The 72,089-nt window shown below is 45.3% G+C and overlaps 1 protein-coding gene across 3 annotated transcripts; it reads right to left on the reverse strand.

Annotated features, from left to right (window-relative positions):
- Positions 1-10,040: 10,040 nt before the first annotated feature.
- LOC115083905 (amiloride-sensitive amine oxidase [copper-containing]-like) lies at positions 10,041-43,204 on the reverse strand. 3 transcript variants are annotated; one of them, XM_029587983.1, is made up of 7 exons: positions 43,136-43,190; positions 39,687-39,854; positions 32,481-34,054; positions 20,208-20,496; positions 17,444-17,576; positions 17,041-17,212; positions 10,597-10,697 (listed from the first exon to the last, which is right to left on the reverse strand). In XM_029587983.1, exons 3-6 carry the CDS (start codon positions 34,024-34,026, stop codon positions 17,090-17,092), a joined length of 2,091 nt encoding a protein of 696 aa, XP_029443843.1. In that variant the 5' UTR covers positions 34,027-34,054; positions 39,687-39,854; positions 43,136-43,190; the 3' UTR covers positions 10,597-10,697; positions 17,041-17,089. The 3 variants fall into 3 exon arrangements, with proteins under 3 accessions (XP_029443841.1, XP_029443842.1, XP_029443843.1); XM_029587981.1 differs by lacking the exon at positions 17,041-17,212 and having other exon boundaries at positions 10,041-10,697; XM_029587982.1 differs by lacking the exons at positions 17,041-17,212; positions 39,687-39,854 and having other exon boundaries at positions 10,041-10,697; positions 43,136-43,204.
- Positions 43,205-72,089: the final 28,885 nt, after the last annotated feature.

Below are 72,089 nucleotides of genomic sequence, written 5' to 3' on the forward strand. Positions count from 1 at the left end.
GCCGACCAAGTCTAAAGCGGGGCCTAGCCCACCGGAGGGCCGCGAAACCCGCTCGGAAGCCCACTTCCCCTTACCCCAACGAGATTGGGAACGACGTCGGTACAGCGCGCTGAGCAAGGAGACCGGAGAAAGTCTTACCGAAATCTCTCCAACATCTCTAAATCAGGAGGAAATCCTCTTCTATTATTTTTTTACTTACCTGGGCTCAGCGCTTACAAACTGAGTACAGAGATGGTCTCCAGCTGGGGGGGGGAGAGGGCTTTGGCTGTCACCGCCGCGTTCTGCTTCCTGCACCCGCTGTTTCAGCTGCTTCAGCAGCAAAGCCCACACCGGGAACCGGCTACCGGACCAAGGCACACCTCTGAGGGATCTCAGAAATCACCTCAGGAATTCTCATCTGGGGGAGGGACCTCTAGGTATTACTGCAGGTCAGCGGGGCTCAATCTTTTCTCCAATTTAAAAGTAGAATTTCTTCTTCCAAAAGGTACCGCGATCCCCATAGGGAAAGCATGTCCACATCTGCTGGAGACAGAGAAATACTGAAGGCCTGAGGTCACTGCAGGGGTGTATCTAGGGTAACGTCAGCTTTGAAACCTGACTCCGTCTCCAGGGAGTCAGGTTTCCCCTGCTGGCAGGGGAGCATAAACCCACTGGTCCTGAGTCCATCTGGCTACACGCTAGGAAAAGCAGAGATGGTGGTGGGAAAGGAGAGGAGGAAAGAGGGAGGAAAAATATAAGCAAAAAGAAGTGGAGGCATTACTGAGTGTTTTCCAGTTCGCATATTAGTAATAGAAATTGCCAAGGACATTACAGATGGGTGCCACCCTGTTTCCTTCTGTCTTCCTTGTTGCTGGTTTGTCTGCACCTGAGACAGAAAAAATTGAGGACAAGACTCCATGGAGGATGGACATGAAATGTAACCTCTTGAGAGGGAGACACCTCCTGTCAGTTTATGCACCCCTTACACAAGGCTAAGTTGCATATTTTAATTACCCTGAAAACCAGACCAGTTTGCAGTTCTTGAGGATCGGAGGTGAAGAGCCCTGGTGCAATGGATGACCTTTGCTGATGGGATTTGGCCAGGTTTGATTCCTGTTGAACTCCTGAGAGAACATAACATAAGAACATGCCATGCTGGGTCAGACCAAGGGTCCATCAAGCCCAGCGTCCTGTTTCCAACAGAGGCCAAACCAGGACACAAGAACCTGGCAGGTAAATGGCACAGAGCGCATTTCTTGGTTTGTACCACTCCTTCTTCATAGCAGGCTTTACTCTTCTGGTTCGTACAATTTTCCCAGTTTTTTTTTTTTGTTCACTGTTTGCAAAAGTAGCGATGACGTCTGAACGTGGAACTTGATCAGGGCACTGATCTGGTCAAACAAATGGGGCAGCATTTCTGGAAGGGGAGGAAGGCACAGACACGGAGCTCAAGAGTTCAAGCTGCTGTGTACTCTTCTATCTTTGGCCAATAGTGCGTGACACAGCAGCACAGCCAAGGCCGGGCCTACTCTATGTATCACTCGGGGGGGGGGGGCGTTTGGGGTGGGACAGCTTTGGTGGCAGTGAGGGAGGAGAGACACACTCCCCGCACCCCACATCCACTCTCCTCCACCAGTTTCATAAACCATCGTTAAGAGGATGTTCACATCGACAGCTTATTGGAGGGAGGGGGGATCTGAATATGACCGCGCATGCATCTTCATGTTGATTTATGTGCTGCTTTTTCAGGCACTTCAAAGCAGATTACATTCAGGTACTGGAGGCATTTCCCTGTCCCCAGAGGACTCACAGTTGGGGGGATGGTAACTTTCATAGCGTCGCGCGGGGGCGCACAGGCGTGCGCGCATTCATCGGCCCGCCTCCAGGGACACGACTACTTTATAACATACGCGCGCGCGCATGGGCGGACATGCCACGAAATAGCTTGTGCCCGCGAACTCGCGCGCTCGATTTTAAATGGATGCGAGCATGAGAGCGCAAATCCCGCTTCCACCGCCTAAGTGGGGAAATTTTAAAAGGGACGTTGCCGGTTTTCCAGGGTGGTTCCCTGTTAGCCCAGTTAAGGGCTGGGACTTCCAAATCCCCCTGGTTTATTAGCCTATCTTCCTCCTGTTACCCCCGAGCTTTAAAACCCCGCTGATCTGGCTGGGGTTATTTTTTCTTTGTTTGTGTTATTATCACACGTCATCCATTGCAGAAGTAAAGTTACGCGACGGGGGTGGGGGACCCCCAGCGCGAGCCGGTGCACATCTCTCGGGCAGGCCCCAGCTTGCCCGTGCCCTGCCCGGACCACACTAAACTTTTCTTTTGTGTGCGTACACACGCGCTCAGCTGCGTGCCAGCCTGATATACTCACACGTCCCCTAACCGACAGGTTGCGCTGGGCTTTTAAAATTCACCCGTAATTGTGGGAGAAGCGACTAGCCCGAGGTCAGAAGGAGCAGGGGTGGGATTTGAACCCTGGACTCCCTGGATCACGGGCTGCTCCTCCGCTCTTTGCTTATTTCTCATTGAAGAAAACTGGCCACTGGGACGGTTCTTTCAGGAAATTGCAAACGGCCCACGACCTCACGAAGGCCCTGGGGCCAGGGCTGGGAGAATTTGAAACCAGCAACCCTCCTCCTCCACCATGTCTGGGAAAAATGTAAGCAAAACAGCATCTCCTGAATTTTTCATATGGCTGACATGAGAGGAGTATATTCTCTTGGCAGTTATCACACACACACACACACGAGTTAATTAAAACGTAATGATTTAAACAACTGTACAGTATACAAGGAGGGTCATTTTCAAACACCTGCACAGCCGAAAAGTCTGCGTGTGCATGCAAGACTTTACCAAAGCGCATTGCCATGGTGTGACGAGTGGGAATCTCTCCGCCCAGGGTCTATGAGCCCTGGCCGATCCAGGGAACAGAAGGCCTGATCTAGAAAAACCCGAATACAGGTCCCTCCACATGACCAATGCACAGCACTGCCACCAAGCCTCTGTGCCAGCCCAAATTTATGTTTTATGTCAGGTTTCTGTGAATTGAAGCTGCTTCATGTCGTGCCATTTGCTGGGCTGGAAGTCGGACCTGAGTACACAGTGGTTCTTGTGTAAACCACCCTTCCATTTCTATGGGATACGGCTCTTATCTCATGGCACATGAAACCAGTCAAGAGCAAAGGGACTTAACGTTTACTTTCCAGGCCCTCGTGCAACCTTTATCCCTCTGACCCCAGAATAATTGTTGACTTTTCTGCAGGCTGTGTCCTGATACTAAGAACCAGCAGGGCTCATGCGGAATAACTTTCCTGCAATCCCCCGATCTCTCATCCTTTTCTCTCCAAATTTTCACAGCAATACAACACGAGGGGCCTGTGATTTCTGTGGCCGAAGCAATACCATTTCATAGCTCTACCTCAGGACTGGCCAACATGTTTGGATTAAGGCCAACCAAAAGAAAGAGAGCTGAGTGTAACTGACAGATCTGAACTTTTTCCAGTTCTGGTCCAGATTTAAATCTATTGGCACTTTCCTGATGACATGAACAAGAGAGTAAAAGTTGCAGAAAGGAGGGAAGGCACAGTGGAACCCTAGGATCTAAGAAGCCACCAGGCTAGGAAAATCTCTGAAATACTGCACAAGCAGAGGAATGTGCTCATGTCCTGGAAGATTCAGTTTCTTGGTTCTTTTTACATTACAAAAATCATCCTTGTAGGCAACTGAGGATGTGCAGAACCTAACCAGCCTCACAGTCTACATGTACTAGTCACCGAGTGCCATTCCTTGCATGGCAGAATGCATTCCCTTCTACAGTGTTACTAAAATTCATTGTGGGAAGGCCCTCAAATTTGACCCTCGTTTTGGTTTCCAGTCGCAAAAGTTATTCGGGGGGGGGGCTTGGGTTTATAACGGTTGACCTGTTGGGAATTGCTTGTACTTGTAGTAATAGCATGTGACCACTGGATGGCATTTTTAGAGAGGGTGAGCATTGTAACTTGATGCGTTAATGCGGTTTGGCTTAAGGGGTGGTGGGTGTACCAGGGTGTGTGATTGGTGGGAAAACGGTTAAGTGGGAGGTATTAAAAGCGGGAGATTTGGTGGGAGATTGCTCTTTTTCCTGCCTCTTCTAGGCCAGAGATGGCAGAGGAAGGAACCTCCAGGATGTGGTGGCCTGGAGTAGGCAGCCTGTGGGCTTGGTGGTCCCTGGGACCACCCCAGCATGAAGTGGGGCCCTGACGTGGCTTCACCCTCCAGGGAAAAGGCCCGAGGCCATGGAGTGAAAGAAGGTGTTTCCTCCACATGAGGAAATGGCCAAGAGTTCAGAATGGAGAACTGGCGATTTCCCCTCCATTAGGGAAATGGCCAGGAGGAAGGAGCAGGGATGATTTGAGATGTGGAGCAACCCGAAGAAGGAATCAGGGCATGCGGGATACCAGTGATACCTGCAAGTGTCTGGAATGAAGGAAAGGAGCAATGAGCGCTGAATCGAAGAAGTATTGTAAGTACGTTTTAGGGGGGGTGCGCTCATTATTCCCTGTAGGAACTGAAGACAGGCGTTTAAAATAAAGATGAACCTGAGAGCTGACGTGGATTCCTGGTGTGGAGTTTTTGTTTGAGATATGAGAGAGAAAAATATCTACTTTTTATCACATGATATTTTCGAGTATATTCATCATTAGTTATTACATTTTGACTTAGGATGTTATATGGAAGCACAATCAACAGAAATAAATATGAGTATTTGCTTTATTTATTTTTGCATTAATAATAAGCAATAATATGTGTAAAGTTTTATCATTTTACCTTGTGTTGTTCTTAGCTCAACTTGTACAGTTGTATTTGCCAGTTAGGTGTAAGAGGTAATGCATCCTATGCAATGCAATCCATCTTAAAAGGGTGGAATGTCATACATATGTATGGTACATAAATATGAGGTTGCAGTTACATTGAAATTGCAACAAAAAAAGTGAATCTTATTTGAAACTTTTAACAGAATACCTTGCTTAATAATATAGCTCTATAATCTATACCTTCAAATTGAATGTATTGGTATAATATTACATGTACTCTCCTGTATTTTGTTTTTTTTAATTGTCGCTTCATTAAAACTTCAATAAAAAGTGAGGTCACGTGAGGTGGTGAGCCTGGGGGGATGCTAATCTCTGGGCTCTGAGCACTCACCCTTCGCAATCAGCATTTAGCATCGGCATCGACGCTTAATAGCACAAACCTCACCAAACTTGAAGCAGGCATAACTTGTGCGCACCGCCTCGTCAGCCCCCGGCACAGGCCGCAGTGCCAGGGGACTTGGGACCACCCTCCCGGCCCGCCCCTGAAGCCTTGCCACGCCCCCAGACCCGCCTCGGACCGCCCCCTGACCCCAGGCACGCCCCCAGGGCATGCCCCCTCCCGCCCCTTTTACGAAGCCCTGGGACTTCGCGTGTCCCGGGGCTTTACGCGCGCCGGCGGCCTATGCAAAATAGGTGCGCTGGCGCGCAGGGCTTTTAAAATCTACCCCATTGAGAATAGTGTTCTTGGATTATTTGCAAATTTTTCTATTTTATTGCAGAAATATTCTCTCTTAACATTGAGTATTAGCTGTTTGTAGAAAGCTAGATGCTTTCTGTATTTAGTTAGGTTCTCGGATGTTTGTGTTTTCTCCATTTTCTTTCCAATGCTCTTAGAGTCCTTTTTGTATCTTTTACTTTTGCATTATGCCAGGGGTGATTTTGTCTTGCTTCATTTTTCTGTATCGATTTGATGGGGTTTATTTCGTCAGCTATTTTTTTGGTTGTTTCTAACCATGTTTCTGTGGCAGAACTGCTGTTGTTGAAATCAATGTCTGTTAGTTTATCTTCTAGTTTGTCATTTAGTTTTTCAGTATTAAAAGGTGGTCTGTATTTGAACTCTAAGGGGTAGATTTTATAAATGTACGCACGGGCGTACTTTTGTTCATGCACCAGGCACGAACAAAAGTACGCTGGATTTTATAAGATACGCGCGTAGCCGCGCATATCTTATAAAATCCGGGGTCGGCGCACACAAAGGGGTGCACATTTGTGCAACCTGCGCACACCGAGCCCAGTGCGCGCGCTGCCTGTTCCCACCGAGGCCGCTCCGAAATCAGAGCGGCCTCGGAGGGAACTTTCCTTCCGCCTCCCTTCCCCTACCTAACCCACCCCTCCCCGGCCCTATCTAAACCCCCCCCCCTACCTTTGTTTGCAGATTTATGCCTGTGGAAAGCAGGCGTAAATCTGCGCGCGCCAGCAGGCTGCTGGCGCGCCATCACCCAACCCGGGGGGTGGTCCGGAGGCCTCGACCACGCCCCTGAAATGCCGCGTCACTCGTGGCACGCCCCCCGACACGCCCCTCCATGCAAACCCCGGGACTTACGCGTGTCCCAGGGCTTGCGGGCCCCGCCGAGCCTATGCAGAATAGGCTCGGCGCGCGCAGGGGGGGGTTTGGGGTAGGTTTTGGGGGGGTACGCGCGTACGATAAAAATCTACCCCAAAGGGTTTATGATTTTGTTTGATTTGGGGTTTAAGGAGTTTTATGTCAGAATGAATAAGGAAATGGTCTGACCATGGGATTTGTGTGTATTCAGATTTGCAGTGTTCTAGATAATTGTGGTTGATGAGGGTGAGATCCAGTGAATGTCCCGCTTTATGTGTTGGTTTGTTATTAGCGAGAAGCCTAATGCTGTCATAACGTCTAATAGTGCTTGGCATGCGTTGGATAAAGGGTGGGCGTCCATGTGAAGATTAAAATCTCCTAGCACTATGGTTGGTCTAGAGATGTTTAAGTGTGTGGTAAGGAACTCAATTAATGGTGATATATTTAATTCTAGGAGGCTCGGTGGGCAGTAGATAAGGCATATTTGTATATTGTTGGTATCAAAAATGGAAATTTCATGATTTTGGGGGGGTGTTATTTGGATAGGTTTACATTTAAAGGTTTTTTCAATAATTAGTAAGAGACCTCCTCCGCGTTTGTTTATTCTGGGGACTGAAAATACTTCGTAATTTTTGTGTGCTATTTGGGTTTTTAGAACTACATCTGCTTTTTTTTTAACCATGATTCCGTTATTGCAACAAAGTTTGGCTTATTGTCATACAGTATGTTCAGTCTTTGGTTCCTTCTGAATTTACTAAAGATTATTGGGTATTATTACAAGAATGGTTTGATACAGAAGATCTTGACAGACATACATTATTGGTTCGAGAATAACCTGAATGGGATTTTGGGAAGCAGCAACGTAAATGGATAGGGATGTGAAAACGGGAGGAGGAATTGGGAGGTGGTCTACCCGTACAGAGATACAAGACATGTCTTGCTGGTATATCCAAATTATCTAGCTATATACAAATGAGAGAAACACAAGCTTTTATTTCACAGAGACAGGCTTATTTAGCTAAAACTGCAACTTCTGATTTATGTACGAAATGTCTTGTTGAAGTGGGACATCTGGGACACTCCTTTTTGGGAAAAAGTCGTTACCTATGTGGGGCACATTATTTTGCAAGCAATGTTTCCTAATGCCTTAACAGCTTTATTTGGGAAAGTTACAGTGGTTTCTGACTGTACTTCTTCGCAGCGGCTGTGGATATGAAAAGTGATATTATTGACACAAAAAGAGCTATTTTGCATTTCTGGAGGCAGCCACAAGTTCCTTCCCTTACTTTTCTGAAAAACAAGATTCATATTCTTCTCATTATGGAGCAGATGTCGGGCCCAGGCTTACATCCTAAAAGAAAGAAATTGTTATTAGGTAGCTGGCTTCCTTGTATATATTACACCTGCCCCACAAAGTTCGTAGTCAGACCCTTAATGATTTTTACCTAAATTACTAAAAGAAAAAAAACTTGGCTAGAAGGGCAGAGAAAGGGTGGCTGAGGTGGGGGGAAGAGGGATATGGGAGGAGTTTGAAGGGAGGGGCGGGTTGGGGAAGGGTAAAGAATTGTAATACTGATCTGCATTGTAACTTTGGTACTCATGGCAAAGTAGATGACAAAAAGCTATTGTTGAGGTCGACTGGGGGGGGTGAAGAGTAACTCCACCCTTGGCTATTTCATGGTTGTATCTCTGCTATTTTGTTAATAAAAAAAGATTGAAGTAGAACTTCCATAAAAAGATTTAAAAAAAGGGAGGAACTGTAGGGATAAGCCAGTGTGCAACTGAAGTAAGCCTTGGGCCTAAGCAATACAAACTGAACCAAAAGCGCAGGCCTCAGTAACAAAAAGATGGAGTCCCAGCCACGTGATGGCCCTGGATTTTTCATTCACTTATAGAATTACAAGCTAACCTCACAATTCAGTCATTCATAAATACTAATTTTTAAATTTAAAAATTAAAAAAAAAAAAAGTTGATAAAGGACAATCATATGTGGAAAAACTCTGCCTCACTTGTCAGAGAAAACCACCAGTGCAGTCCTAGTCCCGTCCATTTTCATTATTTTCTCTGTTCAGACTTTAGGTGAATTTAAACAGTCATTATATTTCAAAATAGGATTTTCCTGTATGTGAAGATATAACACCCGTCATGTCTGTTGTTTCATTGTCTTGCGCAGGAGTGTAAACTGCACAACGGGTTCTGCGGCTGCATCCTCTTCAAATCGTCCCCTCAACAAGTCTTCAAACTGCTGCGGAAAAATGCCGTATTTAAAAAAAATGATTCCTCCTCTGCAGTTTTAATGCCTGTGCGAATGACAAAGAGTAAGAGAAGCTGGTGTTGTTCGTCATATCAGAATTTGTTTTTATTTTACAATTTTGTTGGTACTGCTGGACATGAACTATTGGGCCTGTGGCCTTCACCAGCCTTTGTATTCAGCCATGAAGCAAGCATGGCTCAAAGGATGTCAAAGGACACACATTACCATTTCTGTGCAAATATGCATGTAACATACTAGCTAAGATGATGAAGTCATATCGGAAGCCCACCAATCCTCTGTCAGTGGATTGTGGTAACATCCATTCAAGATTAACTTATGGACCATATGCTTATGTATGAAGTCCTGGAGCAAGAAAAGACGTTGGACATGCAGGTTTCAACCCCTTATCCTGCCCGGCACTGCTTATTGCCGTTCACCCAAACTTCCTACCCAGGAACTTGGCACTCAAGACTTTTCATGAAGCTTCGAGGCTGGGCATCCTGATCAGCCCAGCCCTGCTCCATTGACTGTGGAGAACTTGTCGGTCATTCTTGGTGGAGGAGGAGAGTCCTGGGCCTCCATCTATTCCTCAGCATCTATCCTTTCTCTTCCCTTAGTCAAAGCACCTATTACTCTATGGAGGGTCCCCTATTGTCCTGGTGAAGGGATCCACCTCCCTCTCCAATCCCAATACCAGCAGAAAGAGAGAGCATGGGGGGAAAGTGCTTCAGAGCATGAGGCTGCTTAACCCCCGCCTACTGGGACTCATTGGCTCTCAGGAACAGAATGAACAAATGAACCTATCAGCCGTAGGAGGTGGAAGAAAAGTAACAATGTGAGGCTACTTCTTTCTGCCCCTGTGGCACTTGGATTTCCTCTTCTCATCAGTGGGAGCCGCTACAGGATACAGGCAGGCATGATCGCCTTTCCTCCTCTGCGATGGTTCCTCCTCCTCTCAGTGGCAGACAGAGGTGGAAGAAGCCAGCAGCAACCCCCCTTGAATGACCAGGCATGAAAACTAGACATTACATCTCATTCTTTTTCACCTGGAGATAGCAGAAAAATTTGACTGCCGAAATGAGAACCAGACAGGTGGCAACCTTAGACACTGGTGCTGATGAAATCTCAAAACACTGGCATTTATTTATCTAAAATAGTTTTTTTGCCGCCTATAACAGACCTACTGTACTAAGTGGAGTACAACAAATAAAATGATTTATATGTGGCATATCTTGGGATATATGTGGCATATCTTGGGAGTTGACTATTTATGAGATTTCTTTTCCCTCTATGCTTCACACATCAAAGGCCTATTATGGGTACTAATGCCGAATGCATTAAGCCATTATCACTACATGGTACCATGGCACAATCAAACACAAATGTCATTATTCAGGTTTGGAGTCAGCAATAATAGGTATTTATTCATTATTATTTATATTTTTTACACTGTAATACATTTCTGCATTAAGAATCGTAGTGGATTAGGAGGTTGGTTTATAAATTCTCACTCTGCATCAAATGCCTGATTGCTTGATATACACTGCAGGAGACGGTACCATCCTGAACTTCCTAATCCATGCTTCCCATGTAGAAACAAAGTGTAAAAGTAGCTAACAAAATGAGCAGAAAAGTGCAAGGGGGTTATACAGTACCAGCTCACAGGGGAATCCCAGGTCTCATGTATACACAGCGACTATTGCTTCTAGAGAGATAACATGGGGAGGGAGGGAGGGAGAGGGAGCAGTATTTCAGTCCTCCTGAATCTCTGCATGGAGTCAGGATTCAGAGCTCCTGGTGACTTCCATTGTAGCTAAAGGGAGTGTCAAACATACACTTCCCGAGGAGCGCAGGCATCCAACGCTGGACATCCACATCAGAGAAGTTCTTGTTCTTGGGACGGACGATGATCGTGCTCTTGGATGCTGTGGATGGGTCCTCATCAAAATAGTTGAATGGTCGCAAGAAGAAGCCAACGGTGTTGCCTGGGGTGGCAGTGTTGGGGATGTCCTCAGCATGGGGGATGTGCAGGAACCCCACGGTTACCCAGGCAACAAGATCCTGGGAAGAGAAGAGAGGAAGAGGGATGGGTCTCTCAAAGCAAAGCCAATTCTGAATCAGGTGGAGAACATTACAGTGGGGATTCGGATCAACGGCGATCATGCACAGCTGGCTAACCCTAAAATAAGAGAAAAAAAGAGCAAAGCTTGTAACGAGAGACTTAAAAAAAGATTAGGGGCAATATCTAAGGATGTAGGCAAAAGCCTCACAATTGATTTTGAACATAATTTTGCATGCAGGGTTTTCCCCCCCCCCCCCCCCTAGGTAATTTATTTCCTTCCAGAGCCTAGACTATGGATTGGGTTATTTGGATTTTAGATTTAATTGATTCCCTTTCCAAGCCCAAGTTCAAGGTGAGCTGCATTCAGGCAGAGAAGAATTTCCCTGCTCCAGGGGCTGGCAGTCTAAGTTTGCACCTATGTTTGTATGGCTGTCTTCTTTTATGGCATCTTCACAAGATTATTCTTCAGTTCTCCTCCCGGCTACCACCACCTCACCCACGTCATTCCCCTCTCCTTCCCTTAACACCGGTCACCTCCTTCTCTGAAATCAAAGCAGGAAACCACCCATCTTATTTCCTCTTGAGGCCCCATTCCCAATCAGTTTCTCAGTTCCATCTCCCCTGCTGTTGCCCCTCAGTCTCTCACTTTTTACTGCATTTGTTCCACACCGGAAGGAGTGGAGAGAACGAGACGGGAATTAAGGAAGCTGGAAGAGGGTCGAAGATATGGCAACTGAAATTCAATGCCAAGAAGTGCAGAGTCATGCATATGGGGTGTGGAAATCCAAAAGAACTGTATTTGATGGGGGGAGAGAGGCTGATGTGCACGGAGCAGGAGAGAGACCTTGGGATGATAGTGTCTAACGATCTAAAGTTGGCGAAACAATGTGATAAAACGATAGCTAAAGCCAGAAGAATGCTGGGCTGCATAGAGAGAGGAATATCTAGTAAGAGAAAGGAAGTGATGATCCCCTTGTACAGGGCCTTGATGAACTGTGTATACTGAACTGTGTTCAGTTCTGGAGATCGTATCTCCAAAGGGACAGAGATAGGATGGAGGCGGTCCAGAGAAGGGCGACCAAAAAGGTGGGTGGTATGGAGAGGAGGGGCAGGGGTGATATGATACAGATTTTCAGATACTTGAAAGGTTTTAATGATCTATAGTCAACAACAAACCTTTTACGTTGGAAAAAAAATCAGTAGAACTAGGGGCCACGATTTGAAGCTCCAGGGAGGAAGACTCAGAACCAATGTCAGGAACTATTTCTTCACGGAGAGGGTGGTGGATGCCTGGAATGTCCTTCTGGAGGAAGTGGTGAAGACTAAAACTGTGAAGGATTTCAAAGGGGCATGGGATAAACACTGTGGATCCATAAAGGCTAGAGGATGGGAATGAAGAGAAGAGCCGTGGGGGTGGATTACTGGAGTGGAGGCTACTACCTGGTGATTATTACCCTTACTCAATAAGCCTTCGCACGGTTAATGCAACTCTAACATTGCTCTCTACTTCAACGACAAGGTGAAATGTGGAAAAGAGGATTTGCATTCAGATAACAACCAACAAGGATTGAACTTCACAATCTGGGTAAACAAATAAGCGTGGGGGTAGCTTGCTTATTATGGCGGTTACTACCCTAAACCAGTTAAGCCTGATACATCACTTTGAATGCATATGCAGCGTTGCTCTCTGCTTCTAAGGCAGGGGGAAATGTGGAAAAGAGGATTTACATTCAGACAACAACCAACAAGGCATTGATCTGTGCAGTCTGGGTAAACAAGCATCGGGGTAGCTTGCTTGATGCGGCGGTTGCTACCCTTAACTATTAAGCCTTATGTTCACCTTTGATGCAGCTCCGGCATTGCTCTCTGCATTAATGACAGGGGACGGCAGGAAATTTGAATCAAAAAGTTACCAACAAGGGCCCTGAACTTGGTGGTTGATGAAACAGATAAGTATGGGAAAATAAGTGTGGGAGCTTGCTGGGCAGACTGGATAGGCCGATTGGTCTTTTTCTGCCGTCATTTCTATGTTTCTATGCTTTCAAACATGTCATTATCACATCACTCCTCAAAATACCAAAATACCTGCCTTATTAATGTGGAAAACCCCTCCGGTTTGGCCACTAGATGCCACTAGTTTCCCTGTATATATCTAATATCATGAGCCTTCTATCCCTGTCAGTCCCTCCTATCCAGATGGTCTGGATTGGATGCCTCAACACTATTTAGCCCAGCCATTTTAGAACTCTGTGGGATCAGTTTGAAGAAGCCATTGAACAGTAAGGATGTTTACATTTTACACACTGGTGGGGCCTCCAAACTTCACCCAAATGGAGTTTCGTTTAGAAGTGATAGCTCATCGTGCACTCCCTGCCAGAGGGTTCTTCTCCTACTAACTTAGGAAGAGATAGATTTTTACACCTGATACCCTTTTGGGGCAAAAGGGCTCTCAGAGAGTCCACTCTAAACCCTAGGTGGGCAAGCACCAGTGATGGATCCTGCTGCAAGAGACAGTGAGGGCAGAAGATGTATCCAGTTTAAAATTTAGAAGCTTCTTTTGGACCTGAACAGTGTGAGGAGGTTTTTGGATCCTTCCTCCCCACTGGGATTGCAGTGCTGAGGTAGCCTGATCCCACTTGACTTTTCCCCATGAGAAGTCCCCTCAGAAATATCAACTAAGGATGGAAGAACAAGATTGGGAGACTCCAACCGGATCTCCTCACCATGGGACCAGGATGGGCTGGATGTCCGAGGAAATGGCCTAAGGTAGAAATTTTGCTATGAAGTTGGGGACCCCTCCACTAGGATTCTCAGATAGCCGCTGGGTGAGCTTTGTGTAGTAAATATCACCATGGGGGCTCTACCCAGATGCCTGAAATAAAAGGACACCTACCTACCTAGAACTATACTTGTACAGAAGTCAGATTTATTTCAACATTGTGGACAAATGGACTCTTATTTAATTCTTACCAATCGGTAAACTTTATCTTAACACTCAGACCCTGGTCCTGTCTGGTTTGTCACATCATTTCACCCCATGGGATGCATATACCTTAATTAAATACACTGTGAAGCAAGACGCCATGGGCTGGGCCATAAGCGAGAGCTTTCCCCATAAAAAGAGTCCCCACCCCCAAGGGATTAGGAAATCAAGCCTGTGAGAAAGTTGATAGCCAGAGCAGCTCTGAGGAAAAAATAAATAAATATGCCTGTGTGCCCTTGGGATTAAAAACGCTGCTAAGGGTTACACCAATTATCTTCCCATTTCATGCCTTCCCTTTGTAACTAAACTGCTGACTTTTTTGTTTTTCATGCTGTTTTTGCTTTGTTCCAATCTGGATTTCGCCCTCTACACACCACAGAGACAGCTCCTGCCAGTGACCTCCTCATGGATCTATCTCAGGGGAAGGCAACTCCAATCCTGGGGCACCTTAAACTGGTTTGATTTTCAGTACATCCACAATGAAAATTCATGAGATTATATTTGCATAAAATGGAGGCAGTGCATACAACTGTACCTCATGCATATTTATTGTGGATATCCTGAAAACTGGACTTGTATGTGGCACGCCAGGACTGGAGTTGCCTACCTCCGATTTATCTGTTGCCTTCAACACTATTGAATACCATCTACTCCTTGACTTTGTTCTATCCTGGTTCTCTTCTTACCCCTCACACTGCACTTTTAGTGTTTTCTCTGGTGGATCCTTCTCCACCTGTTACGTTTGGCCGCTCGCAGGATAGTCCCTCAAGCGGCCTTGCTCAACCAGACCAGATGATGCTTCATGATCGCCTTCACACCAAAAAATACAAAACATCTCCACTCATAGGGTTAACACTTTAACACATACAAAAAAATGTTTTAGCCCACTGATTATAATATCAATGTAAATGTATTCTGTTAAATTCCTATCGCCTTTCTCTGCTCCCAGTTGTGCATTTCCCTGTTTTATTGTAACTGCAATTGTTTCGCTTTGCACCTGTTATTTGTTCTTTTTTTTTAATTATTGTATCCTATTATTACACCCCCTTGTTTATTGTAAACCGGCATGATGTGATACTCATCACGAATGCCGGTAAAGAAAAAGCTCAAATAAAATAAATAAATAGCAAACATGTTGTAGAGGACACTACTTTATCCACTTTATTTCTGAAAATGTAGTTTCATATATGCACCAATCAAGGTACCATCCCGGTTACCCTTTAGTCATTGGATTATAATCATTAACTAACCACCGGCCACCCTTATCTAATAGGTGCAGTTCCACACAAAAAATATATATATTTTTTTTTTAATTTAAACTTTTATTAAATATTATAACATTTACTTCGAAATGATATATTAAGAAATCCAAATAAGGAAAGTCAAATTAAACAACAAAGCATATCTATATATGACACTCCATAACTTTTGGATATCTAGCCCACATCTAGGGAGAGAAGGAGAAACAAATTGGACATGCTCACTTATCTTTTGCAGCCCTAACTCCGATACAGCACTTTTCAATTATTAATCGGAGTCTTATCCCTTGGGAAACGTTCCAAATGCAAAGGATCAGTAAATACAAACTTATTATTTTGAAACATTATCTGGCATTTTCAGAGGAATTTAAGAAAAAAAATTAGCCCCTATATCCAGAGCAGATTGCTTATATATCAAAAATTGTTTTCTACGTGCCTGCGTGGCCCTTGACACGTCAGGAAAGACCTGTATCTTTTGTCCACAAAAATTTAAATCTTTCATTTGAAAGTATTTAGAAAAAAATTGGTCCTTCTCTTCTTTTAATGAAAATGATATTAGCAACGTTGCTCTGGAAAGAATATTGTCCATTGAGTCCTCTAAAAAAGTGGAGACCCCTGGACTTTCCAACAAATCTGTGCCCCCTGGCTGTGCCAATAATGTTCTTCTCTTAGGCAAATAGTATATCTTGGAAATAGTTGGGATTTTCTCAGTTTCAAAGGATAAAATCTCAACTGCATATTTTTTATACAATTCAAAAGCTGACATTAGTCTTGATATAGGGAAATTTAATAATCGAAGATTAAATGAACGTACTTCATTTTCAAGTAATTCAATCCTATTATGCAGTGTGATGTTATCCTTGACGAAGGATATATTTGAAGCCTGCAAATTAGTTAACTAATGGATTCAGATTCATCAATACTTGTTCTGTTTTATTTGTTCTACTTTCCAAGTCTACAAACGTTTCTCTGGTTTCTACAGAGAAAGTATGTATCTTGGAAATAGAACTAGACACAGTTTCTTATCGATTTTAACATTCAGTCTCCAAACATCTGGTAGAGATATATTCACTGGTTCCACTTCAGTATCTACTTCTCATAGGGTCAACACTTTAACACAAATACAAAAACATGATTTAGCCCACTGATTATAATATCAAACATGTCGTAGAGGACACTACTTTATCCACTTTATTTCTGAAAATGTAGTTTCATATATGCACCAATCAAGGTACCATCCCGGTTACCCTTTAGTCACTGGATCATAATCATTAACTAACCACCGGCCACCCTTATCTAATAGGTGCAGTTCCACACAAAAAAAATATTTTTTAATAATGTTTTGGGTTTTTTTGCATCTAAAAAATATACACCACATGTGTCTCTTAGAAACAAATCTAAGGGCCTCATTTTCTAAAGTTTCGCAGGCCTGCGATACTTTAGAAGATGAGGGGCGGGGGGCCGAAATGGGGGGCGGGCCTGCACTAGCCGGCAGCGATCGTGCCGTCGCGGTGCAATCGCTGCCGGTTTCGCACCCAGTAGCGCCACCGTAGGAGCTGTAGCTACTGGGAGCGAAATAGGCAGCGAAGATTAAATGAACGCACTTCATTTTCAAGTAATTCAATCCTATTATGCAGTGTGATGTTATCCTTGACGAAGGATATATTTGAAGCCTGCAAATTAGTTAACTAATGGATTCAGATTCATCACCACTTGTTCGATTTTATTTGTTCTACTTTCCAAGTCTACAAATGTTTTTTTGGAGCTGGAAAGCTTTATTTATTTGCACACTTACTTTACTACATTTCGTTATTGCCTAGCCCCCAAGGCGATGCACGCAGCAAAACAAAGCATTAGCACCCTGCACAGCTACCTACTGCTTTCTGAGTCATGTGCTGCTGCTACTCTACCAAAGCACTATAAAACAAAAGGGAACCCCACAGCTAGAGCCAAGAAAGAATGGAAATAATATCCAGAAAGCCCAACAAATGCACCCAATGACCTAACAACATCAGTCACCAACGCGGCTCAGGCAAATGTCACCGAATCAAAAAGCAGCAATGACAACAGACTTAAAACGTCCAATTTCAGCTGCCGAACCTGACAGCAGATCCAGTGGTGCCAGCATTCAGATGGATAAGTGCAGATGTCAGACCAGCTCAGGTTCCAAAACAAAAACTTTATTTGGCATCAAGGCAATGGTCAACAGAGTCCCAAACACAGCTGGATGAAACACTGTTTTGCAGCCGGATGAAACATGCCACCTCAGCTCCTGTAGAAAAGGCAATACAAGCCATGAGGAGAGATCCCGTGAACCAGAACAAAAGGAAGGAGGTGCATCCCGGAAACAACTCCACCAGCCTCCCCACGCCCCTCAGAAATCTGTCCAAAATGTTGTCAGAACGAGACTAAATCACCACTTTTCATTGCTTGTTTTTACATGACTGGACCGCGCCTCATTCACTGCGCTTGCATTGTTTGCCATTACAGGGACTGACTGTACCTCATTCACGATGTTCTCATTGTCACCGATAAAGTCCTGGAAGGACACGACGGGCTCCCAGGGGTCGTTCTGTGCGTACAGGCTGCTGCTGGTCATCTCGCTGTCCTTGTGACGCGTCACTGCCAAGGGATATCTGTGGTAAGAGAACACAACTCGTACAAGAAAAAGCTCCATCTGGCCTTCCATGCTCATCAATATTTTTATACAATAGCTGCTGGGACATAACGTCAGAAGAAGGGACCTATGAGGCCCCTGAAAAATAATATATAACAATATCTATGCATATTAATATTTTAGTGATCCAAAAATTGCATCCTCCAATGAATTCATAGTTTTTCGGAGCCCAATATGGCAAGAGATATTTTAAAAAGACAAACAGCATAACCGGAGCATTTTTTTTTTTTAAACACTGTTCCATATAGTAGAAACAGTGTTTTTTTTTCACTTCAATTGCAGTTTTATTCAGATAGTGTCAAAGACTAAAAGGTTTATTCCCCCGACACAGGCTGCGATTCGCCGGGGAGGCTGCATCGGGAGGGACAAAGGACAGGGATCCACCTTACAACGATATTATAGAGCAAAAAACTTCCATATGCAGCATATTAATTATGAGCAAATCGAACTTCCTATACTCTTTGAGAAGTGATACCAGTAAACGGACTATGCCGTATATGAAGTTTTTCGCCCCATAATATTGCCCTTTGCCGAAACACAGCCTGTGTCGGGGACTAAACATTTTTGTCTCTGACGCTATCTGAACAAAACAGCATAAATACTTATGCGCTGACTTAATGTTACAGACTCGGCCCGCCCGTGACCTGCCCAGGCAACGCCTCTTTTTTTCTAATTTTATGATCTATGCGCATAGCGGGAGATACGCGTGTACCTGTGCGGGTTTTAAAATCCTTGCGGCGCGCACCGGACCAAGTCACGCACATTGGCACGCGTAGGGCTTTTAAAATGGGCCGGTAAGAGCGTCTGTGTGTGGTGGCAGCGTGGAATGTGGGAGGAGGTGAGCTTCGGTGGCAGACCGAGGGCTTATGGGAGGGGGAAGGTGCTTAGAAGGGCAGCAGCCTACTGACCAGCAGAGGGGTAGGATGGTAGTGGCATACAGAGAACGGTGCTTCATTGCATGCTCTGCACGTCTATACATGCGCTGTTATTTTTCGGGAGGCCGTACAGATAAGAAAAGCCTGTTCTAAAGGTTCCAAGGCTTTGCACTTGGAATCCACAATGCATCCCATTAAGCCGTCTCCCTTGCCTTGGAACGAAGGAGGTTGCTCCAGGGATATATACGGTACCAGTCTTTAGGATCTTCAGTAGCAGGGGCGGGCAAACTGCGAACCACAGGCCAGAAGTGGCCTGTTACCCTGTTAAGGTGGCCCACCTACCTGCTGACAAGTAAAAACAGACGCCATCCTCCCAGGGGCACATGATATCATGACGTGGGGACACTGTTGACGTCATCAGCTGAAGAGAAGTGAAGGCCCCGGGGCTGCTGGCGGAGCCCATCCCACCGGTGGACAAATAGAAGAGGATGCCCTGCGGCTGCCAGAGGGGCCCATCCCAGCAACAGCCAAAGAGGAATGGAGGCCCCTGGAGCCACCAGCAGCAGCAGAAGCGAGTGAGAATGAGTAAGAGTGAGAGAGTGAGTGAGATTGAGGGGGAGTGTGAGTGAGTGAAAGAGAGGGAGAGATGTACGTGACTGAGAAGGGGAGAGAGGGAAGAGTATCTGAGAGCAAGAGGGCATATGAGTGAGAGAGAGGGAGAGAGATATATTGGTGTGAGAGAGGTGGAGAGTGTGTGTGAGTGAGAAAGCTATGAGGAGAGTGATTTAAGTGAGCTCCACCCATCTTCTGCCTAACGGGCCGATACAGTAAAAATCGCGGGAGAGCGGGCGAGTGCCCGCTCGCTCTCCCAGCGCGCTCACAGGACACTCTCCTGTGAGCGCAATACAGTAATTTAATTTATTTAAATTAAGGCCGGCAGTAAAAAGAGGCGCTAGGGACACTAGCGCGTCCCTAGCGCCTCTTTTCGGACAGGAGCGGCGGCTGTCAGCGGGTTTGACAGCCGACGCTCAATTTTGCCGGCGTCTGTTCTCGAGCCCGCTGACAGCCACGGGTTCGGAAACCTGACGCCGGCAAAATTGAGCGTCCGGTTTTTGAGCTGCGGGCCTATTTCAATTTTTTTTTTACCTTTCAGGACCTCCGACTTAATATCGCCATGATATTAAGTCGGAGGGTACACAGAAAAGCAGTTTTTACTGCTTTTCTGTGCACTTCCCTGGCGCCGGCAGAAATTAACGGCTACCTTTGGGTAGGCGCTAATTTCTTAAAGTAAAATGTGCGGCTTGGCTGCACATTTTACTTACTGAATTGTGCGGGAATACCTAATAGCGCCCGCAACATGCATTTGCATGTTGCGGGCGCTTTTAGGTTCGAGGGGGGGGGGGGTGTTGGACGCGCGTTTTCGACGCGCTGTTACCCCTTACTGAATAAGGGGGGGTGGGGGTAAGTTTTCAGACGGGGCCACTTTATCAGGGCAAACGCCTTTGCAAATTGTCCGCCCATGCGTCCTCTCACCATTGTAAGGCGAAACCTCGGGCTTCACTATCGCAGTGCGTTGCCACGAAAAATGACGGCGACGCCAAACAAGACCGCTCAGACGTGGGTAGAAAGAAGTAGCACTGGAGAATTTCGAAACGATGGGCAGAGGCCAGGATAATTGGGGGGGGGGGAGAGAGTCGGAATGAAAGCCCCCTTACCTTGCCCAGGTCACGCCCTTCTCTTCCTGCCGCCCCTTGGGATGCACCCGCTCCGCCTGGGAGTTGAACTGGACCCGGTAGCTCTTGGGGTGGGACCACTTGTTGGACTTGTGCGGGCTGCAGAACATCAGGTACCGCGGGAGGGGCTCCCCGAAGAGGAAGGCGGCCTCGCCCTCCGTGAGCCGCGGGGTGCGCCGGAGCCGCCACTGGAGGACGCTGTGCCCTGGGCTCCAGGGGGTGGTGAGGTTCTCCAGCTTCACGTCCACCGTTTCGAAGTTGTTTGCCCTGCCTGCGGGGAGGGAGAGAGAGAAAGGAGAGCGGGCTGAGTGGGACCGGACTGGCTGAAATCCGGGCTGCGGTGGGAGCCATTAGGAGAGGAAGCAGTAAAACCCGGGCACAGGCTGCTGCGGGGAGCAAAAGGAGAGAACTGGGGGGGTGAGGTGGCGAAGGAGCCAGGGTGGAGCAGCAGGGGCTGCCGAGAAATGATGATCTGAGGAGGGGAAGACATAGACCTCAGGAGTCAGGCTTTAGGTAGGGCCCCCATCCAGTCCTGGGCAGAGCGGCTCAAGGACCACAGCAAGGCCCTGTGACCTCCCGGGGTATTCCTGCACGGGGGGGGGGGGGGGAATAGGGAGGATCTCTTTTTCTAAGCCCTAAGGATTTCTTTTCTTAGGGGCTCCCTCTGCTCATCAGTCCAGTCAACAGCAAAAAACACCACGCGGACTCCAAGATTTCTTGTTTAAAATAAACATTTCTTTCACTGGCACTGAAAATGGGCAACTCCAAGGTCTAAAAGATTGATACACTGGTGACTAATGCAGCACACTGCAAAAAAAAAAAAAAAATAAGTCCACAGATGGTGCAAACTCAGTCTCCTTCAGCAGTATCAACCTACTGACAGAGAGGGTCCCTGCCCCAGAGAGCAGACCTTTCTCCTCTAAGTGTTTCTATAGGGCGGCTATCCTCTTTTCTTTCAACAGCTTCTGGCTGATCTCCTACGTCTGACAGGAGCTCCACAGGTCCTCTCCTTCTTTGGGGTTAGCTTCCTCTTTGCCAAAAACTCCCACTGAGGACCAGTCCCCTTCTCTAATCCCTTCTCCAAAAATCCCTTCAGGAATAAGTGAGCTTTCCTTCTTCCCCTCTCCACCCAAGACGTCTTAGGAACACACCAGTTTCCCCAGAAGTTCACCCCTTGTGAAATCCTTAGGCTCTCTTCTCCCTTTAAGGTCTGGCCAAACCATTCCCTGGACTCCTGCCAGCTTCTCTGGGAAGGGAAAACTCCACGCTCCTCCTCCTCCTGGAACCTTCCTTGTAGAGGGAGTAGGTTCCCTGACACCTCTCTGTGCAGGAGGAGCCTAGTGGTTAGAGCAGTGGGCTTTGAAGTAGTGATACTAGAATTCAAATCCCACTGCTGCTCCTTGTGACCTCAAATCCCACTGCTGCTCCCCTCCATTGCCTCAGATACAAACAAGCAGCATCATTCGTGTGATGATGCCATAATGCATGTGATAAATATCATATTGTGTGGTATGAATGCAAATTAATTCAAATGGGTGGGTTTTGGGAGTGGTTTGGGTGGGATCAATGAAAATGAGGGGTAATTTGCAATGTTTATCACAAATTCCGTTTTGGAGAGAGAGAGAGAGCCTCTGGGGTGTCACACGTAGCAGTCAGCTATTTATACTGCTATAGGAGGGCCTGCTAGTAAGTCGAAGTGAGGGTTTGGGGGTGGTCTAGGGTTCTGGGGCCAGTTTTACATGCACAGTGAGACATACAAACAGCACAGTACACATATGTGAAGATTTGACATGATTTGGAGTGAGGAAAGTAACACAAAGATGACATTTGGAAAGAGGATTCATAAAAGAATTAATTGATATTTGTTTTATTATGTGAGTGGATCTGATGTTTCTGTAAAGTGTTCTTTGTTTACTTTTGTATGATAGTGTTGTGAATTTATAAACTGCAATACATATAAAATAAATTAATACAGATCAATAAGCTATTTTTAATGTTGGTAAGTGCTTGAAACAAAATATTTTAAAGCGTCACACATGATGGCTGCTGCAGAATACAAAGAAATCCATTGGAAGGTGCATTCTAAGGCATTATTTATTGATAAAGAGTACTACTGGTAAGGCTCAAACCTTTCCAAAAATACAGAATATATCATAACTACAATTAAACAGCAAGAATCATAAGAATTTAAGATATGCCGCTACTTCAACGCCTACCTTCGATGAGAGACGGCCGCAGATTGAGGCCTTGTTTGCTGGATCTATGAGGCATTTGCCGGGGAGAGGCACTAAGGGGACGCTAGACGTAGAGCAGACGCCAGGACCCCAGGTGGAAGAGTCATCCCTCCACCCCGGCGCACCGAATACCCCGTCGGGGATCTTCAGTTTATCTGGAGACGCTACGGCCGACTGGCTGGCAGGGAAAATGGCTCTATCTAGAACACCTGCCCCGAGAAAGGACGCAGACAACGCGTCCATTTCGGAGAGCCTTGGAGAAAAAGGCTCCGGGGGCAAGGACGCCAAGGAACAACAGGATGAAGATGAAAACCGGGAACCTGTGGTTACAGGGACAGTGGAATCTGAGGAACACTTTGTTAACTCTCTTTTTCTTTGGTTAAACCCCAGGAAATAACCATAGAAGTAATTTGGAAAAATGTTTCTCTCGATGGATAATTCAATTAAAACAATGTCAAGTTTACTGAAAGAAAATTTACAACACATAAAAACACTAGATACAAAAATACTACCTTTGGAGAGTAATTTAACTGTGACTGAACAAAAAATCAAACATATAGAAGAAGTACAGCATAACCTTATAAAATCTGAAACTATATGTTTTAACCGAATAGAGAAAATGGAAAATGACATAAGAAGAACAAATGTGAGGATACCAAATTTCCCGAGACATGTGACATGTTTCAAGATTATCTTAAAAATGTTTTGAATTTCACAGGTCAAGGAATACCTGCTATCTCTAAAATATATTATACCCCAAAGAAAGTAAATAAAGAGGAAAAACAACAGATACCTGGATCGCAAGAAGAACCCCTAAATGTTTCAGCTTTATTGGAATTAACTTTGGACACTGTTATTGAATCAAGAGAAACTTTGCTGGTCTCTTTTGTGCTTGTCACGGAACGGGATGCAGTATTAAGACTATACTTACGTAATCAAGGTGGTTTATTCCATGGGTATACAATCTGGGGTCTACCCAGATGTAACAGAAGTTACTCAAGAAAAGAGGAGGAAATTTCTTCAAATGAGACAAGAAGTAATGGCTAGAGGAGCAAAATTTATTCTGCGTTTTCCGTGTAAATGTATAGTAATTGTTGCGATCCCGGGTCAGCCCCGGGATCGCCGCCTACCTGACCGCGGCTCTGGCGCTGCCTCATGCCCCCCAGGCCTCCGCGGACCCCCGCTGCCGCGGCCCCGACGTCGGGCGCTCTCTCCCGGGCCTGCAGGGCCCTCTGCTGCCTCCTCTTCGCCTCGCCGGAGCAGCCGGCGTCGTTCGGCACTTAGCCCCGCCCCCTAGACGCGCGCACGCGTCTTAGGCCAGAATTTAAAGGGGCCAGCGCGGGAAATGCACAGGACGCTCCCTGATGACATCAGACGCTGCAGGGTATTTAAACCCTGCAGCTGGACTTGGATTTTGCCTTGCAACGAGGTTCCCAGGTTCGTCCTGCTCCCAGTTGCTGTGTTCCTGCTCGTCGCTTGATCTTCTGGTTTTCGACTTCGGATTGGCTCGTGGTTCTTCCCGGTTCCTGACTTCAGCTTGGCTTCGGTGGTTTCTGGCTTTCGACTCGGTTTGGCTTACGGTTTCCCTCTGGCTCTTGACTCGGACTGGCTGACGGCGATCCTCCCACACCTGACCCTGGCCTGGTGAGTAACGACTTCGTCGGTAGAGATCTCCTAAGTCCCAGCGGCCGGGTTCCTACGGGCTCCTCCCGGGGGGACACCGGCTTCCAGGGCGAATCACCTAAGTCCCAGCGGCCGGACTCTTACGAGCTCCTCTCGGGGGAGTACCGGCTTCCAGGGCGAACATCACCTTCCACCAGGTCAGCCTCTTCTCCTGGCCCTTGGTCGCATAGGGCCCTTCGTGCCTTCCTCTCAGCAGTCCACAAGCCCGCCTTCGCCGCCTCCCGGTTGGAACCGGTATCACAGCCTCACCAAAGGCCGTCCATCTTCTGGTTCCGATCGGCCCAAGGGTCCACGAAGCTAACAGTAATATATCAAAGCTCTAGATATATCTTCTTTGAACCAGTACAGTTGCGTACATACTTAGATTCGTCTTCCTGATATGGCACAGGTGTTGGTTATTGGATTAACTCATGATCCCTACTCTATAAATGGCAAAAGTAATAGATAATTATAGATGTTTCCTTATGACTGCTGAATATTTTATTGGACTCCCATGTTACTTGTAATTTTTTTTTACAGATGCGTAATGATATTGAATTGTGCAAAGTGTAATATTTACTTTAAATTAGTATTTCTCTGAACATATGGTTCTGTAAAATTAAGTTGAAATTTCAATAAAAAGAAAAAGAAACTTTAAATTAATTATTTATTGCGGATTTTTCTATACCGACATTCATTTAGTGAAAAACATCACATCGGTTTACATTCAACAAGAAAGATATCAACGGTGCTTTACAAATGCAATTATAGAAACAGAAGCATTGCGGCGAGCCTCCTCTTCTCAGGACATGTGGGATGAGCTGCACAATGGCCCTGCGTCAGGCCTCCTCTTCTCGGGCCACACGGGATGAGCTCTCTGATGGCCCGGCGCCGGGCAACACTGATTGGGTGGGCCTGAGCGCAAAGTGGGTGGACCACTGCCCACCCAGGCCCACCCGTGGCTACACCACTGGGGCAGGGTGTCACCTGGATGGGAGGAGCACCCTTCTAACTGGCAAAGGTACAAAGTGCCAGTCTCTGCCTAGAGAGATAAACTTTCTCTCTCCTCTGAAGTGTAGTGAAGCACCACATGGGTAGCTCAACAGATGTTAGGCTTTGCTTTTATTCACAGTCTGTTGATTCATACCTGTTACCGATTCAGTCCTTGTTCTTTCCTTTCAATCCCTGATGGAAGGGGGATCCCTCGGAGCAGGATTCTCGATGCTCCCGGCAGGAAGAACTTCCAACCTGGAGCTTGAAATTAGGCTTACAAACTGAAGATACCTCCGGGGTGGCTCAGAACAGGTCACTGGCACCCCCTTTCCTCACCGAGGTCTTCCCCTAACTTGCCCAGACCAAACTCAGGGTTCCCCATTCCCTGAGCCAAGAGCCGAACAGGCTGGGCCTGTAAACAACAAAATATAAACTCCTCTCTGCTTCCGGGGACTTAGTACTAACTCAAAGCACTGCCTGCCAAGCTGTAGCTGGGGAGTGGTTATATATCATCGCCAGGGGGATGGCCATTCCAGACCCCGCAGAAGGAGGGGCTGTATCTGAAGGGGACTTTCCCCAAAATCTATCCTGCACTGACTGCTGCTAAACCCAGGGCTTACTGGTAACCCGAGAAGCGCCCGGGTTACAGGTGGCTCTCACTGGAATAATATCAATAGACGACTCTAAAACGTCTGCTAACAAGGCACTTGATACTTGCAAAGAGTATGAAGCCCCTTCCTCAAAGGCAGCTGCCCTACTATATTTTAGGAATGCAGTAAATCTTAGTTAAAGCAGGGCATTTATCCTCAGGAATAGATCCAATTTCCTTTGAATAATTTTTAAATAGCTCATGTGATGATAACAGCCTGGTCACTGGGAAAGTTAGAAATCATAAACTCCACCCTCCAAATGCATTTTCAAAATTCTTCATTCTCCACTAAATTATCTTTGATATGAGCTTCCCCTGTTGATGGCAAAGAAGCCATTTGATAATTTACATTAGCTAAAGAATTTTCAGTAACATCTAAACGGGAATCCTGTTCACGCAACTCGGACCTTGTGTCTTCTGTAATCTTGCTCAGTTGCAAGACAGAATTAGACACAGTCTTCTCCACCTCAGTGATAATTACTCTCCAAAAGTCTCATGAAGAAATACTGGGAGGTTCTTCCACATCCTCGGTAACACCAGGAAGAGATAATACCGATGGTAATGGAACCCTTAATACAGATGGAATAGACTCGCCTGCCTTAACAGCAGCCGGTACACTTCCTTCCTGTAATGATGTTTCTAATGAAGACATTGGAAGAGAGGAAATGGGCAAAAGGACTCCCATCAGTTACAAACCCAGGGTCAGATAGTACAGTAGGGACAATAACTGCCGCTGGAGCACTGGTGACCCCAGGCCTAGCATCTAAAGACGACTGAGGAGGGGGTAAACCAAGCTTCTCCAAGCTGAAGAAAAAGAAGCCTCATCAACTCTGTCCATAGTGGTGCTGTCTATCAAACGCCGTGTACGCTGATCGATAGGGCCCTCAACCAGGGCCGCAGAAGGGGTAACAGTTTTACCTTTCCTCTTTCTTTCTGTTAAAGCAGATCTTGATCATTCAAGTTATAATAAAAAAAAATTCAATTTCACTTAGGGTGGCAGCGTACCACAACCTCATTGAATACAAGGACCCGGTCCAACACCAGATGATGACCTTGGGTGACTGCTCATCAATGGGGGGGGGGGAGGGGGGGAGAAGGGAGGGCGGGAGTCACTGCCACGTGTCCTTTCTACAAGAGACACGTTGCTTGGTAAGGAGTCCACTCTACGTATTTATTTACTGCACTTCTGGCCTGCTAGTCCTAACAAGACAGTATTTGCTCCCAGCGGGTTAAAGAGATTTAAAACATAAAATACACTGAGGTCAATCTTTTAATTGGTTTGTCCAAAACCTAGCTGGACAAACCCGAGGGTTTTGAATTTCCCAATCCTCCCGATGGATAAGCTGTAGCCGGGTAAGTAGCGGGCTAAAACCTACTCAGATTCCGTTTCATTTTTCAGTTCATAAAAAAAAAAAAAGTGCGAAAGCTTGCTGGGCAGACTGGATGGGCCATTTGGTCTTCTTCTGCTGTCATTTCTATGTTTCTTTGATAGTTCATGGAAGAGCACAATATTATACATCCATAATCAAGAGCAGAGGTAGTCGGAGGGCATTGGTGGGGGTGGGAGTGGGGGCTTCAGCCTCGTTACGTTTAGCCAGGTAAATCTGGAGAGCAGGTGTAACGTTAGCCAGGTAGCTGTAGACCTAACCAGCTGCATTCCTTGGGGCTTGTTTCCTGTTGAGTGCCTTGGCTAAAGTTGCCCTGGCTTACGTTTTTCCGGGTAACTTGCCGCTCATCGTGTCGCTGAATAATATGCAATCTCAATATACACAGGCTGAGATCCACAAAAAAAAAAAAAAAAAAGAGAGCCCGGGTCAGAGGCGTGCCTGGGGCCAAATATAGCCAATGAGCTACCCAGCTAACCCCCAGCCATGGCTTAGGGCAGGTTGTTGAGCTGGATTGAATTGGATATTCAGCCGCACAACTAGCCTGGGAAAAATGGGAATGAGTATCTGCTTGAAAGATAACCAGGTACATTTCCCCAGCTGCTTTATCTACTCAGACGATTTTCGAACATTGACCCTTGCGGCCGTCACAAGATACATTAGGGAAGAATAAGGTGAATAGAGGGGACAATACGGAGCAAAGATCAGGCTTGAAACGAGAATGTCCCCCACCCCTCAAAAAAAATAAAAATCTGCTATCCCATACATAATCCAGGTATCTATTGTATTGCAATTTCAGATCACATTACTAATATCCCAGAAACCAGGAAAAGAAATTACGTTCCTGACTATTGGAAAACCATGTGTGCGTGGCCATTCAGTCAGCCACCAGATGGCGCTATGCCCCTGCACATTAGACCTTATTACAGCTTAGTATCGTGATCACAATACTGAAGACCCCTCTTCCCAGGCCGCTTGTGATTGGTTGTCTCAAAAGACCGGGGGAGGGAGGGGGCCTAAGAGGAGGGGCACAGCTGGGATTTTGGTTACAGACTTGAAGGAGTGAGGAGTACCTTGGAGTTTTGTTTTTCCTTTAAAGCGGGGGCCTATCCCCTCACTGTGGGGGCCGATGCAATAAATTTGCGTAGAAAGCGGGTGCTTTCTTAAAACGCGCCGGCCGGTTAGGAAAACCGACACCGAGTTTATTGGCGCGTTTTTTTTTTCCTAAACTCCGCACAGCCAGGGAGTTCAGGAAGCCAACGCTTGTCATTCAAGCGTCTGTTTCCTGCACCCGACTGCCAGTGGGGTTTTTTTGTTTTTTTTTAACTTTAATTTTGTTTTTCCTCCTACTTAATATCGCAACAATATTAAGTAGGAGGCAGTATAGAAAAGCAGTTTTTTTCTGCTTTTCTGTGTTGGTTTAAGGAGCGCTCAGCAATTAACGCCTGCGCCATGAGCGTATGTAGTCAGTTGCTGCTCTGGCCCGCATAGACTCGCCATGTTATATACCGCCACAGCAAAGACCCCCTGTAAACCAAAGGCTCAACCTGAGGGGGAGGGGCTGGGGGCCAGACAGAAGACCGGCCCTAGTCCTGCCCAACATCCGGCTGGACAGTCCTGGGTCCAGAAATCCTGACAGGGAGCCTTTGCCCGTGTTGGATTTTATGGGCCTTCTCCTAGGCAAACCCTGCCTGGAGCCTGCGAGTCAGGCCGGAGATCTGCCCTGCCTTATCCACTTCCTAGTGAGTGGGGGGCTGCATCCCGGGATACTTTTCGGCTTTTGAGTGAGACTTCTCTGTCAGAAGCCAGGTGAGACCCCCTGCCCTGGATACTGCTTGGGAGAGGGCTCAGGGAACTCTCTGTGGAGGACAGGGGAGTGGGGGGACCTGGCGCCAGGACTTCCTGGTGCTTTACCTCGGGTTTTCGGGGGAAAATAATTTTTTTTTTAAAAGATCTGAGAGTAAGTGTTTGCCGCCCCTCTTCCTGTCCTGTTTGGAGGAACATCTGAAGCTGCTTTGTTCAGGAGACGATCCTTCCCCCACCCCCCCAGGGATTCATTTGACAAAGAAAGAGAATGAGGAAGATGAACTAAGTGTAAGAAAAAATAGAGACCATTGAGGACAGCCATTCTGGAGTCTTCACCTCCCGGGGAGAGAGAGAGCATCGCGACCCTCTGTGCATAGGCCGTGATTTACCCTGTTTACCAGTTTTGGAAGGGGTTTTACTGCTAACCATGGACGCCCTGCCCGCTCGGGAACTCCACTTAGCCAAACCCTGGAGGGTGGAGGTTGCCCTTGCCCTGATACTGAGACCCACGAACAGATTAGAGTGGAAGGAACTGTAAGAGAGTAAAGCTACGGTGCTAAGGACCGATTTACTTGTGCCATAATTTCATCTGATTTCCCATCAGGAAAGACTTTTTTTTTAAAATTTTGGACACTAAACGAAAGTCTCCGGTGTATTTATTAGGCGCACGGTACACACAGTGAAGAGAAGTAACTCCTCTCCTAGGGAAAGGAAGGACACAAAAGTCACTCCTAGCACTCTGGGCCATGAGAGCAGGAATTAGGCCCGCGCCAGCTAAGAAAAGTAGGCCCCTATGTAAGGTTCTGAGGTGATACTTAATAAGAGAAATTGTTTTCTAAATTTCCCAAATAATTTTTATTTAAGAAGGCTTTGCGAGCTTTTTTGTTAGCAAATTCTTCAATTACAATTGAAGTTTTTATTTAGGCATGTTAGAAATAGATATATTTAGCTTTTTTTAAATTTTGCCCAACAAAAATATGCCCCTTGAACATTGTTGGCCCTAGCCAAATGGCCATGCTGGCACCCCCCTCTCTCCTGGAGTGCTTGAAAGGGAGTTTCCTTTCCCCCCACCCAACAAACAATCCAGACCCTGGAGAAAGAGACAATGAAAGAGCTGTTTCCAGCCTGGAAGAGACACTACAAAGTTTTCTAGCCCCATCGGGTGAGCAGTCGGCTCCCCGGGGTGGGGTTGCATGCATGATGTGCAAATAATAGGGAGGGAACATTTCAAATCCATTTCCGTAGGTAAAAGAGCATTTCACCTCTTTGAAACTTGCTGTCCCCCAATTCGGCTAAAGGTCTGTGAGTCCTTCCACTGCTCGTGTACGTTTAGCGGCCTTGAGAGAAGACATTCCCGGGGGTTTGCTTTGGTCAGTGGTCAGTAAATAGATTGCATTTTTTTTTAAACTCTATGCATCTACTTTTCTACCAACAGATAATCTTACCCACAGCCAGTTTCAAAGTAAAAGCATCTGCATACTTTCATTTGAAAAACTGGTGCACGTTCTTTGTCGCAATGCAAAATAGTCTGCAAATTACCTCTTTGGGTTATACTGTATTTCCTAGGCCTTAAACCCCCTTTCCAAATTCAATCAATAATCTACCACCTGCCAAAATGCCTGCAGTATGCTAAGAAAACCCTACTGGGGCTGGTAAGGATTTCTGTTTAAAGGTGTCTGCCTACAGTGCGCACTCACATCTGGAGTTCTCGAGTTCAAATCCCAGCATTGCAGCTCAACCTTTCCTCCCTGTTTTTAGAGGACAGTGTTATCTTGTTATTTAAAGGCTTCAACTGTAAAAATGCCTGTGCACATAATGAGGTAGATTTTAAGAGCCGCGCCCTTTGCTGGCCCCCATCGGGGACGTGGCGATTTTAAAAACCAATGTGCGTGTAGGCGCGCGTTTTTTTTAAATCGGCTGTTCGCGCATTCGTGTACGCGCGATTTCTTATTGACGCACGCCTGGACGCGCAAATGCCGCCTTGCTCGCGTGACGGCCGTTTTACTAGGCAATTACCGTTTTTTTTTCCCAGTTTGTCCCCAGTTTGCCCCAGTAAAGGAGAAGAATTCCTACCCCCCTCCCCCCAGGTAACTTGCCCCCCTTTTACCCTATTAGGGCCAAGCCTTAAAAGCCCACTGACTTACCATATTTTCTTAATTTTATTACTTATACGCCGTCCATGGCAGAAGTAAAGTGACGCGGTCTGGGACCCCAGCACGCGCTTGTGCGCATAAAGAGTTACACCCATATCCTGCCCAGACCACACCCACGCCCCGCCCCTTTTGTCAAAAAATATTTTCGTGCGCATACCGGGAGATGCACCACGCCAAGTCACACACATAGCTCCCACCATTTGGCGAGTGTAAGGCTTTTAAAATCGTACAGATATTGTGGCTTGGCAGAGCTATGTTTTTATAACTCGATGTTAGGTTCCATATTAGGAGCTACCACCCAGGAAAAAGATCTAGGCATCATAGTGGATAATACTTTAAAATCGTCGGCTCAGTGTGCTGCAGCAGTCAAAAAAGCAAATAGAATGTTAGGAATTATTAGGAAGGGAATGGTTAATAGAACGGAAAATGTCATAATGCCTCTGTATCGCTCCATGGTGAGACCGCACCTTGAATACTGGGTACAATTCTGGTCGCCGCATCTCAAAAAAGATATAATTGCGATGGAGAAGGTACAGAGAAGAGCAACCAAAATGATAAAGGGGATGGAATAGCTCCCCTATGAGGAAAGGCTGAAGAGGTTAGGACTTTTCAGCTTGGAGAAGAGACGACTGAGGGGGGATATGATAGAGGTCTTTAAGATCATGAGAGGTCTTGAATGAGTAGATGTGAATCGGTTATTTACACTTTCGAATAATAGAAGGACTAGGGGAGCACTCCATAAAGTTAGCAAGTAGCACATTTAAGATTAATCGGAGAAAATTCTTTTTCACTCAACGCACAATAAAGCTCTGGAATTTGTTGCCAGAAGATGTGCTTAGTGCAGTTAGTGTAGCTGGGTTCAAAAAAGGTTTGGATAAGTTCTTGGAGGAGAAGTCTATTAATGGCTATTAATCAAGTTTACTTAGGGAATAGCCACTGCTATTAATTGCATCAGTAGCATGGGTTCTTCTTAGTGTTTGGGTAATTGCCAGGTTCTTGTGGCCTGGATTGGCCACTGTTGGAAACAGGATGCTGGGCTTGATGGACCCTTGGTCTGACCCAGCATGGCAATTTCTTATGTTCTGGTCCTGTAAGTTTAAAGTAAGAAATAACATTTAATTAAATAAATAGCTAAATAAAATCCGCCTTATATCAGTATGTACCCATTGTTTATTTACTCAATGCCTTGTACTCTGCATAATCCACTTTGATCCTACCTTTAGGGAATGACGGAATCTCAAATATTTCTAAATAAAGGGGTCATGATAATTGTACTCTCTGTCCAATTAAGGATACAGTATTTGAATGCAAAAAACACAAGCAATGAAGGGAGATGGGCTACTTGGATGTAAAATAAAAAAAGTAAAACATACCTCCAATGTCCAAGTCAACTTTGTAATGGATCAAGTGGGTGTGCATGTTCCCCAGGACATAATCGTACACCTTGCTGCCATAGTGGATGCCTTCAGGGGTGAAAAAAGTGGCATAGATATACCCAGTGGCATGGACTTTCGCCTCCAACACCCCATTCTGGTAGAAGATAAAATCCCAGATGTAGTCATAGTTGTAGACTGTGGAAGTGGTTCTGATGACCAGCGCATGGTTCTCCAGACCTCCATAGAAGTTATAGCCTCCCTTGTAGTTGCTGTCGAAGTGCCTGCGCAGTGGCACAGTACTGGGTAGCTCATATATGCACAAGGCGTTCCTGTAGCGCAGAGGGCTGTCCGTGTCATAGAAGTGGTAAGCGTCCAGGTAGGTAGCCATATCAGGGCAGTCGATGCCTTTTCCCAGCTCATAGTTCTCAGCGCCCAGCCCCCAACCCGAATCAATAAATTTGGTTTGCATGGCTGTTGGTGTGTCCCCACCATAGAAAGCTAGAGCCTCCTGGATGCTGACTTCATAGGCGATCCTTTCATTGTTGAACTGGATATCAAACAGCTGTAAACCGGAGGAAGAGCAAACCCTGAAAGCAAAGCTCCATCCGGTGTATTCTACGTAATTTCCCTGGACTCTGTATTGTTTGCTTTGAGGCTCACAAACCTTTGTGCCATGGGAATTAGCTTTGGTCTTAAATTTACCTCGTGGCATATAGGTAGAAAATGGGTCATCTTTCTTATATTTAGGTAGTCTGACTTTCTTGATTTCATTTTTGTTGTATTTCTCCACCAGTTTTTCCACACTGTCAAAATACTGGCCATTGTACCAAACCTTTTCCACAGCCCAGTCGTTCAGGTTGGTGGAGCGGTGGTTGAGAAGGATCTCAAACCCAATGGGATGCAGGAAGTATCCTTCCACGAAGCACTGTAGCATGATCCACGACTTGCGATCTCCTGATTTCAAGCCACGGGGGGCAGCATCTGTGAAAGTCAGGCAGTGGTCCGTGCAGTTGTGATATGAAAACCCAGATGTTTCCACCAGGATGTGGTGGGCCTTTTCCGTAACCTCCATCAGTTTCCGGTGCATGTTTTCATATTCCAGGGATGTTACGGGCCGTGATTCAAACGTGATTTTATGATTGCTCTTGAATTGGTAAGGACGGTAATACTCAGGACAGGGCAATGGGCCCACAATGTACTCTGTGACATTTGGTTTTGTCTGGTTGCCAAAGAAGATAACTACTCGAGCCTCACGCTTAGGTCTTGGGCCATTTTTGTCCAAAAAGTTTAAGACGGTAAGTTTCCTGGGTACGTGGAGCTGAATCAGGAAGAGTGAGTTTTTGCTCATGTTGTGTGACCAGGTAGAGTGAAGTTTGAGATGTACTTGTGACATCAAAAAAGCTTGAACCGAAAGCATCTCTTTGGGTCTTAAGTCTAAAAATACGGAAGCCTTGTGACGCCCTCTGGATAGGATTCTCTCGTTAGGATTGGCTCTGGTCACACAGCAGAGGGTAACCATCCAGACAAAGCCCTTGGACCACATTCTTCAGGCTGACCAAGCTCTTTCAAACCTGGGAAGTAATCAAAGGGAAACTAGTCAAGCAAGGAAACAAACCCAGTTCAGAAAAGGTGGCATTGCCCTGAAACTATGGTAACATTTTTTTCCTGTTATCTAACTTGGGAGTTTCTACCTCATGTACAGGGGGGTTTCATGATCCACTAGTGCATTAAGGAAGACTTGAAGAAGACTCTCAAGATGAAAGTGCACTAGGGACTGTATATAAATTTAACTTTAAACTCTTCACCCGCTAGACTCAGGACTATGGAAAAATTGCTACATTTGAATGTGGGCTTGGAAGTACTTTCATTATGTAATGGGTCGTGTGATAGGTAGGGGAGTTGCAGCCCCCTGAGGCTTGCTATTAGGCTAACTAACAGACTCATGCAGAAAGGTGCGTTCAGCTGAACGCACCGTTCTGCCTGCACTTCAACGTGCAGTTTCTGTGTGCAAGACTTAATGCCGATGCAGCAGGGAGCGTTGCACGCAGAAATGTGTGCGTCCCTAAAGGGGAGCGCTGCTTAGCGCCCTCGCATGCAAATCCCATGCGGGCATTGAGCAGTGCTCACCGACGCAAAGGGGTGCGCTGCCCAAATCTCAGTCTTCCTTAGAGCTGGAAACTTAACCCCTGGGTCAGAGATGGAATTAAGTTTCCAGCGCTACTGCACTGACACTTAAAAAAAACCTCTAGAAAGGGAAAAAAGTAAAAAAAAATAAAATCTGGACTTGGGCTTCCTGCCACCACATAGCCGGATAAGTATAGACATTAAGAACAGCTACCGCCTGGCACGATCCTGGTCACCAGGAGGAGAACTTTCAAGGATCTCTACGTGCCCCGTATACTGTATGTGCGTATATTGGTGCATAGAGATCCACTATAGTAGTTTATAAGCTGCGCGTATCTGGTCTGCGCAGATTATGAATAAATGTGTGTCTGTCCACAACATATGCATGTGTGTTGCAGTATTGCAAATATTTGCAATGCATTAAAAGCATGCACTTTCACCACCTGCTTTATAAACATATGCACGTATATTTCATGGGTGGAAAAAAAAACACTTGTTTGTGTAAAACGCTGACTTATACGTGGAAGTAGGTATATTTTTTTTAAAATGCGCACGGAATTGAAATCACCAGTTTGCTGGTACCTCCATCAGCTTGCCCAGTCCATCTCCAGTTCACGGAGACCCTCTCCTAGTACTTCACTCTGAACTCCCCCAGTTCACCCAGACCTCCCACCCAAAAATAACAGACAGACGAGATTGATAACAATTGCGCTAGTTAATTAGCAGGTGTAACATTGCAAGAATAAGTTGCCTAATATATTGCCATAAATTTCCTATATAATAGCACTTTGCATGCATCCCTCTTGTCCCCGTCCCGGAAAGCTCCCTAAACCAGCCTCTTCTTTTGCTCGGGTAAATGAACATGCGAAACCCAAAATATGCACATACATTTGGAGGTCCATATCCAGCCGCTGTCCGGTTATTCAGCTGTGCCTCTGAATATACCTGGCAAACTCGAACTTAGCCAATTATGTATGACCAGCTAACTTCAGGACAAGCCCTACAGCCTGACGAGAGTTAGCCAGATAAGTTAACTGGCTGACTCCAAATATCAGAGTTAGCTGGTTAACCTATCCGGCTAGCTCCGCTCTTCCCCGAAACACCTCCTGCCCGCCCCCAGCTTATCCGGCTAAATTCTAGCCAGGTAACTAGTTACACAGCCAGAATGTGGCCAAATAAGGGTTGAATATAGCTGGGTAAGCCATTTAGATGGATAACTATTACATTATGCATATGGCTCTCTTCATGTTTATAAAATAGCATAGGAAATATTTCTTTACAGAGATAGTGGTGGATGCATGGAATGGCCTCCCATAAGAACATGCCATATTGGGTCAGATCAAGGGTACATCAAGCCCAGCATCCCGTGTCCAACTGTGGCCAGTCCAGGCCATAAGTCTCCACCAGTTGAGGTGGTGAAGACAAAAAGAATATCTGAATTCCAGAAAGCATGGGATAAACACAGGGGATCTCTGAGGGAGTGATGGGAATTGTAAGGACTAGATAAATTGGACGGATGGGCAGACTAGATGGATCATAGGATCTTTTTTTGCCATCATGTTTCTATATTTCTATGTATGTGAGTACAAGATACTTACGTGCATCTATGCAAACTTAATTCATGTGATGCCTTTGAAAATTACCTCCAACGCATATAGAATCACTACATAGCAACATTCCCCATGCAGTTTGTATAGCTGCATGTTAAAAATACCTAAAGACATCCACCCTGGAGCACTAATACACACCAAAACACTATTACCAAATTAATTAAATTAATCTGGACTCACAGCTTCAGTAATGACATCTATAGATCCCACGTGTTCCTACGAGCACTCAGATGGCACCACAGTATGTCAACCTTTTTATGGCAGTGCTAGGAGAGATATTTTTGAATGAATGCTAGACTTGATCTTTCAAATATTATCAGTCTATTAATGACATTTTTATGATTTACACTAAGGGAGATGAAACTCTGAAATGATTTTACATTTCTTTTAAAGAAATTCTATCCTTCAATCAGACTCAGAACAGACTACCCCGTAGAAAGAGTGAAGTTTTTGGATTCCTGCTGTCTGAATGATGGCCACCTGCATACAGAAAACCAAGGACAGACAAACCTACCTTCAGTTCCAGCTTCCACTCTTCGCATATACAAAGGTCCATTATACACAGCCAAGGCACACGCTATCACCTTATATGCTCTGACTGAAAAAGATGAGCACCTCCAAGTCCTGAAGGCATCCCCCTGATAAAAAGGTCACCAGAAAAATGACCATTTTCACTTAAAACACCCAGGACAAATCTGCTGTAATACGAAGAAAGGAAGATCACAGAGTGAATACCCTTTATAACCTTTATAGCAGGGGTCAGGAACCTTTTTGGCTGAGAGAGCCATAAACGCCACATATTTTAAAATGTAATTCCATGAGAGCCATACAATATGTTTAAAACTAAATACAAGTAAATGTGTGCATTTTATGTAAGATCCCACTTTTAATGTACAATAAGTCTCTGAAAATATTACACCAGGCCTTAAGACACCAATACATCTCCTATTAGGAAAACGGACCAAGTCAGGCTGCTATAGAGTCCTACACAGAAACAACACGCCAGCAGAAAACCTCACCTGAATCACGTGCTGTCCCTCACCTAACATAGAATAAAGAGACCAAAACGCATAACAAGAAGCATGCAGAAAAAAACTGAATTGGAAACTGCAACAAGCCAGAGTCTCTGTATGCAGTGTAACAAAGGAAAAAAGAAACATCACCCATCCTTATAAAACAAATCAAGAAATATAAAATCATCAGCAGTAAAACTGTACTAACAAAAAGAACATATTTCGAAACAGCTGATGAGAGGAATATCCAATAATTAAAACTCATATAAAACATTTCCAGATACCAACAAAATATTTCAAAATAGCAGACACAAAGATCCAGTAATGAAAAATAATAAGGATACAAAAATGTTTTTGCTCTGCATACCTGGGAACGTTTGATATCCAGGTGTCCTGAGATTGTTCTGAATTAGCAGGAGGTGGGGTGGTTTGCTTGGAACTTTCTCCTCTCTCAGTCACATACCAGCGCTCTCTCTCACACTGGCTCTCAATGACACACCTATACACACATGCTCTCAGTACTCACATATACACATGTTTTTTCTCACTCACTTATATAGGCTCTTAATTACACATTTACACACATGCTGTCTATCTTTTCACGCTTACACACACACACAGGCTTTCAATCACATAAATACATGCTGTCTTTTTCTCTCACACACAGACTCTCATTCACATGCTTACAAACATGTCCTCTCTTTCTCTCATTTACACACAGGCTCTCAATCACATACTCACATGCTCCCTCACCTAAATCAGCTCTCAATCACACACAGACACACATGGTCTCTCTCATTTAAACACAGGCTCTCAATCACATACTCACATGCTCCATCACCTAAACCAGCTGTCAATCAGACACAGACACACATGATCTCTCTCTTACTTATACACACAGGCTCTTAATCATACATGCACATGATTTCTCTCACACACAAAGGATCTCAATCATACACACATACTCTTTCACACAAACAGGTTTTCAATCACAAACTTACACATACAGGTTCCCAATGGTAAACTTACATTCATGCTCTCTCTCTCACAGGCAGGCTCTCAATCACAGACATACTCTCTTTCACATACACAGGCTCTCAATCATTCACATACATGCAATCTCACTCACACACACAGGATCTCAAACACACACGCTTGCTCGCTCATTCACTCTCTCTCTCCCCCACCCCCACCCCAGGAACTCGCGGCAGCAGCAGCCTCCTCCCAACACTAACCTCCTTCATTTTCAGCCCTCGCGGAGGCGGAGTCCCATCGGCCGCGGTTGAAACTCTTCATTTTCCTCCGAGCCGCGCTGCAGTCTTCTTCCCACAAGCGTGGCCTCTTCTTCTCGCGCAGGCACCCGATGCTCACCACTTCCTCTTCCGGGCCGCGGGAAGAAGAGAGCACGCCGGTGCCGCTGACTCCAGCTGTCCCGCCGCGTTCCGCCCGGGCTGACAGCATTTTAAGCCCGGGCGGCGGAGGACCGGGGAGCAGCTGGGTCAGCGGGAACCGCGAAGTGTGGCGACACTTGTCTGCGAGCCAGATGCAGCCCTCAAAAGAGCCATATCTGGCTCGCGAGCCATGGGTTCCCGACCCCTGCTTTATAGCAACATAAAATGAAGAGCTACAAAAACTGAGAAAAATCATTAAAAAAAACAAACCCTACAGACAACACTCTTGGAGGACACAGAAACATAGAAATGACGGCAGAAAAGGACCAAACGGCCCATCCAGTCTGCCCAGTAAACTCCCATACTTATCAGTTTCCCAGAGCCAAGGTCAGGGCTCTTGTTAGTTACTGTTTGAGCCCAATTTCCTTCTACCCCCTGCCGTTGAAGCAGCGAGCAATGCTGGAGTTGCATCAACAGTATGAAGGCTTATTGGTTAAGGATAATAACCGCTACCCAGCAAGTTATCCCCACGCCTCTTACTTCATTCCCCTCCCCCTTGCCCTTAAGGATCCACAGTGTTTATCCCATGCCCCTTTGAATTCATTCACCGTTTTCATCTTCACCACCTCTTCCGGCAGGGCATTCCAGGCATCCACCACCCTCTCCGTGAATAAACATTTCCTGAGCCCTTCTCCCCGGAATTTCATTTCATGACCCCTAGTTCTACTGATTTCTTTCCAATGGAAAAGGTTTGTTGTTGATCGTGCACCATTAAAGAAATAACCTCAGCTCCACCTCAGCACTAGCTTTGTCACAAACTTCAAACAGAAACCCAGAAAGAAAAAAAGGCCACACACCTGTTCAAGACATCACATTGCAAGCCATGCCAGCTCATTTCACAAGACCCTGCAGTTACCCACATAAGAACGACATTCAAGACAAGGGCACCCTTTTCTGGCTCCACCCCTAATGTAGGATACAGGATATTATTTAATGGGAAAATAAGTGAAGAGCAATGCTACGTTGGCAAAGCAGGCGAAAAGATAAAAGCAAGAATAAACTTACATAGGCATAAGATAATATATCACAAAGAGCAAGGCGACACCTCTGTGGGGGTTAATCCAGTTAAAAGGGACCACCGTTATATTGTTTGTTGACTTTTATTTCTGTGCAAACCAAAATCACAACCGTCAACTTATGTAGCTTCTTGCCTACGAGTTGATTTATGTATACCTGCAAAAAAATATATAAAGAATTGCCTAATCAACTTCACAACTTCTTTTTAAATCATTTTAACATATTCAGTCATAAATCATAGATAAAGCTTGATAGGTTATAAAACTCTGGAGTGAAAAAGGCACAATCATTCCAAAACTTCAAAATGCAATCCATCGTGAGCCAGAAAGACACACTCCACAATATAAATTATCCCACACATGCCAGACTTAAATTCATTGTAAGCTTGCATCTTCCATCATCTTAATAACTGTCTCAATAAAAATGTAAATAACAAGTTTAGTCACCCAGTATTATTTGGATTATTCTAATCAAATATTTTTCTGGCATTATTGTTTACATGATCAGTCTCTAAAGGGTATTAACAAATTTTTATGCCCGACAAAGGATCTTTTTACTTTGCCACCTTACGGCTTGATCAAAGGCATATATTCAAAGCCTTTCCCACTAGCTATTCAGTATCATAGCAATAAGCAAATGTTCAAGCTTCTTTATCAACATGCTCAATACTTATCTGGCAAAACTCCATTTGCTTATGGGAAGCTTCTTATTTCAAACTGGAAATCATCCTTTTTAACCAGGCCGACCCCTCTGACAAACCACTCTGGCACATCGAAGATATAGGTTGAGCAACACATCTGAGTGTTCTGTCAGAGGGGTCTGGTGAAAGAGGATTTACAGCTTGGAATGAGACATTTCACATAAGCAAATGAAGCTTTGCAAATAAGTAACAAGCATCTTTATTACAAGGTAATGGGAGTGGGCAGTGGAGTGCCTCAGGGGTCTGTACTGGGACCTGTACTTTTCAATATATTTATAAATGATCTGGAAAGAAATATGACGAGTGAGGTAATGAAATTTACAGATGATACAAAATTGTTCAGAGTAGTTAAATCACAAGCAGATTGTAATAAATTGCAGGAAGACCTTGTAAGACTGGAAAATTGGGCATCCAAATGGCAGATTAAATTTAATGTGGACAAGTGCAAGGTGTTGCATATAAGGAAAAATAACCCTTGCTGTAATTACACGATATTAGGTTCCATATTAGGAACTACCACCCTCTAGGCATCATAGTGGATAATGCTTTAAAATCATCAGCTCAGTGTGCTGCAGCAGTCAAAAAAACAAACAGAATGTTAGGAATTATTAGGAAGGGAATGGTTAATAGAACGGAAAATGTCATAATGCCTCTGTATCGCTCCATGGTGAGACCGCACCTTGAATAATACTGTGTACAATTCTGGTTGCCGCATCTCAAAAAAAGATATAGTTGCGATGGAGAAGGTACAGAGAAGGGCAACCAAAATGATAAAGGGGATGGAACAGCTTCCCTATGAGGAAAGGCTGAAGAGGTTAGGGCTGTAAAGCTTGGAGAAGAGACGGCTGAGGGGGGATATGATAGAGGTGTTTAAGATCATGAGAGGTCTTGAATGAGTAGATGTGACTCAGTTATTTACACTTTCGAATAATAGAAGGACTAGGGGGCATTCCATGAAGTTAGCAAGTAGCACATTTAAGACTAATTGGAGAAAATTCTTTTTCACTCAACGCACAATAAAGCTCTGGAATTTGTTGCCAGAAGATGTGGTTAGTGCAGTTAGTGTAGCTGGGTTCAAAAAAGGTTTGGATAAGTTCTTGGAGGAGAAGTCCATTAATGGCTATTAATCAATTATACTTAGGGAATAGCCACTGCTATTACTAGCAACAGTAGCATGGGATCTTCTTAGTGTTTGGGTAATTGCCAGGTTCTTGTGGCCTGGTTTGGCCTCTGTTGGAAACAGGATGCTGGGCTTGATGGACCCTTGGTCTGACCCAGCATGGCATGTTCTTATGTTCTTAAAGTGATTTACCCTCACAATTTATCTGTCTGATAACTTCCCTCCTCGAGTGCAGCTACAAATCCCTGCGTTGCTCCACACACATAAGAATAGGTGAAAGTATATGTGAGTGCTTTGCATGTTTCAAAGCAAAAGTGCGGGTAAACTTTTGTTTTGAAACTTGGGACTTACAAGTCCACCGGTAAAAAGAACCTGCAGACTTGTTTCCAAAAACTGGAAAATAGCCTCCTGCACAGCAGTCACACGTTGTTGCGTCCGTCGGTCTTCGACGGCTTCGCCCCGCCTTCCTCTCTCTACTTGCGGCTCCTCCCGCTCACCTTGGACTGATGGCCACCGCGATGTCTGCTTGCCGACCTCTCTGGTATCCCCGGACTGGCTTTGGTGCTGCCTCCCACCATGCTCCTTCAAGGTACCTCTAGGGCGCGCGCACGTACCCCGCCCTCATCTTTATTTCCACGTTGGCGCGAACCTCAGGGGCGTCCCCCTGTTCTGACGTCACGACTCCAGGGTATATCTGCCTACTACATTTGCTAGCTCGTTGAGTTAGCAACGGAACTCTTTTGGAACTCTACCGGAACTCGTACGGACGGGATTCGCTCTCCGTTCCTAAGCTACTCTGCCACTCCAGCTCTAACTGGAACTCTTACTACCCTTCGGGGTCACTAACGGGGTACCCGCTCCTCGGGGGCCTCTCTGCTTCTTTCAGGTGCTATCAGGAAACCGGTACTTGCTCCTCGAGGGCCCATGTTCCCTGTGTCGCTGCCTGCAACTTCTACCTTCTACTTGGAAGAACTAACTACAGTCTCCATCTGTGAGTACAGATAACATCTCTCTCTACAGTTCTGCCTCGCCGGAATCAGGTACTCGCTCCTCGAGGGCCTGCTCTCTGCTCCGGTGCCAGACCTCTCGTCTAATGGAATCTCTGCTACTGCTAGTGAGTACAACACCACTGAGTCTCTCTGCGTTAAGGGATCAGGTACTCGCTCCTCGAGGGCCTGCTCTCCCTGTCTCGGAGCTCTCCTATTCTACTTGGGACTCTGAATGCTAATTCTACTGTGTGCTCATAACTCTCCGTCTCTTTCCACTACAGCACTGCTCTACAGAGGATCCGTTTCCAGCATTCTGTGAGAGAGGCGCCCAGCTGGGCTCTACAACCACTACTCACTACTGCCACCTCTGGTGGTTCCATATACTGTTTAATAAAAGATTCAAATCTGTGTTTGTCTGTCCGGAGTTTAGCCTGACACTGTGGTCCCTCACGGGACTGCCCCCCTTGGGTGTGGTCAGCTGCCACATTGTCCAAAGATCCACCCAAACACCAATAACCATAACACACGTAGGCTAAATAACTCAAACTGGCAGCAGCGCCGTTATCTGGGGTGCACAGCCTTGTGGTGTCGCCCTTTAAATCCCAGTGAAAGAAACAGGTATACTGACCACATGCCGGGCTTGCTCAGCTAGATTCCCTCCTCTTCCTGGACGTGCGGCTGACCTACTGTCCCCTTGCTCTGGCTTCTTCTTCTCCCATTCTGGAAGATTGTGATGTCACAAGGGGGTGGATCAGTAGCATCTATGGAATGGAAGGGAAGTGTTCAGGATTCATCAGTGGAAGGCATATCCCTCCCAGTGATTAATACACCCACACGAGGGTTGCAAACCCCGCCAGCACGACAGTCCATGGCACCGCTCTTCCTGCTGGCAGGGGGTGGAAACCCCTCCAGCATGTCACTGCACAGCGCCGCGGCGCAGGACAGCTCCTGGTTTTGCCTGACACATGACGCGGGCCGCACATAATGTTAAGTTTTTACAGATAGGTGGGCCGGATGAGACTTGGTGATGGGCTGGATTTGGCCTGTGGGCCGTAGTTTGCCCATCCCTGCACTTAAGGTGGCAATGTTCAAATAGGCCATGTAGGTGCAAACTAGAAGGGAGCTTTTAATGTGCACACTTTTTGCAGATTTTCAAAGGGAAACCACCTGCGTTATTGCTCTTTCGGAATTAACAAGTGCGGTGGGACTTTTCCTGTGACCCTCCCCAAAACCAAGAGGGGATTACATCGGTCTTAGGCACTGCATATGATTTTTAAAAAGTGCTCTTAACTACCGAGGTTACCTGTGAGGCCATGGTTAGTTCAGTGCAGTGTTCTTCAAGGTAAGGTCCTGGGCCAATAGCAGCTCCTGCGGACGCCTGGTGATGGTACAGCTCCCAGTTCTCATTTTCTCACCCTTTCATCAAGGGGCAAGGAGGAGACGTCCGGCACTGGCCAATGGCTCAAAGGAGGCGACCTGGTGGGTCTCTGTCAGTTGAAGAACAGCAGGGAGGAATGGATGGAGGAAGTCGTAGCCGATAGTTGGAAGCAGGCTCTGGCAGCCAACGGGAGAGCTGCAGCAGCCAAAGGAAGGAGCATTAGTATCGTGTGCCTCTCCCCTGCTGGTATCCTTTAGCGTGGCCAGCCTCCTGCACTCTCCCTGTGGTGGACTGCATCTGCACTGGGCTGCCTCTTAAAGGAGAGTTGCAACTTAAGGATCCAGCCCACAGTAAGACAGGCTGAAGCGGGGTGGGGAGAGGGGGATGGCTGAGAGAGAGGATGCAGTTGTGGGGAGAGGCTGTGATTGCTGCTGCTGTGTGTGTGTGTTGGGGGTAGGGTTTCGGAGGCTGTGGCTGCGGATAAGTCACTGCTGTGGAGGAATGTGGGAGCTTGGAGGCTTCTGCTAGGAAGTCTGAGGTTTTGGAGGGTAGGAGTTCAGAGGGTGCTGCAGCTGTGGGGAAAGAGAGTGGGGGGGTCAAGAGCTGCTGCAGTGGAGAGGAGGGAGGGGGTCATTGGCTCCTGCTGCTGTGGGGAGGTTGAGGGTGAGGCTGCAACTGCTATGTAAGGGAGGGTGGGAATTGAGAGAGCAAGAAGCCCCGGGGAGGGGACTGAGATAGAAGGAAACTGCTGGATATGGATGGGGGAGTTTAAGAGAGACCAGAGACAGCCTTGAGAGAGTGATGGGGACATGATGTCATTGGCATGCGCTGGTCGGTAAGTGTTGCTGGGCCTGTGTCTCTGTGCAGGAAAATGTGTCAGTCCTCCTCCAACCCATTTGGATCCAAAATGGCCCCCACTTAAAAAACCAGCGAAGACCAGTGATTTAGAATCGAATGTAAGACCCGGGCTCTCGCATATCCCTAGGGAACGCTCACTCTATTGCCAACAAGCTTCCACCTTCTCCCTCTAACTGAGACCTGGCTCCCCCATGAGGACTCTCCTTCAGCTGCTGGTCTTTGCCATGGACTTTATCTTTCCTCCCGCAGATCTCACTTGCTGGACAGCGGTGGTGGTGGTGGTGCTGGGCTGCTGCTCTTCCACTCCTTCAGTTTCAACCTCTCCTTCCTTCTCACTCCCACTCCTTTTTCTTCCTTTGAGCTCCATTTCATCTGCTTATTCACCCTCCTGTCTCTTCCAGTAGCTGTCGTCTATTGACTCTCTGATACGTCCTGCTCCTCTTTCCACACCGACTTTCACTTCTGGCTTTCCTTCTTCTTTGACTTATCCTCATACCCGGGAACTTTTGAGTTTTGCTCCCTCAGAGATTAGTATAAATTAGTGTGGTGTAAGCTGTATGGACTTTCTCTACTTTCTGTCACCTCCAGCCCAGCCTAATCCCTCTTTTACAGAGTAACATAGTTCTCGACGGCAGAAAAAAACCATCTGGCCCATCCAATCTGCCCAGCTATCCTGTACACGCAGCTAAGGTCCATCCGAGCTGTCAGCCCCAGAATATGATCACCTGCAAGATATCTGCCTATCCAGAACAGTCTTTTTTATCTTCCTTCTTCATCCTTGGTAAAATAAAACATACAAGATGCCCACTTCATCCACCTTTCTCATGCCTACCTGCAGGGAACATCACTTCAAATATGTAAGGTCAGCTGGGGAAAGATATATCCCCCAGCTTTTCTATCACCCCCCACTGCCTATCCTCTTCTAGCCAATCCTCTGCTCAAGAGTATGTCCCTCTCAAACCCTCTTTCTTCCCACTACACCCCCCCCCCCCCGGCTGATCCTACCCTCTAAAATGCCCCCCACTTAGCTGGACCCCCGTAGAAACTCACCTCCCAATGCTGCTTTTGCTGATCAGAGTCGGCAGCAGCAGGAAAGTGATGGTGCCCCAGAGTCACGGTGGCCAACACCATGGGTACTGAGATAATGATCTTCTGACATCAACTTTGCAGGCTGGCAATGTCATTCTGAATGTTTGACTCCAGACTCCCGTAGCAAATTTTATTCGCGTTGATCACTCAAAATGTATGCTCAAGAGGAGGGCAAAGAAAATACCTACAAGACCAACACGAAGACATGCAGCATTGACAATTCATGGGAGAATATTGCCTAGGATCACCCCAGAGAGAGGAAAATTCTTCTACAAGAATCTTAGCACTTTGAAAGGCCGAAAGCAATAAAAGCAGGAAAAGTGAGAGCAGCAAAATCATCAGCGTGCCACAGAACAAATCGACAACCCAGGGTTACCCTTCCTCTTGGAAACATCTACCCAAGTTACAACAAAGTCTGTCAATTCCATATTGGCTTCATCATTCATCTTTGACCCCATAGACAGGACAACCACCATGCACTGGAAGTTGAACCAGGAAAAGAAATTACTCATGGTTGGGATTGTACATTTTCTTTTGGATAGGATTACCCCATGACTCCATATCAAGAGGTTGAGCCAGTCCTAGTGTGATGGACCCTACGGTCATGTCACCACGACCCCTACGGTCATGTCACCCCTACGGTCATGGACCCCTACGGTCATGTCACCCCTACGGTCATGGACCCCTACGGGCATGTCACCAGTAAAATCTGGGTAACCCTTTTGTGTAGTTAGCAGTAGTGCAGGTTAGTGTGAGGGGGCGGGTACCATTCAAATTCAGCCTCTCCCTTTGAGGGATCCGAATTGGCCATCCTCCTGAGAGTCTATTTAGTAGCCAGGTCATGTGTCACCTATGGCCAATTGAAAAGGTGCGCCTTCATCCTGAGACAACACATGATACCATGAGCTAGGAGACTGTTAAATGGAGGGGGACTTTGAGTTTTATTTTCACCCAGCAGCTTCCTCCGGTTCCTTTGGGCTTCCGACTCAGTCAGAACCAGTAGAGAAATCCTGGCACCAGGAATCTTCATTCACAACTCCCGGGGATCTTTTTTTTCCCTTATCTTTCTTTAATCCAGTCATTGCAGTGTCAGTCCTGGGCTGGGGGCCATGGACCAAGGTTCCCTTCAGAACCCTGCAGTCATAGGCCCCCAATCTAACTACTAAGTGTCACCTCCCTCCCAGTCACGTTCCCCTCCCCCCCCCCCCCACATACAATTAAAGATTATTCAGATTTATCTGAAAAAGGACATTCTGACCTAAAACTATCATTTACAACAACATCTATATTATATTTATATGCATTGCTGTGGTGCTAACTAGAAAACCCTGCAAAACAAGTAAAAGAAAAAAGGCACATGGAACCAATATGGTATTAGGCCTACGGCAGCACACGTTAGGTGTAGCCTTGGCCCTCAGAAAGCCACGAATAAACGGAATTGCAATACACTAAACCCCCCCTCCCCCATACCAAAAGAGTACTATCTGCCAACATTCAATCCTACCTATGAAAAGGCAACATTGCAAATATTACACCAGGCCCTAAGCACCAAAACACCTCCTATTAAGAAAACAGAACAAGCCAAACTGTTATAGATCCCCACACAAAGACTACAAGCTGGCAGAGCACCTCACCTCGTTCACACAAGCCGAACTCGGACAGACTCTCACCAGATTCCTAACCGAGAGACTGTAAAGCAGCGTTTCCCAACCTTTTGAAGCCCAAGGCACTCTTATATTAACCAAAATGTTGTAGGGCCCACCAACCGTTTCGGGGCTGACAATGCAGACACGGAGAGCACTCATGGTAAAAAACAAAAACCAGGGAAGCACTGAAACACCGCTCTAGTCTCTCTTCCAAATTTTAAAACAAAGGGAGAGAGTGGGCAGAAACATGCATCACTTCATCACAACGGACCAGTTCCCTTTATATGAAAGTGCAGGAGAAGAGAGGAGTCTGTATTACATGGGCAGCAGGCTCGGTTAGTTACCTTGGCTGCCGCATGTGGCTGCCAGGCCACCACTGCTGCTGCTCCGACACTCAGCACCCGCTTTCCTAATGTGTCCCCCAGGCTCTCCTCCTGGGGGCGCCATGCAATATTTAAATTAGGGATCGCGTTATCAAGCGCCTCCTTGAGAACGGGAGCCCGCGACCGTCGGCCGTCCGCCGGTTAGGAAAACGGACGCCAAATTTATCGGCATCCGTTTTTCCTAAACGGCACAGAGCCAGGGGTTCAAGAATCGGATGCTTGTCAACCGAGCACCCATTTCCTGCACCCGACTGCCAGCACATTTTTTTTTTTTTTACTTTTTTAAAATTTTTTTAAAGATTTGTTCCTCCTACTTAGTATCGCAATCAAATTAAGGAGGATGTACAGAAAAGCAGTTTTTTCTACTTTTCTGTACTACTTTTAGGAGCACTCAGCAATTAACGCTTGCTCTGGGCAGGCGTTAATTTCTGAATGCAAAAATGTGCGTCTTAGATGTACATTTTTTTTTTTTTGCATTGGGAGTAAATAGCTCATAGCCTCATTCACATGCATTTTCATGTGATGAGCGCTATTAGTTTACTCCGCGCTGGGCACGCGTCGTGGAGGCGCTAATCCCCTTATTGCATAATGAGAGTAGGTAGTGCCTATACAACCCGCGTCCAACTGCGGGTTATACAGTGCGCTTGGATGAGTGCACTGTGTTGCATCGGCCTCTCACAATGCTCAATACACACTCTCTGTGTCTCACTCAGCTTGGGGATAAGACAGAGGCTGGAAGGACCCAGAAGGGATGCCCTGCTTGTTGCCCATTAATTGCCATACTCCAGAGCTTATGCTGTAGCTGTGAAGAGAAGGAATGCATGATTACGCATGATATCACAAGGGAGCTCCTACAGGTTTAAGAGCCACTGATGATGACTCTTGTTGCTGCGAGGTAATGAGAGCAGAGCCCAGGTGCTGGCCTGGATGTGAGTATCAGGCACTGTTGACTTTTCCGTGGCACACCTGATCAGGTCTGAAGGCACTCTAGCGTGACACAGCACACTGGTTGGGAAACACTGCTGTAAAGTGTAAATAGAAATGTGCAGACAAAAACTGAACTGTAAACCACAACAAGCCAGACTGTATGCAGTGCAGCTATGGAGAAACAGAAATACCACCATTCCTCATAAAACATCAAACAATAAAATCAAGAAACATACATCATAAATAGTAAAACCAAACTAATAAAAATTTTAAATATTTCAAAACAGCCGATGGATAGAACATCCTATAATTAAAAATGCATAACTCTATCCATTTCCAAAAGTCAATAAAATATTTAAAAACAGCTGATACTTCAAATTTCACCCAATAATTAAAATGAATAAAGATTAAAAAAAGTTCCCTGCTGTCTAAACCTAGGAAATTTTCAGTTCCAGATGACCTGAGATTGTCATGATTTAGCAGGGAGAAAGGAGGGGATTGTTGCATACAAACTTTCTCCATGCTTTCTCTCACACATGCTCAATCAAATACACAAATACACACTTGTTTGCTTTCTCCTGCTCAACTGTATACCACAGAACATGCTCGTTTGCTCTCTCTCTCTCACACTTAATCATACACACAGACACATATTCTTGTTCAATCTCTGTCACATGATAAATCATATATACATACAGGCTCATACTCTGTCAGAGGCTCAGTCATTCACTCACACTCATATGCTGTCTCTCACGCATGCTCAGTTGTATACACATACACACTTGTTCATTCTCTCATGCTTAACTATACACAAACATACATATGCTCATCCATTCTCTTTCATATGCTGTCACACATACACATGCTCATGCCTCTCTCTCATGTACTCAGTCATACACAAACGCACTCATAGGCTCTCCCTCACATTCTCAGTAATACACACACAAACATACACACACTCATAGGTTCTCTCTCACATGCTCAATCATACACACACACGCACATAGGCTCTCCCTCACATTCTCAGTAATACACACACACGCACACACACATACACATAGGCTCTCTCTCACATGCTCAATCGTACACACACACACACATAGTCTCTCTCTCACATGCTCAATTGTACACACTCATAGGCTCTCTCTCACATGCTCAATCATACACACACACGCACATAGGCTCTCCCTCACATTCTCAGTAATACACACACACAGACGCACACACACACATACACATAGGCTCTCTCTCACATGTTCAATCATACACACACACACACACACACACATAGTCTCTCTCTCACATGCTCAATTGTACACACTCATAGGCTCTCTCTCACATGCTCAATCATACACACACACACACATACACACACATATAGTCTCTCTCTCACATGCTCAATCATACACACACACTCTCTCTCACCAGCTCATCTCTCTCTCCCATGCTTATTCAGACACACACATGCTCATACCTCTCTCTCACATCCTAAATCTTACACACACACTCACAGACCCTCTCTCTCTTTCTCATCTAGCCTCCAGGTATGCTGAAGCATGAGGAGGGAGGTCAATGCTTCTTGGCATCGTGCGGGCCACACTACTGCTGCTCATTGCTGCTCCTTGAGGCCCTGCTGGCCGCTCTACTTTTCACTGCCGAGCAGGGAAAGGGAGAAAAAGACCAATGCTTTTTTTGTGGCCCTGGGGCCACGCTGCTCTGCATACAGGGTGGGGAGGTGGGGGGGGGGAGAATGAGGCCAATGTTTTTTGCTGCCCTATGGACCGTGCTACTCTTCATTGTCGGGACGGGGCAAAGAGGGGTCAGGAATGTGGGCCGCACTGTTCTTCATTGACTCGGCGGGAGGAAGGAGGAGGAGATTGTTTTCAAGCCCTGCAGGTCACGTTGCTATTTATTGCCAGGGCGGGGGAGGGGGAGGGAGGGAGGAGGAGGCTGTAGGCCGATATTTTTCATGCGATGGTGCTCCTAGTGGATGGCGTCTATGGCCGAAGCTGCATATCCTTTCCAAATGCAAGACAGCAGAGAGCAGAAACTCTGAGGTGCTTCTATAACATAGCGGATTTTCCCTCAGCAATTGGTGCTATAGATTGCACACGTGTGGCAGTAAGGCCTCCAATGCGGCAGGAAAGAGCTTATGGGAACAGGAAATGTTTCACTCAGTGAATATGCAGGTAGTTTGTAATGCCTTTGGCATAATCATAAACGTCTTGGCCAAGTATCCATGATCCTGCCATGATGCTTTCATTCTTGCACAGTCTGGACTGGCAGAGGTCTTTGAGACTAGAGGAATGACAGGGGCGTGGCTCCTACATAAGTCGAAGATCCCGAGACAAAATATTTCAAATATTTCAAATATGGCTTAGTATGTACAAGTCTGGCATGTAGCACTGGGAATAATGCTGAGAATCCCAGATATACAACTCTCTCCTTATCACTAAACCCCCAGGAGATTCTTTTGGCTTGTGCACAACCAAGATGAACTGTTAGCTTCTGGCCCATAGTCACCTCTGATCTATGAAGCAGCTTCCTGCTGTCTACACTAATGCAGCACATTATACAGAAAGACATGCATGATACTGGGGCTCCTCCTTTCAGCCTCCAAACTTTACACTATTCTCGTCTCCATAAAAGATTAGATGCTGTGATCTACTAATCTTTTTCTCCAGTGCAAAGGCGATAGAAGCCACCTGCAAAAAAACCTGCTTAGACATCCACAGAATCCTGCACAAGAAAGGTACAACAGGTCTCACCAATGCACCGGATCTGTCCTTGAGCGAACCTTTGGCATTCTGAAGACACGATTCAGATGTCTGGATAAGACAGGAGGAGTGTTACTTTATAGCCCAGACAAGGTGCGCCAGATCCTTGTCACTTGTATTCTCCACAATATATCAACGAGGGATTCCAGCACAAGAGGAAGGCAATGGAGAACCTTCTGACTCCGATGATGACTCAAAATCTAATGTACCAGACATCCAAATTCAGGCACCGGCTGCTGGCCAACATCTAAGACAAAACTTAATAGAGAAACATTTGTAGGTAAATATGAGCTCCAAAATGACAGTATATGACAAAGCCAAAAGGTACACAGTGGGGAACAGTGTTCAGAATGTAGCAATGGTTCCCCCCCCCCCCCCCCCCCCCCCCCCCACTATTCCACATGTGTGTCTTAGGGTGTTTCAGCTACAGATTTTAATCACCAGCAGGCTGTAAGATGCGAAAAATGTAACATTGGTTCATTTCCAGTACATGCTGCCAAGCTGGCAACCTTTGGGAAGCAAGTAGATATATATCCGTCTAAATCTGTAATATGGACGGTTATCTTCCTTTTAATGATATGATAGCTGGATAAAGCTTCGCCACATAGCTTGATATATTTTCTCCGGTTATAAATTCAAATGTGAGTATACGTTTTGCGGATACACAGCTCTTAGATGGTTTTGTCACTTAGCCAGTTATATTGAATACTTATCCAGATAAGTGTACTGAGCATGTTTTCTGATATTTGAATAGCAGATCTGCTAGTGCAGAAACTATTAATTTTCCTTTCGGCTAAATCCATGGTGAGACCTTTCAGCTAAATCCTCCTGGATTTAATGGAGCTATGTGAAAGTGTAGTTTTGCAGTTTGTGATTTACATAAGAACATAAGAACATACCATACTGGGTCAGACCAAGGGTAACCTGGCAAGTACCCAAAAACTAAGTCTATTCCATGTTACCGTTGCTAATGGCAGTGGCTATTCTCTAAGTGAACTTAATAGCAGGTAATGGACTTCTCCTCCAAGAACTTATCCAATCCTTTTTTAAACACAGCTATACTAACTGCACTAACCACATCCTCTGGCAACAAATTCCAGAGTTTAATTGTGCGTTGAGTAAAAAGAACTTTCTCCGATTAGTTTTAAATGTGCCCCATGCTAACTTCATGGAGTGCCCCCTAGTCTTTCTATTATCTGAAAGAGTAAATAACCGATTCACATCTACCCGTTCTAGACCTCTCATGATTTTAAACACATCTATCATATCCCCCCTCAGCCATGATGTGTGATCTAGCTGTTTCTGGTGCTGGTGTTTGAAAGGCAGTTGGTGACGACACTAGGCTTGGTTACATAGAAATGCTTTTCCTGTGGAGAGATGTGTGCATGCATGAATATCTGTTATCAGCCCTGTGCAGCCTGCCTAGTCTAATATTTCACATGGATCCAAAATCTGTTAGTCTGCATGTAGTTCAGTGTTCAAATGAGATGATGGATTGAGGCTTTTTATCAATTTATGCACCTCTGAGGTTTAGACCATGTTCTGCAATATTGATTTGTGTAGAGTGGAGATGTAAAGTCATCAAGATGAGCCAGGTTTACAGATAGCCAATATCTTGTGTTAAGCAGAGGTGTCAACTTTCTTAGCTTTGTCTTGTGGTGTAACATATAGTGAGCTTTAAGTTGCGCACTCTCTTATATGCTTTATACCACTTAGTAGGTTGGACCCTTCATGGTATAAGGACGCCATTTGCATGACTGTACTGCCATAAAGAGATGGACAATGCAGAGGAGAAACACAAACTCGGGGGGACTTCACACCCTTTTTTGTCTAAAAGTTCCACTATACTGTTGCAAGCGCACGGCCTGGCCGAGTTGTCACATGATTGGCAAACATTTGAAGGATGGTAAATTAACCCTTCTTAGACGACTTTTCTGGTGGTGACCTCCTCCTTTCAGGGGCCTTATATCTCCTGTTTTGCCACTACTATCACTTCTCTTGGAGCTTGGGATATGGAGTATTTGATATATGGTGGTTGATAAGCTATTTCTTTAAAGATTTCCATGTGTGCACCATACAGTAGCTGCTACGTTTCAAGGGGAATAGTAAGAAACCAGGGAAGCTGTGGCACCTGCAAAGCTGTGGCACCTGAAAAGCTGCTCTGTGGCATGTGATGTGTGTTGGAGCTGATTTGTGTTACGTGTGGATGACTGCATATGATGTCTTCGACCACATTCCTACGATGACGCTGACCTCTGTACTGCTTCTTGCAGGCTGTGCATCTGGCCTGTCGGGAATACCATTACTTTCAGGTGCCATGTACAACATGTCTTGAAGATGCAACCAGGTCAGATATTAGGGAAACGAACATCTAAAATAAAAATTGTGTGTGAAAATCAATCTGTCGTATGCGTAAGTCAGTGATATGCAGTTTTCAGTGGTGAATAAAAACACAACGGTCAATATAAAGTCCAACAAACTATTTATTGTTAACAAACAGTAAAAAATGAACATTATATGTTTCAACTATTTTATTGATTTTCACATTAATTGAGCAGTACAAACAGATCAGGATGAGGGGAAGGTGTTGTTTCTTCACACCCTCACCCTCCAAGTACAGAATAAACACAGTACAACTAAACAGCTAAACAGGTCTCCGTCTCTCCGTCCCTCCAACTCCCCAACCTTCTACTTTATTTATTATTTTATTTTATTTATTTAACGATTTTATATACCGACATTCATCAGTGATATCACATCGGTTCACAGCGTAACATGAACTAGTGCCTGGGATGGCGCTTTACATCGAACAAGTTTAACATAAAACAAATATAACATATTAACAAGGGAGTAATTAAAAGGAGGGGGAAATATAAAGATGAACATAATATAAAAATAACATATTAACAAGAGAGTAAATGAGAGGGGGGGAAATGTGAAGGAGAATTAAGAATTAAGTTAATTCTTAAATTATTGTAAGCAAGGGTTGCAAGTATTTACAAGATGTACAATGATCGGGAATAACATAAAATATATCATTTGTGTAGAAAAAGGGGTGAGAGGGAAGAGAAGGGAAGGGGGGGGGGAAGAGGGATAGGAAGGGGGTAAGGGTAACACAATAGTGAGAGGGGGGAAGTAAGGTGTATATTTTTAGAGGAAGCCAGGTCTTGAGGGGAACAAAGATGAGAGCGAGGGACAATTTACGTGTATGCTTTAGAGAAGAGCCAGGTCTTAAGCTTTCGCTTGAAGGTTTTTAGGCATTCTTCTTTACCAACTTTACCAACTCCCCCCCACCCCGTACCCTCTCACTCCCCCCCCCCCCCAGCACAGGTAGACATGACTGAAGATTGCAAGGTGTGGACGTATGGAGGAGTCTGCCAACCCAAGTATGCATGCGACTATAGATGTACATCGCATCAGGTCTGAGGGTTCATGTAGAAACGGCGGGTTTTGTGGGGTAAGGTATGTAAATACGCTTGCTAGGTGACCAAAAAGAGTTTACGGTTGAGCATGAGATCTACCTTTTCAATGTAGAATTCCATGGTACATAATTCCAGGAGAGCAACTTTCAATTGTGACATAGAGGGTGCTTCTGAGGATAGCCAATTTTTAAGGATAACTCGCTTAACCAGCAGTAGAGTTTTGCGAACCCATGATCTAAGGTGGGCGTTGGGAAATGGGAGACTCTTTAAATCTTCAAAGAGTAGGTGTTGTACGACAAATGGAATTTGGACCTTCATAACCTCTTGAATAAAGAGGTGAGCTTGCTGCCAGAACACTTGGATAAGGGGACACACCCAGAACAAGTGGCCTAGGGTACCCAGGGCATCCCTACAGCGAAGACACTGCCCATTGGAGGAGATGCGCATTTGGGCGGCCCGCACATGGGAGTCATATGTGCGCATGAGGAACTTGTATTGCATCTCATGTAGTCCTACATTCGTGGTAATGGGACTTATGTGGGAGAGAGATTTAAGATAGTAGTCAGTCGGGTGGGTAATTCCAAGTTCTTGGCTCCATCCTGTCGCTACCCTTTCCAAGTCAATAGTGGGTGAAGTCCACATGAGTTTCTGGTAAAAATAGGAGATGGAGGGTTTGGTCAGGTCAACCCAGTCAAAAATCTCTCTCACCTCCGAGTGAAATGCGCGTGCCAAGTCAGGGGCAGGGAGGGAGTATGTCTGATTTGTAGGTATGCATAAAAGTGCCTATGTTCCACCTCATGTGCATCACTCAACTGCTGAGAAGAGAGAAACTGCCCCTCATCATCAAATAGGTGCACTAAGAGGCATATCCCCTTGTCCGCCCAGACTTTATATATAGGTTTGTCTGTACCCGGTGTGAAGTCCTTGTTACCCTGAAGCGGGAGAAAAGGGGTAACCCTCCAGTTAAGCCCGAATCTATCACAAAACCATTTCCACGTTCGCCATATCGGTTGTACTATCACACTCTCCTTAGCTAGCAGCGAGAGATGGCCTTTAGGAACGTGAAGTAGGTACCTGAGCTCGCAGGAGGCCGCCAATTCGCATTCCACGGTCAAGGGAGTGTAGTAACTGTTCCCCAATAGCGAATCCCCCAGATGACGGAGATTACAGGCCATGTTGTAATAACGTATGTTGGCGAGGCCCAGGCCTCCCTGTCTGTCCTTCCTTCTAAAAAACAAACGTTATATATAAAAACATTTCCCCCCTCCTTCAACATATTATGGGGTGGTCCCTGAATATGAAAGGTGGTGGACCACCAGCCAACGTAGGCCACAGCTGATGGCTCGTAATTGTTCCCGTTGTGCTAGCAATTGTCATGCCAGCACTTGATGCATGCTACGCATTCCCACCATTTCACACGCGCAGATGCTGCAGCTCCTCAACTGATTGCTGCTTCTGGCACCTCCTTTGAGGAAGTATGGGCTCTGCAGTAGGTTGATGGTTGGTGGTGGCCTGCAAAGACTGCCTCTCCTCTTGAATCACCTCTCCACTCTGCCTCTCTGGGCCTGTTGGTACTGCCATATTCTCATCCTAAGATGGGCCCATTGGTGCTTCATCTTGGGATGATGTTTCTGAAAGAGGGGACAAAATAGAACAGATAATATAGTTGTTGAACTCTGTATATTGTGCCAAACATAAGAACAAGGTTGTTCCAAATACTGTTCATGTCTTGACAGAATATTAGTACAAACCTCTTGTCAAAGAACCTAATTTGCCGAGGTACACTTCCAGTAATAGTAGTTCTCTAAGTATGTTTACCATACACTAGGAGGTCGATATTCAAAGCCATTAAGGGAATATTGACCTCATGGTTTAGGAAGTTCTGTAATGTAATTCATGACTGATCAGAACATTTCCAGCACATATATATTTTCTGAAAGTAGTAGGGGTCATCACAATCAGAGCATGTAAATGAAAATATTAATTGTTTATTATCACACTTTGGTATATATAGTAACAGATTTCGGTAACATGTTAACTCTTACCCTCTGTAACCTGGAGTTCTCTCCGAATCTTCTGCAGCAGCTTTGGCTCTTGCCCTCGCGTCTGGCAGAATTTTGCCTTCGGCTCCTCAGCGATTCTGTGGCAGGAGGCTTGTCTATTGGAAACACAATATTTTAGGAGCTATTACCAATTGTCTGTCTATACAGAACACAGTATCTACTTGGCCTCCACTTCCAATGCTCACTTCATCTTCGCTGTACTTCCAATGCAGTGTTCTCATTGTTTCCTCATCCATCCTCTTAATTATTTATTTATTTATTTTTAGATTTTTATATACCGGTGTTCCTGTATTAAAATACAGATCACATCGGTTTACATTGAAACATAAAAATTATGCCAAGAGGCGGTACATATAACAAGGTTATAGAACTTGGAAAACATGGAAAACAGATTCGAATAATAACACTGATAAAGTTGTAAAGTCTCTGAGAAATCAAATCATAAAATAAGGCGTAATTGTCTAAGATAAATGTGATCTGCAAAAGGGATTGCGATGGTGAGAAAATCTTGATAGCTGGAGGTAAAAAATAATCAAAGTTCTGGAAAAGCTTGGCTAAAGAGCCAGGTTTTAATTTTCTTTTTGAAGGAAGCAAAGCAGATCTCAAGGCGGATGTCTGGTGGGAGCATGTTCCATTGGACAGGTCCTGCTAAAGAAATGGTACGTTTCTGATGTAAGGATATTGTTGAAGGAACATAGAGTGTGCCTTTATAAGCTCCTCTGATAGGTCTAGTTGAAGAGTGAAAACGTAGTTGGGTGCTTAAGTGGAGTGGGGATATGTTGTAAATAGATTTATGAATTGCTGTGTATACTTTATAGAGAATCCTTTGCTTAATAGGCAGCCAGTGGAGGAGTTTTAGTATGGGGGTTATGTGGTCTCTTTTATTCGTATTGGTAAGGATTCTAGCTACAGAGTTTTGAATCATCTGGAGGGGTTTGATGGATGAGGTTGGTAGGCCAAAAAGGAGCGAGTTGCAATAGTCAATTTTTGTTAGTATAATGGCTTGTAGAACCATCCGAAAATCATTGAAGTGGAGAAGTGGTTTCAATTTTCTCAGGACAAGAAGTTTATAGAAACAGTCTTTAGTGGTGGTGCTTATAAATTTTTTGAAGTTAAGCTGATTATCTATCATGACGCCTAAATCACGTACATATGGTGAATGATTAATTATAGGAGTGGTAGAATTGAGTGGGACAGCTGGGTATATTAGATTGTTATTAACGTCATGATTGATAATTAAGATCTCTGTTTTGTTGTTGTTGAGAATGAGGCTGAGACTGGATAGAAGATGATTGATTAGTTGCAAGCAATTATTTCAGTGAATCAAGGTTTTGTGAAGGGATTCTGAGATTGGGATGATTATTTGGATGTCATCCGCGTAAATGTAGTGTGTTAGGTTTAGATTTTTAAGAAGTCGACAGAGAGGGAGAAGGTAAATGTTGAAAAGGGTTGGAGAGAGGGAGGAACCTTGAGGGACTCCTTGATTTGCTGGGACCGGGTGTGATTCTTTGTTGTTTATCTTTACCTTGAATTGTCTATTAACCAGGAAGGACTTGAACCAGCTGAGTACTGTTCCCTTAATGCCTATGTCTATCAGACCTTGTAATAAAGATGAATGGTTGACAGTGTCAAAGGCCGCAGAGAGATTAAAAGAATAAGGAGGTGAGGTTGTTTTTTATCCATATTAGTTAGAATATTGTCGGTGAGAGAGATAAGTAGGGATTCAGTGCTTAACGATTTACGAAAACCGTACTGGGAAGGTGCAAGAATGTAGTTTTCTTCAAGGTACTCTGATAGTTGTCTATTGACTATCTTTTCCATGATTTTGGCGATCATTGGCAAATTGGCTATTGGGCGGAAGTTAGCTGGATCTGTGGCCGGAAGATTAGGTTTTTTAAGAAGAGGTTTAAGAATTGCTAGTTTAAGTTGGTCAGGAACTAGACCTTGGGAAAGAGAGCAATTAATGATATTGGCAATTGGCTTTGAAATGGTATTCCTTATAGCGATGAGGAGGTTGTTTGGAATTGTGTCTAAGGGATGAGAGGATGGTTTCATTTTCTTGAGAATATTTTCAATCTCAAGAGCTGATGTGGTTTCGAAAGTTTCTAGAGTCGTATTTAGTTTGGGTGGAGTATTGGGTGGAGAAGGAGGAGAAGAACTAGATGAAGAGAAAGAGACAGTCAATTTATCAAATTTTTCCTTGAAGTAATCAGCTAGTTCGGAGGCTTTGTTGAGAGCTTGATCATCTGGAATGGTAGGAGGGGATGGTTTAGTGAGGGCAGAAACGTAGGAGAAGAGTGCTTTCGAATCAAAGATGAAATGATGTATTTTTTTAGAGAAAAAATCTCTCTTTGTTTTAAGAATGTTGATCCTGTAGGCATTGAGAGTGGTTTTGTATACAGCTAATGTTGTGGGGGATGGGTTATTTCTCCATGTGTGTTCTTTATTTCTTAGTTCTTGTTTAAGCAGCTTCAGTTCAGTGGTGAACCAGGGTTTCCTGTTGTCAGGCGAAGGTTGTACTACTTTGGTGATTGAAGGACAGGTTAGATCAGCGATTTTATTGGTGATGTTGCACCATGAAGATATGGCTGTAGAAGCGTTGGAGAGATCAAGTTGAGATAATTCATTAGAGAGATGGTTGCTGAGAAGGTCTGTGGAACAGGGTTTCCTGAATTGAATAGTGGTTTTTGGGAATGAAGTGGGAGGATGTCCTGAGAGTTTGAGTGTCGTGTTAATAATTTGATGGTCCGTCCAAGGGACAGGAAAACAAGAAGGTGAATCCGGGGGCAAGATACACTGATTAATGAAAATAAGGTCCAACGTGTGGCCTGCTTTGTGGGTTGGGCTTTTTATTATTTGTGTGAAACCCATATAGCTGAGTGATGAGAGTAGGGTAACACAGTTTGTTGTTTGTGGTGAAGCGTCGACATGTATATTGAAGTCTCCCAATAAAATGGCAGGTTTATCTGGGTTGAAATATTTGGCGGTAAGTTCAATGACCGGGGAGGGGTCAGAGTCTATAGTTCCAGGAGGAGCATAGAATAGTCCAATTTGTAGATGCTCGGATTTAAAAACTGCAAACTCTATGTTCGATGTGATATTTGAATATTGTAAAGTTAAACCTAGCTCTTTCTTGGATGCTAGGAAAAGACCTCCTCCATTTCTTTTGAGTCTAGGGATGGAGAAAAAATTGTAAAGTTGAGTAGGTAGTTGGTTTAATAGAGCTATATCTGTGGGTTTAAGCCATGTTTCTGTGATTGCACAGATATCAGGGTTTACTTCTGTAAGGTAATCATTTAAGATGTGTGTTTTTTTCGAAAGTGATTGTGCGTTGAAAAGTGTTAGGGATAGAAGAGAAAGGCCCAGGAATTGTGTGATTGGTGAAATCATTATTGGAATTAGCCTTTGTTGACGGTTGTAATGTTGTGGTAGAGGTTTAGTTTGATGATTGCGTAATTTCCTGATGATTGGAATGGAGTATGAACCATGGCAAAAATGGTGATGTAAGGGGATTGGGAAACCAGTTAGCATGTTGATTGTTGATGTTAACTCAGCTGTCTTGAATCTTGTTGCCTATGTAAACCTACAATTTTGAGGGTGAAACGCTGAGTTCTTTTCAAGATATGAAAGGAGAAAGACGTGGCCAATGAAGCAGGTTCTGTTCTCAGAGGCTGCACAAAGGGGGGGTCCGAGTGATGGATGCTGGAGGTTGAGGTTGAGAGAGGACCAAGTGAAGTAAGCTGGAGATTGAGTGTAGTCCGAGAGATGGATGGTAGAGATTGAGTGTAGTCCGAGTGAAGGGAGCTGGAGGTTGAGTGTAGTCCGAGTGAAGGGAGCTGGAGGTTGAGTGTAGTCCGAGTGATGGATGGTAGAGATTGAGTGTAGTCCGAGTGAAGGGAGCTGGAGGTTGAGTGTAGTCCGAGTGAAGGGAGCTGGAGGTTGAGTGTAGTCCGAGTGATGGATGGTAGAGATTGAGTGTAGTCCGAGTGAAGGGAGCTGGAGGTTGAGTGTAGTCCGAGTGAAGGGAGCTGGAGGTTGAGTGTAGTCCGAGTGATGGATGGTAGAGATTGAGTGTAGTCCGAGTGAAGGGAGCTGGAGGTTGAGTGTAGTCCGAGTGAAGGGACCTGGAGGTTGAGTGAAGTCCGAGTGAAGGGAGCTGGAGGTTGAGTGAAGTCCGAGAGATGGATGGTAGAGATTGAGTGTAGTCCGAGTGAAGGGAGCTGGAGGTTGAGTGTAGTCCGAGTGAAGGGAGCTGGAGGTTGAGTGAAGTCCGAGTGATGGATGGTAGAGATTGAGTGTAGTCCGAGTGAAGGGAGCTGGAGGTTGAGTGTAGTCCGAGTGAAGGGAGCTGGAGGTTGAGTGAAGTCCGAGTGATGGATGGTAGAGATTGAGTGTAGTCCGAGTGAAGGGAGCTGGAGGTTGAGTGTAGTCCGAGTGAAGGGAGCTGGAGGTTGAGTGAAGTCCGAGTGATGGATGGTAGAGATTGAGTGTAGTCCGAGTGAGGGGAGCTGGAGGTTGAGTGTAGTCCGAGTGAAGGGAGCTGGAGGTTGAGTGAAGTCCGAGTGATGGATGGTAGAGATTGAGTGTAGTCCGAGTGAGGGGAGCTGGAGGTTGAGTGTAGTCTGAATGAAGGGAGCTGGAGGTTGAGTGTAGTCCGATTGCTGGATGCTGGAGGTTTGATTATGGGTTTCTGAAAGAGGATTGTGATTCAGAGAGGGTCTCTGGTCAAAAGGAGGGCGGGTACTTTCCCTTTCTAGTCGGGAGATTCTCAGCCGAAGGAGGGGGTGATGACTGAGGTTAAGGTCAGGAGATGAATATCCTTCTTACTTTTACTTTTTTTTTTTTTTTTTTCTATTATCTACTTTTTCTTGAAACTCAGAGGCTGCACGATGGGGCGCACAAAGGGGCAAGCCCCTTTGTCGCGCTCCTTCGGCATGCGACGCCGGCGCGCGGCGCCTGCAGGTATTAAAATTTAAACCTCCCTCTCCGCTGCTGATTGGATGTCCCCTGGGTGGTGGGCGGGTCCCAGAGCCGCGAGGATGGGTGGCGCGGCTGGCTGGAGGCGCGATCGGTGTCTGGGCTCGCTGGGGGAGGGGAGACAAGGAGGCCTTACCCCGACGGGTCTCGGCGCCGATCGCGCAGGCCTTCACTCCCTCGGAGCACAGCAGCAACGGCGGCAATAGTGTCAGCGGAGGACCGGGACAATCTGAAGCGGTGCCTGCAGGTAGTAAAATTTAAACCTCCCTCTCCGCTGCTGATTGGATGTCCCCTGGGTGGTGGGTGGGTCCCAGAGCCGCGAGGATGGGCGGCGCGGCTGGCTGGAGGCGCGATCGGTGTCTGGGCTCGCCGGGGGAGGGGAGACAAGGAGGCCTTACCCCGACGGGTCTGGGCGCCGATCGCGCAGGCCTTCACTCCCTCGGAGCACAGCAGCAATGGCGGCAATAGTGTCAGCAGAGGACCGGGACAATTACCCCCTGGAGACCAAGACCTATAGTATAGAAGTTAGCAGCACATAGGAAGGTAGAGTATATGCTATCAGTAAAAGCACCAGATCTCAGACTGTGGCCTACCCCCTTCTCTGGCACACTCCTGGGGCCAATAGGGCTCCACGTATGTCATCTTCACCACAAACAACAGCGACATTGGACATTGTGATTATTCCCTTTGTACTACAGACACATGAAGAGGCTGGCCCGTGACCGAGCTATGCTCATACTCTGCCCTATCAACCCCATCATTGCCTTTTCACTGATGCCTGTGCTCCCCACATAGGAATCACTCCCAAGCACTGGACAACTATTAGCTACTCCAATGGGATGAGGATACATCAGTCATAAGTGCAGTAATACACTCCCCTACATTTGCCACACAGCCTTCCCCCAGAGACTGAACAGAAAAATCTGTCACATTACTGATTAAAGGCCTGCTGTGTTCCTGCCCAGACAGTTGTTCTGGCCCTTAAATTGCTCCTGCTGTGTCCTGGTGGATAGAGGACATACTCTTGAGGGAGCACCAAGCGTGCCAAGAGCTCCTTTTCTTGGGGCAGAAAATTAGCCTTTCTGCTTCTGGCTGCCATTTTGCAAAATGAACGCATAGCCCCTAGAGAGCACACTTCCCAGCAAGGCTGTGACACGTCAGTAAAAAGTTATCCGGATATATGGCGATAGTCAAACATAACCGGATAACTGAAATATCCGGATAAATGGCAATTTATTTTTTTTTTTAATTTTTTATTTATGCTGCTTTTACATTTTACAGGAAGAAAATTAAATAGACAATATACAATCAAGTAAATTTGCAATTTCCTTACATATAAGAGTTATATTGTCCATTACCCTTTATAACAAGACTAAAGAAATAATAGTATTACTCCAGGTTAGGAAAAGTATTCAGAGCAAAAATTCAGGAAAACATTGAAAACTTATACAATTGAAAAGAGAGACAATACTCCTAGTATTTACTTTACTTCTGCCTCGTCCTTGCCAATACTCAAGGGGGTTGAGAAAAGGAATCAAGGAAGGTACGTAACTGGTTAACCTCAAAATACACATATTTCTGCTCGCTTTTCCAAATTTCGCATCTACATGGGTACTTTATGGTCATCTTTCCTCCCTTACTTTCCACTTCTGCTCTGAGCTCTAGGAATTTTTTCCTTCTTATTTGGGTCACTCTGGAAAGGTCAGGGTATGCCCAAATCCTTCCCCCATGAAACTCTTCTAGCCTATGCCTCATAAATAATTTAAAGACTGTGTCTCTATCACTTACAAATACAAAACTGACATGTAATGTTGTTCGAACCTCTATCTTAGTAGCCAAAGTGGTCTCTAGAATTTCAGATAGATTGAGTGATTGTTCTACTGCTTTATTGCTTTCTAGAGCCTTACCCTTAATGTCTACATAGTAAATTTTTGCGATAGTTGGCATAACATTATCTGGCCACTTTAAAATACCAGAAAGATACTCCTTAAACATATCTAATGGTGATGTTAAATTTAACTTAGGAAAGTTCAATAGTCTTAAATTTAGATATTTTTGATGGTTTTCTATCATTTCCAATCGTTTGTTATGCAGAATTTCAGTTTTAGTAAACCTCTGATGACATGTTTCCAGTGTAGTTATTCTCTTCTCCATTTCTCCTTTTGTTTTTTCAATCTTTAATTTATTGTAACTTTTGCTTCCTCCGCACTTGTTAAAAGAACAGTTTTTGCACCCCCTGTTATATGTAAACCGGCATGATATGATCTTATCATGAATGCCGGTATAGAAAAACCTTAAATAAATAAAATAAATAAATGATTCTATATTTTTTGATTGTAGGCTAGATTCCGATGTTTGTTTCATTAGGTTGACTATGGCATTTTCAAGGGATGTTATAGCAGACCATAATGACTCCATTGTGATCTCCTTTGGTTTAGTTGGTAGTATTTAACTTCCATGTCCATTTCTACTTTCCCCTTCTTGGCAAGGTTCTCTCCACTTTCCTCTTTTTTTGGAGTTAGTACAAAGGACTGTTCCATAGGATATTTTGGAGGAGAAGGGGTAGACGGGGCCCCGGGGCTGAGAGATATTTCGGCCGGGAGAACAGGTATTTGCTCTATACCCGTATCTCCAATGGCCCCTGCACCCGGTTGATAACTAGGAACTGATGGGAAAAACGTCGATATCTGTGTTTGAATCGGTTCAGGTAGAGGAGAGGAAGTAATTGCCTCTCTTACCTTTGCCTTTCTTTTAGTGTGGGGCATTATTTTCTTAGGTAAATATTTATTTGATATCGAATGTTCCCCCTTCAGTTGTCTACTCAATATTAACTCCTTTCCTGGAGGGGTTGGGAGCAGCCAAACCTTCAATAGATTATTTACTCACGATTTGAAGGAATTTACAGGTGTATATTCTTCTGAAAAAGTTTCTTTTATGACACGCGCCGGGACGGCGACACGCGCCGAGGGTATCCTGATTTTATACCAGACGCCGGTCTCCTGATGATGACGTCAGCGCACCTCGTTCAGCCGCGGGAGTCCAGGTACGGGGAAACCTCTCCCTTCCTGCACCGCTCGAATCTCACCCGGTCGTCCAGCCAACTCAAAATGGAAAGGTTAGCTGCTCCTCCCATGGCAATTTTTATAATCAAGTTTATCCATCTATAAATACATCCACATACAGCCAGATATTTAAATCTATCTGGCCACCAGGACAATGAGTCCCTAAGAGACGGGGTGACTTGGATGCAATCCTGGAGGCTCTGCGTGGTGTAGTTAAATATTTTTCCATTAAAGTTCACCCTTTCATATGGACTTTAATGCAAGAACTCATTTAAATATTATATAAATGGCATGATATCACAAGAAAAAAAAATCCTCGTGATATTGGGCCATTCCTAACGTCTTAGCTGTTTTAGTGCATCAGCTCTTTAGTTTTAGTTCTGGGGCTGAGGATCTCTCCAGGACTGTAGAAAGGTCATTGATGTAGATATTGAAGGGGGTGGGGCTCAGGTTACATCCCTGGTTCACTCCTTGCTCCTGTCTGAAGCTGCTTATCTATCTTCACCTTATAGCTGATGGATGAAAACATGGATTTAATTATATCATAGGTTTCTCCCCAATTCGCTGCAGGTGTTTAAGGTAGAAGCCCAAGTGCCAGATTTTTATTCCACTTATTTCAGCACATCAAAGTGGATTACATTCAGGTACTATAGGTATTTCCCTATCCCCAGAGGGCTCATAATCTAAGTTTGTATCTGAGGCAATGGAGGGTAAAGGGTAAAGCAACTTGCCCAAGGTCATAAGGAGTGACAGCAGGACTCAAACCCTGGTCTCCTGGTTCATAGCCCACTGCCCTAACCACTAGGATACTCCTCCAGATAGGCAACGCGTTTTTTTTTTTAAGTTAATAAACCTGGGGGGGGGGGGGGGGGTAAAGCTGTGGTCAGCAGTTCGGCGCTTCCTGTTCTTTCATTCCAGTTTCTCCTCATTTCCTGTCTCTTCACTTCCTGTCTTACCTCATTTCCTGCTAGCCATCTCTCTCTCTCTCTCTCTCTTGTCTCTCCTCATGTCCTGTTTTTCTCCCTCTTATTTCTTCTCTCTCTTCATTTCCCATCTCCCCTTGCTTCCTGCACGTCTTCTCCCATCCCTTATTTTCTGCTCTCCTCCCTCCCTCATCTCTTGCTGTCTCGTTTCCTTTCCCTCTCTTGCTCCTAATTTTCCATCTCTCTTCATTCCCTGTTTCTCTCCCTTTCTCACTTCCTGCTGTCTAATTTCCTGTGCGTGTCTCTCTCTCTCGCCGCTTTCATTTCCTGCTGCCTCTCACTCCGTGCTCGCTCTTCTCATTCCTGCTGTCTCACTGTCTTTTACTTCGTCACATTTCTTTCTTTTCATTTCCTGCTGTTTGCCTCTATTTCCTTCTCTCTCTCTCTCTCTCTTTTTTTTTTTACTTTGGTATAAATCTTTTACAAAGTAGGTCACCGATTTTCTTTCATTTGTCGAGACAAATTAATGCACATATGCTTTAGCTGCCAAAATATCCCCTTGAATCTTTTTTCACCCTTTCTTATACTTCACGGGTAATTTTTCACAAAGACACTGGAACAGAGCGTGCACGGTGTCCTGATGCTCTCCCACTGCTGTGAGTAAGAGGCAGCAGCTGTTCCCATTAACTTCGGGAGACAGCACCCTCAGCTGTTTTAAAATATCCCTCAGGTAATAACCATCCCTCTGTCTTAATGAGAGGGTTATGGCTGCCTGTGGTGCCGCTGTGTCCCTGACGTTCAGGGCAGAAGGACTTGACTGTGCTTAGTAACCCTTTCGGTGCCTGCAGGCCGGGCTTTTTGGTTGTAGAAAGTGTCACCTTGAGCTGATGGTAGGAGTTCAGTACCTACCTGCACACATCAGCGCTGTACTTCCTAGGGCACCGTTCATGAGTCCGCCGCATTGGGAGGAGACATGGAAACGGTAACTTTTTTCTGGTCTGAAGACAACAAAAATACTGATAAAGCTAAAGGAAAGCGTCCCCTAGTGGCCAAGCAGTGTGTGGGAGGGGGGTCCTTCAGCTTCAGCTCTTATCTCCTAGCACTAGAGGGGGGTTCATCCAGGTGCCTGTTATTCAATGAGAGACAGATAGATCCAGAATCTTGTGCTTCTCGCTGCACCTGCAGCCTCGGAGATGGTCTACAAGAAACTAGGTCAACTGCAGCTGCAAATACTGTGGGGATCCGGCAGCTGGTCTGAATTAAATTTGAGTTATTTTAGAACAGAAGATGGCAATAAGGCAGTCAACTCCAAGGAAGAAAAAAAATAAAAGGTTGCCCTCTAAACGCCAGTGTTTCCACTCTACACACCTCCCCAACTTCCTCAGAGCTGGCAGCCCTACTTTTACTGAATTTTTGAAGTGACTCCACCCTTAGGCTGCTCCTGTGTCAAAAGCTGTTCTAAAAGCAAAATATGTACTATCCCTTGCTATCCCCACTCTTAATTCGTTGGTCACCCACTCAAAGAAATTGATCAGGTTTGCTTGACATGATCAGGGTAGGCCATGTTGTCATGGATCCTATAACAACTGGATTCAAGATATTCCGCTACCCTTTGCTTTAATAGAGACTCCATTAGTTTATCTACCACCGAGATCTGGCTAACTGGCCTGTGGGTTCCAACCTCCTCCTTATTTCCACTGTTATATCGACATTGGCCCTTCTCAAGTCCCCCAGAACCACTCCTAGCTCCAAAGAGTGATTTAACATAACTCAGTGAAGTTGCCAGAACCTCTCCAAGCTTCCTGAATATATTAGGATATATCCCATCTTGTGAGCCATCCGTCATCCTGGTCTCAACCTTAAGCTGCTGCAAACTGGATTGTGGGGAGGGGGAAACCTGTGATATAATGAAATCCATGTATTCATGCATCAGCTGTAAGATAAACATTAACAATCTGCAGACAGGTGGCTTCAAGGCAGGAATGGGGAGTAAGACAGGGAAGTAGCCTGAGCCCTACCTTCTTCGATATCTATATCACTGGCCTCCCCACATCACTAGAGAGATCCTCAGCTCCAAAACTGACACTAAATGATTCAGTGGTCAAATGCTTGCTAGTTGCAGATTGCCTAGTCATTTTACTCCTACCCTAGAAGGTCTACAAGAAAACCTTCCAGAGATCTACTGTAACTCATGGATCCTACAGGTAAATCTGGAAAAAACAAAAATTATGATTTTCCAGAAAAAGCTAAAAAACCAAAAACCTTCCAACACAAATTTCAAAATGTTCCTAAATAGCCAAGAAGTTGAGCATAGCCTAGATTGTACATACCTTCTCAGACACTAAGGAGTGAATTTTCAAAACACTATTCATGTAAGTAGTATGTACTCGCATAATCTGTATTTTATAAACATTAAAAGTACATGCATGTGTAACCCCTCCCCTGTAATGGATGAAAGCAGATACTAGTTCCAGAGGCCATATCTCAAATGTATATTTCAGGTGAAACACTTTTAGGTTGCTATAATATAGTCTTTCAGGGCTTCCCGTGCAGGGGGAAGATCTCTTTCAAGGCCCTTCACATTGCTATAGTTGAGTCCCAGTTTAAGTGCTTGCACACTACAATGATGATGACAGCACAAATGAGCTATGCAGTCTTTATCAAATGAAACACATCTGAGTCTTTGATGGTTTCCAATGATACTCTTTACTGATAAGTTGTAATTGATGAAATAAAGTACTTTAAAGCTGATTGAGTTACTTTTAGATGGTACAAGTGCCTTTAAATAAATGTGTGATTTTTCACAGTCTTGCTTAAATTTAAGATAATTCAATTAGATTTACTTCTTTAGTTGATATATTTCTTCCCTCCCATTGGCACAGGGCAAGTTGATTGCTACCCTCTCAATGTTGGTGAAGTATCAAATGATGGAATTTATAATACACATTCATTTTATCTCCTGTCTCCTAGTAGTTTTCTCCTCTGAACTCCTTGCCTTCCTCATTGTACCTGACTGGCACAACTCCTTCTCCTCCTCTCCTTTTCACAGTATTAGGATGATACTCTTGTAACTCCTCTCCTCCAAATCTCCTGTAGATGTATCTTGGGCCCTGGATGGGGTCCAGCTCCTCTCCTCCTCTCCTTTTCCCTTTGGACGGTTGAAAGTCATCCTCTTCTTGGATCTTGATGTTCACAGGTTCATCTTGCAGGAAGTGAACTGCTCCCAGCTGATGGGAGAGCAAAAGTAAAAAATTAGCTTAACTGAGTCCCAAGTTAGTGGGTATGCCAAACTTAAATAAATTAATTGAAGAAGACAGAGTGGATTGGGAGGGTGGAAGGAAACTCCCATTCAAATAAGAAGGGCTCCATGTAGACAACAACTCAAGAAATAAGAGGATAGCCAAGACATGATGGTGACTCTGCAAAAACAAAAAGAGAATCCACACAGTCAAATGGTGGGAAAGCTTAAAAGTGCCAGAGAAGCTTACCATTAACCAGCTTCCACATGGGGGAGCTATAAACCCATAATGTTACTATTATTGTGTCTCCTTCCCACACTGATGGTACCTTCTAACTAAATTCTAGTAGGGGACTAACAGGATCCCTACACATAATTACATTTTGTGTGCACAAATGTGCATGGAAAAAAAGGCACAGTTAGGGGTGTTCTGGGGTGGCGCTGACAGTTACGCGCATAGGTTGCTATTTTAAAAGAGATTTATGTGCATAAATTTGGCAACTTAATTGTGGAATTTTACATCTGCTAATTATCTTGCATAAATGATAAATGTATTTATTGTGTACTATTGGTTAGGTGGAAGGTCTGGGTGAACTGGGGGGGGGGGGGGGTTTCAGACTGAAGAACCAAGGGGGGTCTTGATGACTTGAAGAAGGACTGGGCAAACTAGTTGAGCAATTGGTAAATTGATCATTTAATTTATGTGTGCATGGTTTTTTTTTTATTTTTTATTTATGCATTATATAATTATTACAAGCATCCACTTGTGAAAGAATATCCTACAATACAGATCTTGGCAATGGTTAACAGAATACACATTTATATAAATCATAATAAGATTCTGCACTTGTAATCAAATAGAAGTAAAGCGGGAGAGCTTGACAATAGAGCATCTCAAAAAGAAAACTAGAATATCTATTTAACAAGAAAGAAATGGTGACCTACAAGAGTCCCTCCGCTATGACTCTCAATACACTTAAACAGCGTGCTTATTTGGGGCTAGGATGGGAGTCCAGGAACACCCTCAACTGTGTTGGATCGAAAAAAAACATATCGCTGTCCCTGATACATTAAACAGCATTTGCATGGAAATTGCAGTTTAAAAGTTATTCCTTTCTGCACAGCCTCTCCTCTCATCTCCAGAAAGGTTTTCCTTCTCATTTGAGTTTGTTTCACTAAATCTTGGTAGCACCAAACTTTTTGGCCAAAAAATAACGTCTGACTATTTCTAAAATAGTGCCTAAAGATATTGGGCCAGATTTTCAAAGGGGTACGTGCGTAAGATATGCACGTACCCCCTGAAAACCTGGCCCAAACTCCTCCTGTGCGCACCGAGCCTATGTTGAGTAGGCTCGGCGGCACGCACAAGCCCCGGGATGCATGTAAGTCCCGGGGCTCTCCTGGGGGAGCGTGTCGGGGGAGCGTGTCGGGGGGCGTGTTGCGGCCGGCGCATCATCGGGGGCGTGGCCACGGCCTCCGGATCATGGCGCACCGGCAGCTGGCCCGGCGCGCGCAAGTTACGCCTGCCTCGAGCAGGCGTAACTTGTACAACAAAGGTAGGGGGGGTTTAGCTAGGGCTGGGAGGGTGGGTTAGATAGGGGAAGGGAAGAGAAGGTGCGGGGGGTGGAAGGAAAGTTCCCTCTGAGGCCGCTCCGATTTCGGAGCGGCCTCGGAGGGAACGGAGGCAGGCTGCGCGGCTCAGCGCGTGCAGGCTGCCGATTTTGGAGAGCCTTGCGCGCGCCGACCCCGGATTTTAATGGATACACGCGTATCTATTAAAATCCTGCGTACTCTTGTTTGCGCCTGGTGCGCGAACAAAAGTACGCGCGGGCGCAGATTTATAAAATCTACCCCATTATTTTTTATCCATAAGAAATGTAAACATTACTAGAAGGGGTCTGCGACATGATACTACCAAGTCCTGTGATGAGTTCAAAAGAGTAGACAAATCAGGTATATCTTGTTGTACATTTTCTTCTCTCTCTTCAATAGGATATAAATAATATGCCTTAGATATCACCGGTTTTAATTCTTCTGGAATCTTTGGTATTTGGGAGACATACAACCCAAATAATTCTATAGGAGAAATGCTCTTCAGAACTGGGAAGTTTAGGAATCTTAGGTTATGAGCTCTCAATACATTTTCAACTTTTTCCAGTCTTTTATTAACTTCCATATCCTTTTGAATTGTTGCTGTATTCAATTTCTCAACTTCAGTTACTCTTTCTTCCAATTTGTCAATTTTATTTTTCTGTGCCTTTATTTCAATAGCATTATCCTTGACTTGTTGCTTAACTTCAATAACTTCTTTAGTTAATCCCAGAATCGCTTTTTCTAGGGATTGGAGAGCTTTCCAAATTATATTTAATGACATTTCAGGTTCAGATAATGTGATTGTTTGCTGTGAGGGAACCTGGATTCCTGCTTTGCCCCCACACGCTGCTAGGCCAACGCCATTTCCAGGATCAACCGATCTTATCCCTGCAGCAAGGTCTAGTCCCGGACCTCCCTCTACTCCTCCGGGTATTACCTTGTCTCCATGCACTTGCATGTTAAGTCCTTTCAAATCTCGAGCCTGTCCAGGTGCACTGGCCTCTCCTCGGATTATCTCCATTGGGCTCTCGTCACTCTGCAGGCTGCTTTCCTCATCGTGTCCTGGAGGCGCCGGTCTTTTCGGTGATCCGGGGCTTAATGATATTTCGGTCGGGGACGTGTGCTCACGCTCCAAAGCTCGTTCCCCAGTGACCTTCTCACCCAGTGTAAGCGGAGGCGCGGCAGCGAAGAAACTTCCGATTCTGGGTTGCGATGACCCCAGAGGGGTAGAGGCGCTCTCTCCAGC

This window comes from Rhinatrema bivittatum, chromosome 2, assembly GCF_901001135.1.
Source record: "Rhinatrema bivittatum chromosome 2, aRhiBiv1.1, whole genome shotgun sequence".
NCBI lineage: Eukaryota > Metazoa > Chordata > Amphibia > Gymnophiona > Rhinatrematidae > Rhinatrema > Rhinatrema bivittatum.

Excerpts from the sequence above, each read along its gene's own strand:
- LOC115083905 (XM_029587982.1), bottom strand. The coding sequence starts at position 34,026 with ATGTGGTCCAAGGGCTTTGTCTGGATGGTTACCCTCTGCTGTGTGACC. Across the intron at positions 20,497-32,480 it reads AGTTGACTTGGACATTGGAG|GCAGGGCAAACAACTTCGAA; the intron begins GTATGTTTTACT and ends CCCTCCCCGCAG. Across the intron at positions 17,577-20,207 it reads AAGGGCGTGACCTGGGCAAG|ATATCCCTTGGCAGTGACGC; the intron begins GTAAGGGGGCTT and ends CTCTTACCACAG.